The sequence below is a fragment of the Oncorhynchus gorbuscha genome, linkage group LG19, assembly GCF_021184085.1.
Source record: "Oncorhynchus gorbuscha isolate QuinsamMale2020 ecotype Even-year linkage group LG19, OgorEven_v1.0, whole genome shotgun sequence".
Taxonomy (NCBI): Eukaryota; Metazoa; Chordata; class Actinopteri; order Salmoniformes; family Salmonidae; genus Oncorhynchus; species Oncorhynchus gorbuscha.
This window is the reverse complement of record NC_060191.1, coordinates 77,754,469-77,823,702: the sequence shown is the minus strand read 5'-3', so window position 1 is coordinate 77,823,702 and position 69,234 is coordinate 77,754,469. Positions and strand designations below refer to the sequence as shown.

Here is a 69,234-nt window from a genome sequence, read left to right as displayed (position 1 = left end):
GCCTATATTGTCAGCATCTATCATTAATATCAACCATATATAATATACATAACATGTGACCATTAACATCTGCTAACCATGTGACCATTAACATCTGCTAACCATGTGACCATTAACATCTGCTAACCATGTGACCATTAACATCTGCTAACCATGTGACCATTAACATCTGCTAACCATGTGACCATTAACATCTGCTAACCATGTGACCATTAACATCTGCTAACCATGTGACCATTAACATCTGCTAACCATGTGACCATTAACATCTGCTAACCATGTGACCATTAACATCTGCTAACCATGTGACCATTAACATCTGCTAACCATGTGACCATTAACATCTGCTAACCATGTGACCATTAACATCTGCTAACCATGTGACCATTAACATCTGCTAACCATGTGACCATTAACATCTGCTAACCATGTGACCATTAACATCTGCTAACCATGTGACCATTAACATCTGCTAACCATGTGACCATTAACATCTGCTAACCATGTGACCATTAACATCTGCTAACCATGTGACCATTAACATCTGCTAACCATGTGACCATTAACATCTGCTAACCATGTGACCATTAACATCTGCTAACCATGTGACCATTAACATCTGCTAACCATGTGACCATTAACATCTGCTAACCATGTGACCATTAACATCTGCTAACCATGTGACCATTAACATCTGCTAACCATGTGACCATTAACATCTGCTAACCATGTGACCATTAACATCTGCTAACCATGTGACCATTAACATCTGCTAACCATCATTAACATCTGTTAACCATGTGACCATTAACATCTGCTAACCATGTGACCATTAACATCTGCTAACCATGTGACCATTAACATCTGCTAACCATGTGACCATTAACATCTGCTAACCATGTGACCATTAACATCTGCTAACCATGTGACCATTAACATCTGCTAACCATGTGACCATTAACATCTGCTAACCATGTGACCATTAACATCTGCTAACCATGTGACCATTAACATCTGCTAACCATGTGACCATTAACATCGGCTAACCATGTGACCATTAACATCGGCTAACCATGTGACCATTAACATCGGCTAACCATGTGACCATTAACATCGGCTAACCATGTGACCATTAACATCTGCTAACCATGTGACCATTAACATCTGCTAACCATGTGACCATTAACATCTGCTAACCATGTGACCATTAACATCTGCTAACCATGTGACCATTAACATCTGCTAACCATGTGACCATTAACATCTGCTAACCATGTGACCATTAACATCTGCTAACCATGTGACCATTAACATCTGCTAACCATGTGACCATTAACATCTGCTAACCATGTGACCATTAACATCTGCTAACCATGTGACCATTAACATCGGCTAACCATGTGACCATTAACATCTGCTAACCATGTGACCATTAACATCTGCTAACCATGTGACCATTAACATCTGCTAACCATGTGACCATTAACATCTGCTAACCATGTGACCATTATCATCTGCTAACCATGTGACCATTAACATCTGCTAACCATGTGACCATTAACATCTGCTAACCATGTGACCATTAACATCTGCTAACCATGTGTATGTGACAAATACATTTGATTTGATCTGCGGTGAAATGTGACAGAGCTGTGTTTGTCAGACCACGAGACATTCTGAAAATTGGTCTTCTCACAAGCTTCCGGAACGGTCTGTTTCTATGGGCTAATAGTAGTATGGACTCTCTGTTATTCAATGTGTTTCTATGGGCTAATAGCAGTAAGGCCAAAACTACTTTTTCATGAATTTTTTATCTTCTGAACTAAAAACACCCCCTCCCCCAGCTTAGACAGGGTCATGAATCTGGAGCCAGACTGATGGAGGGGCAGAAGGGGAAGGATATGAGGTTGAGAGGTCATGAATCTGGAGCCAGACTGATGGAGGGGCAGAAGGGGAAGGATATGAGGTTGAGAGGTCATGAATCTGGAGCCAGACTGATGGAGGGGCAGAAGGGGAAGGATATGAGGTTGAGAGGTCATGAATCTGGAGCCAGACTGATGGAACAGGCAGAAGGGGAAGGATATGAGGTTGAGAGGTCATGAATCTGGAGCCAGACTGATGGAGGGGCAGAAGGGGAAGGATATGAGGTTGTGAGGTCATGAATCTGGAGCCAGACTGATGGAGGGGCAGAAGGGGAAGGATATGAGGTTGAGAGGTCATGAATCTGGAGCCAGACTGATGGAGGGGCAGAAGGGGAAGGATATGAGGTTGAGCGGTCATGAATCTGGAGCCAGACTGATGGAATGGGCAGAAGGGGAAGGATATGAGGTTGAGAGGTCATGAATCTGGAGCCAGACTGATGGAGGGGCAGAAGGGGAAGGATATGAGGTTGAGAGGTCATGAATCTGGAGCCAGACTGATGGAACAGGCAGAAGGGGAAGGATATGAGTTTGAGAGGTCATGAATCTGGAGCCAGACTGATGGAACAGGCAGAAGGGGAAGGATATGAGGTTGAGAGGTCATGAATCTGGAGCCAGACTGATGGAACGGGCAGAAGGGGAAGGATATGAGGTTGAGAGGTCATGAATCTGGAGCCAGACTGATGGAGACAAGCCCGGGCTGTGGCCCATCATGAAGTGACCTGAAACTGCAATACCAAATGTTTTTCAGTCAGAAACAATTGGAAACATTTTTTCAGTGACAACAAGGAGAGATTTACATGTCATACATCGTGCCATGTGATAATATACATTCATCCTGGGACAATAACAGGGTCATGCACAGTGGTGTAAAGTAGCACTTAACAGAGAACATCCCTGGTTATCCCTACTGCCTCTGATCTGGAGGAGGGGTGTCTCCTGGCCATGGGGGGGATTGGGAGGGGTGTCTCCTGGCCATGGGGGGATTGGGAGGGGTGTCTCCTGGCCATGGGGGATTGGGAGGGGTCACTCCTGGCCATGGGGGATTGGGAGGGGTCACTCCTGGCCATGATGGGGGGAGGGGGAGGTATGGCTTTTGGTATTGTATTTTCTAAACTTTCCCCAGATCAACCTCTGTTCCGGTGTATTTAGCTGTCCCATGTTGCTTTGGGGATCCCTGAAAACAAGATGCTCTTTCTGTTTCTCTTTTCCAATGACAAATATTGGATGTCTACAAATGTGTGTATCTACATGCTGTTGTCAAAAAGAAATTCAATCTAAGTTGAACTACAGTGTTGGGAGAATGTACATGCTGTGTTCTTTCTGCTTTCTCATTGGTTGGGACTGTGACCCCTGTTTTCTCTGGTCTATTGTCGACCCAGAATAAAACGCATCTAGTTTTTGGGATGGTTTTTAAGGTTTATATTGGAAAGGGTGCAGGAAGGGCGTTACACATTTAAAGTGACTAGATGAGAGAACAGGGGTCAACCCACAGGCACTTTGGCAGCTGCCTGGTTTTATATTTACTGTATGTTTCAGCCCCACTGGCAGCTGTAGCCACAGCCCATCCCCTAGGGTACCTGTCCTAGTCTCCCTAGGGTACCTGTCCTAGTCTCCCTAGGGTACCTGTCCTAGTCTCCCTAGGGTACCTGTCCTAGTCTCCCTAGGGTACCTGTCCTAGTCTCCCTAGGGTACCTGTCCTAGTCTCCCTAGGGTACCTGTCCTAGTCTCCCTAGGTCACCTGTCCTAGTCTCCCTAGGTCACCTGTCCTAGTCTCCCTAGGTCACCTGTCCTAGTCTCCCTAGGTCACCTGTCCTAGTCTCCCTAGGTCACCTGTCCTAGTCTCCCTAGGTCACCTGTCCTAGTCTCCCTAGGTCACCTGTCCTAGTCTCCCTAGGTCACCTGTCCTAGTCTCCCTAGGTCACCTGTCCTAGTCTCCCTAGGTCACCTGTCCTAGTCTCCCTAGGTCACCTGTCCTAGTCTCCCTAGGTCACCTGTCCTAGTCTCCCTAGGTCACCTGTCCTAGTCTCCCTAGGACACCTGTCCCAGTCTCCTGGTCCGGTCATCTGTCCCAGTCTCCTGGTCCGGTCATCTGTCCCAGGCCCCTGGTCCGGTCCATGTGTCCTAGGCCCCAAATTCATGTGTCCTAGTCCCCTAGTCCTGGTGCACAAGCCATAGGGCTCTGGTCAAATGTAGTGCACTACATAAATAATTGGGGTGCTATTTGGCAAGCAGCCTATGACATGCTCTCATTTTACCATAACTCTACTCTGATTGGTTGTGGCTGTCCCTCCCAGTGGAGTCTGGTTTCTGATCTTGAAGGAGGAGACTAAGAGTATCTTGCTTTTTTTTTTTTTAGATTAATTTCAATTGGATATATGATACACCAGGAAATGGTCTCCTCCTTCAAGGGTTTTTATTTTGGGGTGGGAGGGTTACTACAAGCTGCCCTGATGCATCGATAACACCTCCCTTGATGTGACACCACGTCCCCTCCAGAATCAACCCCTAACCGTGCCCCCCTCGGCGCTAGCCTGGTTGGCAGTCTGTTCCTGCCCATTCCAACTCCTTATGGATTTGCTAGGTTTTGGAGTGATGAGTAGGGGCCAGGGCAGAAACAGCTCTTTGACCAGGCTCTCCTCTACCCTTGTGCAGGTCTGACATGGCAGGACAGGTGTAGGTGAAGCTCTGTAGCTGTTTGGTGTGGAGCTTCACGTAAAATCTACATGGTTCTGTCAAGATGTACAAGCAGGAGGAAGCCAGGGATTGGTTCTGGACAGGGTTGTACACTATTGTTGGAAGATGTTGTCTTGTAAGATCACTAGCATGTCAGGGAGGGTTGGAGAGGAGACCTCATCAAGTCTTGAATGGCTCCCTACTCCGAATATAGTGCACCACTTTAGACCAGAAGTCTATGTTAGTAGTGCGCTATGTAGGGAGTAGGGTTCCATTTGGAAGCAGTGGCGGATCCCTCTGACTAGATGTGTCAAGTTTTATTTCAGGGTGGGATGGATGTGTCCCGGGGGGGAATAGTGTTAGGATATTTAAACAATCAGAATGTCCACAAACAAGGTTCTGGGTAGACAACTTGTTTCATATAACTGTTCCCTTTTAAATTTGGACCATTTTTATTTTGTAACTGTATGTCAGTTGGATTAGAAGTTTGATAAATTCAAAACCAAATTTAAGTGAAAAAGAATTTAATTTTTTTTGAATTGGCTGTTTCTCAGTGGAGCTGTGTTTAAGTAATAATAAATATGTTTAAATAAATGTCTTCTGTGTCCTGATGGTTCACATCAGAAATGACACTTTTGGTTGAAAAATAAAGCTCACTGAAATCCTTCTGTTTCCTGTTTTTATTTCTTCAAGCATTACCTTGGGATTTTGGCAACTAAACCCTTGATATACTTCCCCAGAGTCAGAGGATCTACTGGATACCATTTATATAACATTTACATTTAAGTCATTTAGCAGACGCTCTTATCCAGAGCGACTTACAAATTATAAATTATATCAACAAGTTCCTCTGACTCTGGGGAGGTTATAGATAAAGGGCCTCATTGCCAAGATCCCAAATTATCACTTTAAACTATTGACTTGTTTCTATTAACTTCTACAATTTAGTTATGGAAGAAGTAGTTTCTCTTGAAACTGGTGAGAACTATGACTGTGGTCGTTCCTAATCCAACCTAAAATGTAAATAATCAATCCAATTTAAGACTGAATTTACTGTGTTCAATACCGGATAAAAACGATGTGAAGCGCGTTCCAGGTCACCAAAACAGAGTCCACCTGGACTGACACTTTCAAAGAACAGCCGTACTTCTTCATTTCTCCATTGAAAAACATCAACTAATTTGTAGACTGTTGACATCTAGTGGAAGCCATAGGAACTGCAAGCAGGTTCCTACCAAACTGGGCATTCAATAGAATACCAATGGGGAAATACTATGACCTCAATGTTGTCCTTGGGGTTTTGCTTGCCCAATCAATTGTTATACTCAGTGTTTTTAACAGTTTTAGAAACTTTAGAGTTTTCTATCCAAATCTACCAATTATATGCATATCCTAGCTTCTGGGCCTGAGTAACAGCCAGTTTAATTTGGGCGCTTTTCATCCAGATGTTAAAATACTGCCCCCTAGCCCTAAGATTTAAGAGGGACGTGACTGTGAAGGGTTAGTAGTGACTAACCATGACTCAATGGCCCAAATGGCATCCTATTACCTATATAGTCCCTGGCCAAGTGATGCACTATATAGGCCCTGGCCAAGTGATGCACTATATAGGCCCTGGACAAGTGGTGTACTATATAGGCCCTGGCCAAGTGATGCACTATATAGGCCCTGGACAAGTGATGCACTATATAGGCCCTGGCCAAGTGGTGTACTATATAGGCCCTGACCAAGTGATGCACTAGATAGTCCCTGGCCAAGTGATGCACTATATAGGCCCTTGCAAAGTGGTGCACTATATAGGCCCTGGCCAAGTGGTGTACTATATAGGCCCTGGCCAAGTGATGCACTATATAGGCCCTGGACAAGTGATGCACTATATAGGCCCTGGACAAGTGATGCACTATATAGAGAAAAGGGTTCCATTTTGGACTAGTATTGAGCGATGAACCTATTTTTTTTTTTTTTACTAATTGACCAACAGCAGTTCAATGCTTTGAATAAAAAAATGTTTAAGTTAAATTAAGTCTGCGTGATACAGTTTCTCTCGATCAAAACCCCAACTCTGCGATCCAGTCGGAAGTTGTAGTGTCCAACAGGCCGTATTCATTGATCTGGCCAAGGCTTTCGATTCTGTCAACCACCACATCCTCATCGGCAGACTCGACAGCCTTGGTTTCTCAAATGATTGCCTCGCCTGGTTCACCAACTACTTCTCTGATAGAGTTCAGTGTGTCAAATTGGAGGGTCTGCTGTCTGAACCTCTGGCAGTCTCTATGGGGGTGCCACAGGGTTCAATTCTTGGACAGACTCTCTTCTCTGTATACATCAATGAGGTCGCTCTTGCTGCTGGTGAGTCCCTGATCCACCTCTACGCAGACGACACCATTCTGTATACTTCCGGCCCTTCTTTGGACACTGTGTTAACAAACCTCCAGGCAAGCTTCAATGCCATACAACTCTCCTTCCGTGGCCTCCAATTGCTCTTAAATACAAGTAAAACTAAATCCGTGCTCTTCAACCGATCGCTACCTGCACCTACCCGCCTGTCCAACATCACTACTCTGGACGGCTCTGACTTAGAATACGTGGACAACTACAAATACTTAGGTGTCTGGTTAGACTGTAAACTCTCCTTCCAGACCCATATCAAACATCTCCAATCCAAAGTTAAATCTAGAATTGGCTTCCTATTTCGCAACAAAGCATCCTTCACTCATGCTGCCAAACATACCCTTGTAAAACTGACCATCCTACCAATCCTCGACTTTGGCGATGTCATTTACAAAATAGCCTCCAATACCCTACTCAACAAATTGGATGCAGTCTATCACAGTGCAATCCGTTTATTCACCAAAGCCCCATATACTACCCACCATTGCGACCTGTACGCTCTCGTTGGCTGGCCCTCGCTTCATACTCGTCGCCAAACCCACTGGCTCCATGTCATCTACAAGACCCTGCTAGGTAAAGTCCCCCCTTATCTCAGCTCGCTGGTCACCATAGCATCTCCCACCTGTAGCACACGCTCCAGCAGGTATATCTCTCTGGTCACCCCAAAACCAATTCTTTCTTTGCCGCCTCTCCTTCCAGTTCTCTGCTGCCAGTGACTGGAACGAACTGCAAAAGTCTCTGAAACTGGAAACACTTATCTCCCTCACTAGCTTTAAGCACCAACTGTCAGAGCATCTTACAGATTACTGCACCTGTACATAGCCCACCTATAATTTAGCCCAAACAACTACCTCTTTCCCAACTGTATTTAATTTAGTTATTTATTTTGCTCCTTTGCACCCCATTATTTTTATGTCTACTTTGTTTTTCCATTGCAAAACTACCATTCCAGTGTTTTACTTGCTATATTGTATTTACTTTGCCACCATGGCCTTTTTTGCCTTTACCTCCCTTCTCACCTCATTTGCTCACATCGTATATAGACTTGTTTATACTGTATTATTGACTGTATGTTTGTTTTACTCCATGTGTAACTCTGTGTCGTTGTATCTGTCGAACTGCTTTGCTTTATCTTGGCCAGGTCGCAATTGTAAATGAGAACTTGTTCTCAACTTGCCTACCTGGTTAAATAAAGGTGAAATAAAAATAAAAATAAATACGTAGTTTAGTCAAGAAAACATGGTAATTAACTACAATGACCATAATCCATTGCGTTCCTATTTGTCCAGTCTGTTTCTTTTATGCCTGCTATGTAAGAGACTGAAGAATGTGTGATCAAGAGGGATCTCTACCTGAAAATACATCTACACAAGTGATTGATAGTTTGGTATTCAGCAGTCTTAAAAGTTTATTTTGGAGCAAATTGTGATTTTTGTTGTTTTGTTATGACTGTGGAGACAGCAGCTCTATAGAGATCAGATGACTTGGGATGAAATCAGGCATCAAATAAACACTGAAATATTTTATTAAACTAACGTGAGTTAATGATGGATACGTAATGAGCAGTCACTCACTACTATCATGGGACTTATTACTTTATTCCGTGTTACAGCGTTCAACCTACATAATGCTTTGTGTATTTAAATCTACATCTTGTAATAATTGAACTGAAAAACCGACCTTTTTAAAAAGCACCAATCGCTCATCTCCATTTGGGACAGACATTATCGCTCAGGACCGCTGTAACTGTAAGGGATCTCATCCTGTTATTTCCCCTCTTTCAATTGGATAGGGAATGTGTTACGTGATCGACAATGTGCCCTTTGACCTGCATGTAATTCTAGATAAGTGCTCCTCGCCCTTTTTGCTTTTGAGTTCCTTCTAAACATGAGACTAGCAGCAGTCATGTGTTTGTTCTTCTGTCCTCTCTACTCGTGTGCCTTGCCTCCACCTTGTGACAGGTAACATTTTTTGCTACCTTGATTTCTTTTGGGGGGGGGGGGCTCTTTTATGAACCTATTATGAATGATCTTGAACCATGTTGCTCTGTTATTCGAAAGCTGAACTTTGGTTCCTGGGGAAGTGTGTTTATGACTCGGGATTGATGCATGGCGTTCTGATAGAACTCAGCAACATGTCTGTGAGGGTGGATTGGCTCTGTTCAAAGAGGCTTAAACATTAACACAGACCTGAGAAATTGGATTGGGATTTTAGATTTAGACCTGCATCTTCTGTAATGTCGGTTTGATGCAGGTTATTTTATGGGTGTTTAACCTGTCATCCAGATAACATTTTATTTAATGATTAACTCCTCAGTGAGATCTACTGTTACGGGGACATCCTGAGGCAGGTTCAGACCGCCAAACTGTTTGATGACGACAAGCACTTTGTGGATATGAAGCTGAAGTCAGCCCCTGGTAAGTCTAGTAGGGGAATCAGTCAGCCCCTGGTAAGTCTAGTAGGGGAATCAGTCAGCCCCTGGTCAGTCTAGTAGGGGAATCAGTCAGCCACTGGTCAGTCTCGTAGGGGAATGAGTCAGCCCCTGGTCAGTCTCATAGGGGAATCAGTCAGCCCCTGGTCAGTCTCGTAGGGGAATCAGTCAGCCCCTGGTCAGTCTCGTAGGGGAATCAGTCAGCCCCTGGTCAGTCTAGTAGGGGAATCAGTCAGCCCCTGGTCAGTCTCAGTGGTCAGGGGAATCAGTCAGCCCCTGGTCAGTCTAGTAGGGTAATCAGTCAGCCCCTGGTCAGTCTAGTAGGGGAATCAGTCAGCCCCTGGTCAGTCGTAGGTGAATCAGTCAGCCCCTGGTCAGTCGTAGGTGAATCAGTCAGCCCCTGGTCAGTCGTAGGTGAATCAGTCCCAATACAGGCTTTGTGCCTCTAATGTCTGCTGTTTCTCTGCTTGAGGACAGGGGCCGTATTTATCAAGCTTCTCAGGAGGATTGTTGATAAAGGATCAGGTTTAACTGTTAGACTTCTGAAACCTTTAAAGGAAGTCATGTGACTGAAAATTATTTAAAAAAATAAAGATTACAGATTAAATAAAGATGATTGATGAATCGTCAGAGTACTGATCTAGGATCAGAGATCACTCCTATCTCTCCACCTGATCACCTCCCTTCATACCCTCAGTAATGATCCTGACAGCATTTCACAACCTGACACATGGAGATACAAACTCTGTCCCGCCTGCCGTACTGCGAGACTTCCTGCACACGTACTTTGACGAACCAGGGAAAGAGTTTGCGCCGTGGACCCCACCTGACTGGCATGACAAGTGAGAGAGCCAATCATTCTGATTGATCCTGACCACACTGAGGTGTGAAATGTTTTGAGTCCAAAATGTCTCCCTCTTCCTTGTAAGTAGTGCACTCTGTAGGGAATAGTGTGCCATTTTTGGACTCAAGAAGGGAGTCTGTTCTATCCGATACAAGTCATGTTCTGTGTGCAGGCCACAGTTCCTGGCTGGAATAGCAGATGCAGAACTGCGTAGCTGGGCCGAGAAGCTGCACCATCTGTGGAAGTCTCTTGGGAGAAAGGTGATCTCATCGATAAACCCTATCAGTTAGATTTACTCACCTCCTACGTCCTCTGTCACCTCCTGTTGAAGAAAGTCTACGTTAGTGAAGAGGAGTGAGTCTGGATGGTTGTGCGCGTGTTTGAAATGAGAAGATTCTCGTTCTCCGCTCGCGAGCCATGAGGCAACTGTGGGATCCACCCGTTAATGCCAGTTGCACTAATGGCTCGCGAGCGGAGAACGAGAATCTTCTCATTTCAAACACGCGCACAACCATCCAGACTCACACCGCTTCATTACCTTTCATTGACTTTCTTCAAACTGTTCACAACACATTAAGTTAGTTGTGCAAGACAATTCATAGATTAAAAATAAGTAGCATATCGTTTTAAATGAGTGCATGTTTTTCTGACGAAACAAAAGCTAATTCAAAGGGGGGTGGGGCAGATTTCCAAACTTTTCAGCGGCAGCTTGTGCTTCCTCGCCTAAAGTAGACTAGGAGGAGGAGGAGGGGACGACCGTCTTCCGTTCGCCTACTAACAAATTAACACGGGATGATGCACAAGTTGTATCGGAGATACGCTAACAAGATGCCTCTCCCCCGTAACAATGGGAGTCGTCCACAAAGCGGCACGGCTGTCTAGCTCCCGTCTATCCTGTCTTTGGATGGGTGGGTTGTTGACGTCAACCGCCTGTATTGAAAGGAGATACTATTAACTAACCTCATGCTCTGAATATGCATAGCTATCTGGAGAGAACTCTGATGGGAAGTGTTTTTCGTTCAAAGTGGCTGGGATGTCACGTGTCCTACTTAATATCAGAACACTCATAACTCCTTAAATATTACGAAACATCTATTCGAGCAAATAAACCTCACGCAGCAAATATACCATTCACTTTTATTTTTGACCAAATTCAACACCTCCATACAATTCATTGACCTCCATACAAAAACTCCTTGCTTGGAGGGCGAAACAACATATCGCCCCCTGCTGGAGGGAGACAGATTTCCCACCGAGCCTCTCTCCTTCCTCTGTGGTCCTTTGCTGAAGAGTTTTGAAATCTGCCACACCCCTTTTTTTTAAAAGCTATTGTTTTCTCGCTGGAGAAAAGTGTGCCAACATAAAACATAAATAATATATGCTACATATCCTCTAGCTAGTAGTTGTACATAAAACAATAAAATAATATATGCTACATATCCTCTAGCTAGTAGTTGTAGTGTAGTTGTAGTGTACTGGTAGTTGTAGTGTACTGGTAGTTGTAGTGTACTGGTAGTTGTAGTGTACTGGTAGTTGTAGTGTACTGGTAGTTGTAGTGTACTGGTAGTTGTAGTGTACTGGTTGTAGTGTACTTGTAGTAGTAGTTGTAGTGTACTTGTAGTAGTTGTTGTAGTGTACTGGTAGTTGTAGTGTACTGGTAGTTGTAGTGTACTGGTAGTTGTAGTGTACTGATTGTAGTGTACTTGTAGTAGTAGTTGTAGTGTACTGGTAGTTGTAGTGTACTGGTAGTTGTAGTGTACTGGTAGTTGTAGTGTACTGGTAGTTGTAGTGTACTGGTAGTTGTAGTGTAATGGTAGTTGTAGTGTACTGGTAGTTGTAGTGTACTGGTTGTAGTGTACTTGTAGTAGTAGTAGTAGTTGTAGTGTACTTGTAGTTGTAATGTACTTGTAGTTTTTGTAGTAGTAGTAATTGTAGTAGTTGTTGTAGTGTACTTGTAGTGTAATTGTAGTAGTAGTTGTAGTGTACTTGTAGTTGTAGTGTACTTGTAGTGTAATTGTAGTAGTTGTTGTAGTGTACTTACAGTACGTCTGGTCAAATATGATGTGGTAGTCAACAATGAGTGTGTGTGTGTGTGTGTGTGTGTGTGTGTGTGTGTGTGTGTGTGTGTGTGTGTGTGTGTGTGTGTGTGTGTGTGTGTGTGTGTGTGTGTGTGTGTGTGTGTGTGTGTGTGTGTGTACCAGAGCAGTGCTAACGTGAACTCTATTGTGTGTGTACCAGATCAGTAGTGATGCTTTGGCCCACCCAGAACAGTACTCTCAGATCTTCACCCCCCACCCTTTCATCGTACCTGGAGGACGCTTCAGGGAGCTGTACTATTGGTCAGTGAAGCTGTCACTCTCTCTGTACTGCTCTGTCTGCATATAGCAGACCAAAATGAAATCAAATCCAATCAAATCTAATTTTATTTGTCACATACACATGGTTAGCAGATGTTAATGCGAGTGTAGCGAAATGCTTGTGCTTCTAGTTCCGACAATGCAGTAATAACCAACAAGTAATCTAGCTAACAATTCCAAAACTACTGTCTTATACACAGTGTAAGGGGATAAGGAACATGTACATAAGGATATATGAATGAGTGATGGTACAGAGCAGCATACAGTAGATGGTATCGAGTACAGTATATACATATGAGATGAGTGTGTAGACAAAGTAAACAAAGTGGCATAGTTAAAGTGGCTAGTGATACATGTGTTACATAAGGATGCAGTCGATGATGTAGAGTACAGTATATACATATGCATATGAGATGAATAATGTAGGGTAAGTAACATTATATAAGGTAGCATTGTTTAAAGTGGCTAGCATGGTCACTCTCTCTGTACTGCTCTCTGTACTGCTCTGTCTGCATATAGCAGACCATGGTCACTCTCTCTGTACTGCTCTGTCTGCGGGTAGGGCTACACAGACTGGGCAGGTTAGGGGGTCTGACTGCTAGCAGACTGGGCAAGTTAGGGGGTCTGACTGCTAGCAGACTGGGCAGGTTAGGGGGTCTGACTGCTAGCAGACTGGGCAGGTTAGGGGGTCTGACTGCTAGCAGACTGGGCAGGTTAGGGGGTCTGACTGCTAGCAGGTAGGACTACACAGACTGGGCAGGTTAGGGGGTCTGACTGCTAGCAGACTGGGCAGGTTAGGGGGTCTGACTAATGCTGGCCCTCTATGGGGACAGACAGGCCTGTTCATTCAGAGACCTTACCTCTCAGAGCCCTCCAGGTGTCTGGCTAGACTGTAAACTCTCCTTCCAGACTCATATTAAACATCTCCAATCCAAAATCAAATCTAGAATCAGCTTTCTATTCCGCAACAAAGCCTCCTTCACTCACGCCGCCAAACTTACCCTAGTAAAACTGACTATCCTACCGATCCTCGACTTCGGCGATGTCATCTACAAAATAGCCTCCAACACTCTACTCAGCAAATTGGATGCAGTCTATCACAGTGCCATCCGTTTTGTTACCAAAGCACCTTATACCACCCACCACTGCGACCTGTATGCTCTAGTTGGCTGGCCCTCACTACATATTCGTCACCAGACCCACTGGCTCCAGGTCATCTACAAGGCCATGCTTGGTAAAGCTCCGCCTTATCTCAGCTCACTGGTCACGATGGCAACACCCATCCGTAGCACGCGCTCCAGCAGGTGTATCTCACTGATCATCCCCAAAGCCAACACCTCATTTGGCCGCCTTTCGTTCCAGTTCTCTGCTGCCTGTGACTGGAACAAATTGCAAAAATCACTGAAGTTGGAGACTTTTATCTCCCTCACCAACTTCAAACATCTGCTATCTGAGCAGCTAACCGATCGCTGCAGCTGTACATAGTCTATCGGTAAATAGCACACCCATTTTTACCTACCTCATCCCCATACTGTTTTTATTTACTTTTCTTCTCTTTTGCACACCAGTATCTCTACCTGTACATGTTCATCTGATCATTTTTCACTCCAGTGTTAATCTGATAAATTGTAATGATTCACTCCTATGGCCTATTTATTGCCTCCTCATGACTTTTGCACACAATGTATATAGATTTTATTTTCTCTACTGTGTCATTGACTTGTTTATTGTGTTACTGGCTTGTTTATTGTTTTACTGCATGTGTAACTCTGTGTTGTTGTCTGTTCACACTGCTTTGCTTTATCTTGGCCAGGTCGCAGTTGTAAATGAGAACTTGTTCTCAACTGGCCTACCTGGTTAAATAAAGGTGAAATTAATAAAAGAGCCCTCAGGGGACAGACAGGCCTGTTCATTCAGAGACCTTACCTCTCAGAGCCCTCCAGGGGACAGACAGGCCTTACCTCTCAGAGCCCTCCAGGGGACAGACAGACCTTACCTCTCAGAGCCCTCCAGGGGACAGACAGGCCTGTTCATTCAGAGACCTTACCTTACCTTCCTCCCAGGGACTCCTACTGGGTGATCAATGGTCTCCTGCTCTCTGAGATGACAGACACTGCCCGTGGGATGATCCTCAACTTCATCCACCTCATCAACCGGTGAGCTGCAACTGTTGTCTCTGTCCGTTTGTCCTGTCATGTCCATCTGCCTGTCATGTCCATCTGCCTGTCATGTCCATCTGCCTGTCATGTCTATCTGCCTGTCATGTCCATCTGCCTGTCATGTCCATCTGCCTGTCATGTCCATCTGCCTGTCATGTCCATCTGCCTGTCATGTCTATTCACCACCAAAGAGGTAAGTTGTGCCAACTCCCTGAATATTAAGTGCCCAGACTCTTTACATAAACATTGATGCTGTGTGTGATAGGTGCTAGAACTCTGACTCCTGAGTCTCTGGTTGGCTCGGGGACAACCATTAACAGTATAGTCAGATGTCCAGGAGAATTATTCAGACCTCTTGACTTTTTCCACATTTTGTTACGTTACAGCCTTATTAAAAAAATGGATTCCCTCATCAATCTACACACAATACCCCCTAATGACATCACAATACCCCCTAATGACATCACAATACTCCCTAATGACATCACAAGACCCCCTAATGACATCACAATACCCCCTAATGACATCACAATACTCCCTAATGACATCACAATACCCCTAATGACATCACAATACCCCTAATGACATCACAATACCCCTAATGACATCACAATACCCCTAATGACATCACAATACCCCTAATAACATCACAATACCCCTAATGACATCACAATACCCCTAATGACATCACAATACCCCCTAATGCCATCACAATACCCCTAATGACATCACAATACCCCTAATGACATCACAATACCCCTAATGACATCACAATACCCCCTAATGACATCACAATACCCCTAATGACATCACAATACCCCTAATGACATCACAATACCCCCTAATGACATCACAATACCCCTAATGACATCACAATACTCCCTAATGACATCACAATACCCCATAATGACATCACAATACCCCATAATGACATCACAATACCCCATAATGACATCACAATACCCCTAATGACATCACAATACCCCCTAATGACATCACAATACCCCATAATGACATCACAATACCCCATAATGACATCACAATACCCCATAATGACATCACAATACCCCATAATGACATCACAATACCCCTAATGACATCACAATACCCCCTAATGACATCACAATACCCCTAATGACATCACAATACCCCTAATAACATCACAATACCCCATAATGACATCACAATACCCCCTAATGACATCACAATACCCCTAATGACATCACAATACCCCCTAATGACATCACAATACCCCCTAATGACATCACAATACCCCATAATGACATCACAATACATCCCTAATGACATCACAATACCCCATAATGACATCACCCCATAATGACATCACAATACCCCTAATGACATCACAATACCCCATAATGACATCACAATACCCCCTAATGACATCACAATACCCCTAATGACATCACAATACCCCTAATGACATCACAATACCCATCACAATAATGACATCACAATTTACATTTACATAATGACATCACAATACATTCCAGAGCGACTACATACCCCTAATGACATTTAATGACATCACAATACCCCATAAGTCATTTAGACATCACAATACCCCCTAATGACATCACAATACCCCTAATGACATCACAATACCCCTAATGACATCACAATACCCCTAATGACATCACAATACCCCATAATGACATCACAATACCCCCTAATGACATCACAATACCCCTAATGACATCACAATACCCCTAATGACATCACAATACCCCTAATGACATCACAATACCCCTAATGACATCACAATACCCCATAATGACATCACAATACCCCTAATGACATCACAATACCCCATAATGACATCACAATACCCCTAATGACATCACAATACCCCATAATGACATCACAATACCCCTAATGACATCACAATACCCCCTAATGACATCACAATACCCCATAATGACATCACAATACCCCATAATGACATCACAATACCCCATAATGACATCACAATACCCCCTAATGACATCACAATACCCCATAATGACATCACAATACCCCCTAATGACATCACAATACCCCATAATGACATCACAATACCCCATAATGACATCACAATACCCCATAATGACATCCCAATACCCCATAATGACATCACAATACCCCCTAATAACAAAGCAAGAACTGTTTTTTGGTTGTTGTTTTTTTGCAAATGTGTTAAACATAACAGATTCCTTATTTACATAAGTATTCACACCCTTTGCTTTGAGGAAATTGATCTCAGGTGCTTCCGGTTTCCGTTGATCATCCTTGAGATATTTCTACAACTTGATTGGGGTCCACCTGTGATAAATTCAATTGATTTGGACATGATTTGAAAAGGCAAACACCTGTCTATATAAGGTCTCACAGTTGACAGTGCATGTCAGAGCAAAAACCAAGCCATGAGGTTCAAGGAATTGTCCGTAGAGCTCAGAGACAGGATCGTGTCGAGGCACAGATCTGGGGAAGGGTACCAAAACATTTCTGCAGCATTGAAGGTCCTCAAGAACACAGTGGCCTCCATCGTTCTTAAATGGAAGAAGTTTGGAGCCACCAAGACTCTTCCTAGAGCTGGTCGCCTGGTCAAACTGAGCAATTGGGGTAGAAGGGCCTTGGTCAGGATGACCAGGAACCCAATGGTCACTCGTACAGAGATCTAGAGTTCCTCTGTGGAGATGGGAGAACCTTCCAGAAGAACAACCATCTCTGCAGCACTCCACCAATCAGGCCTTTACGTTTTAGTGGCCAGATGGTAGCCACTCCTCTGTAAAAGGCACATGACAGCCGACTTGGAGTTTGCCAAAAGCCACCTAAAGGACCAAGATAACGCAGGAGTAGCTTCAGCACAAGTCTCTGAATGTCTTCGAGTGGCCCAGCCATAGCCCGGACTTGAACCCAATTGAATCCCTGGAGAGACCTGAAGATAGCTGTGCAGCGACACTCCTTAATCCAACCTGACAGAGCTTGAGAGGATCTGCAGAGAAGAATGGGAGAAACTCCCCAAATACAGGTGTGCCAAGCTTGTAGCGTCATACCCAAGAAGACTCGAGGCTGGAATCTCTGCCAAAGGTGCTTCAACAAAGTACTGAGTAAAGGCTCTGAATATTTATGTAAATATTATTTAACATTTTTAATACATTAGCAAAAATGTATAAAAAAAGTTTTGTCTTTGTCTTTACGGGGTGAAAAAACTTTTCAATAAATATTAGAATAAGGCTGTAACGTCACAAAATGTGGAAAAAGTCAAGGGGTCTGAATTCTCTCCGATTGCACCGTAGGTTAGAATTACCTTACATACAATGTTTTATTTGTCAATTTAAAGAACACAATACAACCACAAATCTGGATACAATGTTTTTTTTAAATCATCAAATGAAAGATACAAAACGAATGGAATTTTTTGTAATATCTACATTTTCTTTTTTCCATTCCTCCCTCTCCAGATATGGTTTCATCCCCAACGGGGCCAGAGTTTACTACGAGCGTCGCAGTCAGCCCCCCTTCCTGTCTCTGATGGTGGAGAGTTACTATCAGACCACTAACGACACAGATTTCCTCAGGTAGTTACTATCAGACCACTAACGACACAGATTTCCTCAGGTAGTTACTATCAGACCACTAACGACACAGAATTTCCTCAGGTAGTTACTATCAGACCACTAACGACACAGATTTCCTCAGGTAGTTACTATCAGACCACTAACGACACAGATTTCCTCAGGTAGTTACTATCAGACCACTAAAAACAAAGAACTTCCTCACACAGAATTCCTCAGTAATTACTATCAGACCACTAATTCCTCAGGTAGTTACTATCAGATTTCCTTTTTATCCCACTAACCATTTTGTTTATCAGACCACTAACGGATTTCTCAGGTAGTTACTATCAGACCATGGAATTCCTCAGGTAGTTACTATCAGACCACTAACGAATGGGGCTTGTCGTTTCCTCAGAGTGGGGCTTAGTTACTATCAGACCACTAACGACACAGAATTTCCTCAGGTAGTTACTATCAGACCACTAACGTTTCCTCAGGTGAATGGGGCTTAGTTACTATCAGAATGGGGGTTACTATCAGACTTTCCTCACTTAGTTAATATCAGACCACTAATTCCTTTGAATTTTGGGGCTTGTCGTGAATGGGGGCTTGTCGTGAATGGGGGCTTGTCGTGAATGGGGCTTGTCGTGAATGGGGCTTGTCGTGAATGGGGCTTGTCGTGAATGGGGCTTGTCGTGAATGGGGCTTGTCGTGAATGGGGCTTGTCGTGAATGGATGAGATGCTCAAAGGCGTCCATTCTAAAGGTTGGCAGAACTCTCTGTTCAGGTTGTAACGGTTTTGACTTGAGGTTATTGGTTGTAGGGGTGACACGTAGGTCGTGCCTACCAGAGAAACAATTGATTTCTCCTTTTGGTTTGGGAGGGAATGAGTCTTGTCTGGTCCGTCCACATCTACACCAATACAAAGGACTCATGGAAATACTCTTTTCATAAACCCTGAAAACATTGGAAATAACTTCATAACTGTTATTTTGCGTGGGTTGTATTACTAGCACAAAATGATATAACAAACGATGAGCTCTGGTTCCTCAAGAAAAGTCCCGTGCCTCGGGCCGACAAGAATCCAGCCTGGGAAAAGGAGTCGCGCAATGTTTCCCCGTTCATAAAGTGTAGTGGAACCAACCCAGTCTCAATCACACAATCAAAATATCAACTCTTTTACCACACAACCATAAAGAGTATCAAATCTCAGTAGTCTTCCATTTGGATTATAATCCCAACCTACTCTACTGTGTAGGACTGCTCTGCCAGCCCTAGATTATAATCCCAACCTACTCTACTGTGTAGGACTGTTCTGCCAGCCCTAGATTATAATCCCAACCTACTCTACTGTGTAGGACTGCTCTGCCAGCCCTAGATTATAATCCCAACCTACTCTACTGTGTAGGACTGTTCTGCCAGCCCTAGATTATAATCCCAACCTACTCTACTGTGTAGGACTGTTCTGCCAGCCCTAGATTATAATCCCAACCTACTCTACTGTGTAGGACTGTTCTGCCAGCCCTAGATTATAATCCCAACCTACTCTACTGTGTAGGACTGTTCTGCCAGCCCTAGATTATAATCCCAACCTACTCTACTGTGTAGGACTGCTCTGCCAGCCCTAGATTATAATCCCAACCTACTCTACTGTGTAGGACTGCTCTGCCAGCCCTAGATTATAATCCCAACCTACTCTACTGTGTAGGACTGCTCTGCCAGCCCTAGATTATAATCCCAACCTACTCTACTGTGTAGGACTGCTCTGCCAGCCCTAGATTATAATCCCAACCTACTCTACTGTGTAGGACTGTTCTGCCAGCCCTAGATTATAATCCCAACCTACTCTACTGTGTAGGACTGTTCTGCCAGCCCTAGATTATAATCCCAACCTACTCTACTGTGTAGGACTGTTCTGCCAGCCCTAGATTCTAATCCCAACCTACTCTACTGTGTAGGACTGCTCTGCCAGCCCTAGATTCTAATCCCAACCTACTCTACTGTGTAGGACTGCTCTGCCAGCCCTAGATTATAATCCCAACCTACTTTACTGTGTAGGACTGTTCTGCCAGCCCTAGATTATAATCCCAACCTACTCTACTGTGTAGGACTGCTCTGCCAGCCCTAGATTATAATCCCAACCTACTCTACTGTGTAGGACTGTTCTGCCAGCCCTAGATTATAATCCCAACCTACTCTACTGTGTAGGACTGCTCTGCCAGCCCTAGATTATAATCCCAACCTACTCTACTGTGTAGGACTGTTCTGCCAGCCCTAGATTATAATCCCAACCTACTCTACTGTGTAGGACTGTTCTGCCAGCCCTAGATTATAATCCCAACCTACTCTACTGTGTAGGACTGTTCTGCCAGCCCTAGATTATAATCCCAACCTACTCTACTGTGTAGGACTGTTCTGCCAGCCCTAGATTATAATCCCAACCTACTCTACTGTGTAGGACTGTTCTGCCAGCCCTAGATTATAATCCCAACCTACTCTACTGTGTAGGACTGTTCTGCCAGCCCTAGATTATAATCCCAACCTACTCTACTGTGTAGGACTGTTCTGCCAGCCCTAGATTATAATCCCAACCTACTCTACTGTGTAAAACTGCTCTGCCAGCCCTAGATTATAATCCCAACCTACTCTACTGTGTAGGACTGTTCTGCCAGCCCTAGATTATAATCCCAACCTACTCTACTGTGTAGGACTGTTCTGCCAGCCCTAGATTATAATCCCAACCTACTCTACTGTGTAGGACTGCTCTGCCAGCCCTAGATTATAATCCCAACCTACTCTACTGTGTAGGACTGTTCTGCCAGCCCTAGATTATAATCCCAACCTACTCTACTGTGTAGGACTGTTCTGCCAGCCCTAGATTATAATCCCAACCTACTCTACTGTGTAGGACTGCTCTGCCAGCCCTAGATTATAATCCCAACCTACTCTACTGTGTAGGACTGCTCTGCCAGCCCTAGATTATAATCCCAACCTACTCTATTGTGTAGGACTGCTCTGCCAGCCCTATATTATAATCCCAACCTACTCTGTGTAGGACTGTTCTGCCAGCCCTATATTATAATCCCAACCTACTCTACTGTGTATAATTATAATCCCAACCTACTCTACTGACTGTTCTGCCAGCCCTAGATTATAATCCCAACCTACTCTACTGTGTAGGACTGTTCTGCCAGCCCTAGATTATAATCCCAACCTACTCTACTGTGTAGGACTGCTCTGCCAGCCCTAGATTATAATCCCAACCTACTCTACTGTGTAGGACTGTTCTGCCAGCCCTAGATTATAATCCCAACCTACTCTACTGTGTAGGACTGTTCTGCCAGCCCTAGATTATAATCCCAACCTACTCTACTGTGTAGGACTGCTCTGCCAGCCCTAGATTATAATCCCAACCTACTCTACTGTGTAGGACTGTTCTGCCAGCCCTAGATTATAATCCCAACCTACTCTACTGTGTAGGACTGCTCTGCCAGCCCTAGATTATAATCCCAACCTACTCTACTGTGTAGGACTGTTCTGCCAGCCCTAGATTATAATCCCAACCTACTCTACTGTGTAGGACTGTTCTGCCAGCCCTAGATTATAATCCCAACCTACTCTACTGTGTAGGACTGTTCTGCCAGCCCTAGATTATAATCCCAACCTACTCTACTGTGTAGGACTGTTCTGCCAGCCCTAGATTATAATCCCAACCTACTCTACTGTGTAGGACTGCTCTGCCAGCCCTAGATTATAATCCCAACCTACTCTACTGTGTAGGACTGCTCTGCCAGCCCTAGATTATAATCCCAACCTACTCTACTGTGTAGGACTGTTCTGCCAGCCCTAGATTATAATCCCAACCTACTCTACTGTGTAGGACTGTTCTGCCAGCCCTAGATTATAATCCCAACCTACTCTACTGTGTAAAACTGCTCTGCCAGCCCTAGATTATAATCCCAACCTACTCTACTGTGTAGGACTGCTCTGCCAGCCCTAGATTATAATCCCAACCTACTCTACTGTGTAGGACTGCTCTGCCAGCCCTAGATTATAATCCCAACCTACTCTACTGTGTAGGACTGCTCTGCCAGCCCTAGATTATAATCCCAACCTACTCTACTGTGTAGGACTGCTCTGCCAGCCCTAGATTATAATCCCAACCTACTCTACTGTGTAGGACTGTTCTGCCAGCCCTAGATTATAATCCCAACCTACTCTACTGTGTAGGACTGCTCTGCCAGCCCTAGATTATAATCCCAACCTACTCTACTGTGTAGGACTGCTCTGCCAGCCCTAGATTATAATCCCAACCTACTCTACTGTGTAGGACTGTTCTGCCAGCCCTAGATTATAATCCCAACCTACTCTACTGTGTAGGACTGTTCTGCCAGCCCTAGATTATAATCCCAACCTACTCTATTGTGTAGGACTGTTCTGCCAGCCCTAGATTATAATCCCAACCTACTCTACTGTGTAGGACTGTTCTGCCAGCCCTAGATTATAATCCCAACCTACTCTACTGTGTAGGACTGCTTCTGCCAGCCCTAGATTATAATCCCAACCTACTCTACTGTGTAGGACTGTTCTGCCAGCCCTAGATTATAATCCCAACCTACTCTACTGTGTAGGACTGTTCTGCCAGCCCTAGATTATAATCCCAACCTACTCTACTGTGTAGGACTGCTCTGCCAGCCCTAGATTATAATCCCAACCTACTCTACTGTGTAGGACTGTTCTGCCAGCCCTAGATTATAATCCCAACCTACTCTACTGTGTAGGACTGCTCTGCCAGCCCTAGATTATAATCCCAACCTACTCTACTGTGTAGGACTGCTCTGCCAGCCCTAGATTATAATCCCAACCTACTCTACTGTGTAGGACTGTTCTGCCAGCCCTAGATTATAATCCCAACCTACTCTACTGTGTAGGACTGTTCTGCCAGCCCTAGATTATAATCCCAACCTACTCTACTGTGTAGGACTGTTCTTCCAGCCCTAGATTATAATCCCAACCTACTCTACTGTGTAGGATTGTTCTGCCAGCCCTAGATTATAATCCCAACCTACTCTACTGTGTAGGACTGCTCTGCCAGCCCTAGATTATAATCCCAACCTACTCTACTGTGTACGACTGTTCTGCCAGCCCTAGATTATAATCCCAACCTACTCTACTGTGTAGGACTGTTCTGCCAGCCCTAGATTATAATCCCAACCTACTCTACTGTGTAGGACTGTTCTGCCAGCCCTAGATTATAATCCCAACCTACTCTACTGTGTAGGACTGCTCTGCCAGCCCTAGATTATAATCCCAACCTACTCTACTGTGTAGGACTGTTCTGCCAGCCCTAGATTATAATCCCAACCTACTCTATTGTGTAGGACTGTTCTGCCAGCCCTAGATTATAATCCCAACCTACTCTACTGTGTAGGACTGCTCTGCCAGCCCTGATTATAATCCCAACCTACAAGACGGAGCTGCTCTAATCCTCCCGTGTAGGACTGGACTGCCCTTCCATGATCTCGCCAGCACGGATTATAATCCCAACCTCTCTACTGTGTGTCCTGCCTCCCAGATTATAATCCCAAGAACCTTGGCTGCCAGCCCTGGATTATACACCCTGTCGTTCTGTTCAACCCTAACATCTCTAAGGACTGTGGCCCGTTCCTGTAGGTTCATAGATTATAATCCCACTCTACTGTGTAGGACTGTCCCTAGATTATAATCCCAACCTACTCTACACAGTGAAGGACTGTTCTGCAGCCCTAATAATCCCAGGCACTTGTGTAGGACTGCTCTGCCAGCCTGGATTACTGTGTACTTGGCTGGATTATAATCCCAACCTGCTCTGCTGTGTAGGACTGTGCCATTAAACCCCTTCAACTCCCAGAATAATCCCCGCTAGTGTTCTGTCATTAAGTAATCCCAACCTACTCTACTGTGTAGGACTGTTCCACTGATTATAATCCCAACCTACTCTACTGTGTCTGCATGCCAGCCCTAGATTATAATCCCAACCTACTCTACTGTGTGAGGGGAACTGCACCTCAGTACCTCCAGGCTAGATTATAATCCCAACACTCTAAACAAGGGCACTGCTTCTCCAGCCTAGATTATAATCCCAACCTACTCTACTGTGGAAGTACTGCTCCCAGCTCAGCCCAGTCAAAACTGTCCTACTTGGCTGGTGGAACAAACTCCCTCACGACGCCAGGACCCAGCTGAGTCAATCCCACCTTCTACTGTGTAGAGACACCTGAAACCCCACCTCTTTAAGGAATACCTAGGATGGTTAAGTAATCCCTCTCACCCCACCCCTAAGTTTTAGATGCACTATTGTTAATCTGTCCCACTGGATGTCATAAGGTGAATGCTTTGTACTGTGGATAGGACTGCTCTTAAATGTAATCTACTAGTAAATAGATTATAATCCCAACCTACTCTACTGTGTAGGACTGTTCTGCCAGCCCTAGATTATAATCCCAACCTACTCTACTGTGTAGGACTGCTCTGCCAGCCCTAGATTATAATCCCAACCTACTCTACTGTGTAGGACTGCTCTGCCAGCCCTAGATTATAATCCCAACCTACTCTACTGTGTAGGACTGCTCTGCCAGCCCTAGATTATAATCCCAACCTACTCTATTGTGTAGGACTGCTCTGCCAGCCCTAGATTATAATCCCAACACTCTACTCTACTGTGTAGGACTGTTCTGCCAGCCCCCAAGATTATAATCCCAACCTACTCTACTGTGTAGGACTGCTCTGCCAGCCCTAGATTATAATCCCAACCTACTCTACTGTGTAGGACTGTTCTGCCAGCCCTAGATTATAATCCCAACCTACTCTACTGTGTAGGACTGCTCTGCCAGCCCTAGATTATAATCCCAACCTACTCTACTGTGTAGGACTGCTCTGCCAGCCCTAGATTATAATCCCAACCTACTCTACTGTGTAGAACTGCTCTGCCAGCCCTAGATTATAATCCCAACCTACTCTACTGTGTAGGACTGCTCTGCCAGCCCTAGATTATAATCCCAACCTACTCTACTGTGTATGACTGCTCTGCCAGCCCTAGATTATAATCCCAACCTACTCTACTGTGTAGGACTGCTCTGCCAGCCCTAGATTATAATCCCAACCTACTCTACTGTGTAGGACTGCTCTGCCAGCCCTAGATTATAATCCCAACCTACTCTACTGTGTAGGACTGCTCTGCCAGCCCTAGATTATAATCCCAACCTACTCTACTGTGTAGGACTGCTCTGCCAGCCCTAGATTATAATCCCAACCTACTCTACTGTGTAGGACTGCTCTGCCAGCCCTAGATTATAATCCCAACCTACTCTACTGTGTAGGACTGCTCTGCCAGCCCTAGATTATAATCCCAACCTACTCTACTGTGTAGGACTGCTCTGCCAGCCCTAGATTATAATCCCAACCTACTCTACTGTGTAGGACTGCTCTGCCAGCCCTAGATTATAATCCCAACCTACTCTACTGTGTAGGACTGCTCTGCCAGCCCTAGATTATAATCCCAACCTACTCTACTGTGTAGGACTGCTCTGCCAGCCCTAGATTATAATCCCAACCTACTCTACTGTGTAGGACTGCTCTGCCAGCCCTAGATTATAATCCCAACCTACTCTACTGTGTAGGACTGCTCTGCCAGCCCTAGATTATAATCCCAACCTACTCTACTGTGTAGGACTGCTCTTCCAGCCCTAGATTATAATCCCAACCTACTCTACTGTGTAGGACTGCTCTTCCAGCCCTAGATTATAATCCCAACCTACTCTACTGTGTAGGACTGCTCTGCCAGCCCTAGATTATAATCCCAACCTACTCTACTGTGTAGGACTGCTCTGCCAGCCCTAGATTATAATCCCAACCTACTCTACTGTGTAGGACTGCTCTGCCAGCCCTAGATTATAATCCCAACCTACTCTACTGTGTAGGACTGCTCTGCCAGCCCTAGATTATAATCCCAACCTACTCTACTGTGTAGGACTGCTCTGCCAGCCCTAGATTATAATCCCAACCTACTCTACTGTGTCGGACTGCTCTGCCAGCCCTAGATTATAATCCCAACCTACTCTACTGTGTAGGACTGCTCTGCCAGCCCTAGATTATAATCCCAACCTACTCTACTGTGTAGGACTGTTCTGCCAGCCCTAGATTATAATCCCAACCTACTCTACTGTGTAGGACTGCTCTGCCAGCCCTAGATTATAATCCCAACCTACTCTACTGTGTAGGACTGTTCTGCCAGCCCTAGATTATAATCCCAACCTACTCTACTGTGTAGGACTGTTCTGCCAGCCCTAGATTATAATCCCAACCTACTCTACTGTGTAGGACTGTTCTGCCAGCCCTAGATTATAATCCCAACCTACTCTACTGTGTAGGACTGTTCTGCCAGCCCTAGATTATAATCCCAACCTACTCTACTGTGTAGGACTGCTCTGCCAGCCCTAGATTATAATCCCAACCTACTCTACTGTGTAGGACTGCTCTGCCAGCCCTAGATTATAATCCCAACCTACTCTACTGTGTAGGACTGCTCTGCCCGCTCTAGAGCAGGAGTACCTGTTCTGGATCGGAACCGCTCTGTGGCCGTTGAAGTGAAGGGGAATAAGCATGTTCTGAACCGTTATGATGTACAGGTCGGCCTGCCCAGGTAAGGAACCCAACAGGAACATTACCCTCATCCCCTTCAATACAAGACACTTTTGTCCATCTGTCACAACACAAAATCCCACCCATGTATTTTTGGAGTGGATTTGTTTGTGTGTGTCTGTATCTGTGTGTTGCGTCTTACTTTTCTTCCAGACCGGAGTCCTACAGTGATGATCTAGAGCTGGCTGAAGGTCTGACCGAGGGTAAACGTTAATTCCCTACTTCATGAACAAACAACATTCCCATCATGAACACACTATCTATCGGGTTGGTCTGAAGTGGTGTACTTTAGAGTAGAGGGAAGCCCTTTTGAGACCTGGTCTTTACCTGCGTCCACCCCCCTGAACTCAGATGCTGCAGAGAGGCTGTGGAAAGAGCTGCATTCAGGAGCAGAGTCCGGGTGGGACTTCTCGTCTCGCTGGTTTGTGGACGGCCTGGGGAACAACAACGGATCTCTGAAAGACACCAGAACCAGTCTGCTCATTCCTACAGACCTCAACGCTCTGCTCTGTCGCAACGAAAGGACACTGGCTCACTTCTACAGGACGCTGGGTGAGGAGAATGACTTGCCACATATAGCCTTTGACTAGGAGAATGACTTGCCACATATAGCCTTTGACTAGCTAGCGGAAGGAATTTTCTTTACCACCTGTTCTAGTTACAACCTCTGGGCCTCTGGGCCTTAGGTACAACCTCTGGGCCCTAGCTACAACCTCTGGGCCCTAGCTACAACCTCTGGGCCCTAGCTACAACCTCTGGGCCCTAGCTACAACCTCTGGGCCCTAGCTATAACCTCGGGCCCTAGGTACAACCTCTGGGCCCTAGCTACAACCTCTGGGCCCTAGCTACAACCTCTGGGCCCTAGCTATAACCCCTGGGCCCTAGATATTTGTCAGCAGGTCATGTGGTCCAGTAAAAGTCCTGTATAATCTGCTGTTCCAGGTAATGAGTCTGAAGCAGCGCGGTATGACAAAGCTGTATCAGCCAGACAAGAGGCCATAGAGGCAGTGCTGTGGGATGAGAAGAGGGGCGTCTGGTTGGACTACAGCCTGGTAACCAACACCTCCCACCCTGCATTCTACCCCACTAACCTGGCCCCTGTCTGGGCAGACTGCTACTCCCAGCCTTCCATGGGACAGAAGGCACTACACTATCTACAGGTTAGTTTAGCTTGCTGGTCCCAAGACCTCGCTCTTTGTGAAAAGAATCAGTGTCCTGTTGAAATACTGTGACTGAAAGAGCATGTACATTGATTTGTCACTGAAAAATACACACGCCCATTGAGTTACTGTAGCAATGTGTATTTATAGTAGTTAGTGTTAAATCCCTCCCTCCCTATGCTGATAGGTGGGATGGGCTGAAGGGTGGGATTAAAGCATTTGTTGATGTATTTTTGTTTTAGATATAAAAGCCCCATGTACTGTATGTCAAATGTATAGGTAACGTATGTACAATTGAAGTCGGAAGTTTACATTACACTTAGGTTGGAGTCATTAACTCGTTTTTCAAACCACTCCACACACTATAGTTTTTGGCAAGTCGGTTAGGACATCTACTTTGTGCATGACACAAGTCATTTTTCCAACAGTTGTTTACAGACAGATTTATTTCACTTATAATTCACTGTATCACAATACCAGTGGGTCAGAAGTTTACATACACTAAGTTGACTGTGCCTTCAAACAGCTTGGAAAATTCCAGAAAATGATGTCAAGGCTTTAGAAGCTTCTGATAGTTTGGAGGAAAAAGGGGGAGGCTTGCAAGCCGAAGAACACCATCCCAACCGTGAAGCACGGGGGCGGCAGCATCATGTTGTGGGGGTGCTTTTCTGCAGGGGGGACTGGTGGACTTCACAAAATAGATGGCATCATGAGGGAGGAAAGTTATGTGGATATATTGAAGCAACATCTCAAGACATCAGTCGGGAAGTTAAATCTTGGTCTTAAATGGGTCTTCCAAATGGACAACGACCCCAAGCATACTTCCAAATGGACAATGACCCCAAGCATACTTCCAAATGGACAATGACCCCAAGCATACTTCCAAATGGACAATGACCCCAAGCATACTTCCAAATGGACAATGACCCCAAGCATACTTCCAAATGGACAATGACCCCAAGCATACTTCCAAATGGACAATGACCCCAAGCATACTTCCAAATGGACAATGACCCCAAGCATACTTCCAAATGGACAATGACCCCAAGCATACTTCCAAATGGACAATGACCCCAAGCATACTTCCAAATGGACAATGACCCCAAGCATACTTCCAAATGGACAATGACCCCAAGCATACTTCCAAATGGACAATGACCCCAAGCATACTTCCAAAGTTGTGGCAGAATGTCGTAAAGACAACAAAGCCCTGACCTCAATCCTATACACCATTTGTGGGCAGAACTGAAAAACTGTGTGCGAGCAAGGAGCCCGACAAACCTGACTGTTACACTCTGTCAGGAGGAACGGGACAACATTCATAATGTATTTGGCTACGGTGTAAACTTTCGACTTCAACTGTATATATCGGTTTTTTTTAAAAGCGGTCAAAAAAACAAAGATATTTGTCCTCCGAAGAGGGGGCGGTTTAATAAAACAAAAATAAAAATCCTTCCTTTCTTCCTTCCTTCCTTCCTTCCTTCCTTCCTTCCTTCCTTCCTTCCTTCCTTCCTTCCTTCCTTCCTTCCTTCCTTCCTTCCTTCCTTCTTCCTTCCTTCCTTCCTTCCTTCCTTCCTTCCTTTCCTCCCTCTGTAGACTAGTGGTGGTCTTGCGTTCCCCAACGGTGTCCCTACGTCCCTGGTTGACAGTGGTCAGCAGTGGGACTACCCCAACGCATGGCCCCCTCTACAACACATACTCATCCAAGGTAGGACCTAGTTAACCCTGATATGGTTTTCATGTTGCATCCCAAATGACACCCTATGTCCGTATAAGGTGCACAATCACGCCTGTCCAATCGGTCACTCTGTTATCTTCCAATCAGGCCTGTCCAGTCTGCCCTCACAGGAAGCTAGAGAGCTGGGGTTTGATTTGGCTCAGCGCTGGATCAGAACCAACTGGCTGGCCTACGTCAAGTATGAAGCCATGTTTGAGAAGGTGATTAAGAAGAGGTTTATAATGTGTGTGACCACAATGAGGTGCAGGGTGATGTTGCCCCTAGACAAGGGTTGGTAATAGGCCAAAACCAGCCCGCAAATTAGATATTTTTTTCTCTTCTCCACCCCAAGGTTTTAGGTGGCTAAATCTATTTGCCCTAGACAACATTCACGGGTCAGTTTAGCATTTCCCCCACTAATGGTTGGGATTGGCGGAAAGCTGATCCTAGATCTGCATCTAGGAGAGCCCATAATGACATTGGCGGAGGGAAAGCTGATCCTAGATCTGCATCTAGGAGAGCCCATAATGACATTGGCGGAGGAAAAGCTGATCCTAGATCTGCATCTAGGAGAGCCCATCATGACATTGGCGGAGGGAAAGCTGATCCTAGATCTGCATCTAGGAGAGCCCATAATGACATTGGCGGAGGGAAAGCTGATCCTAGATCTGCATCTAGGAGAGCCCATAATGACATTGGCGGAGGGAAAGCTGATCCTAGATCTGCATCTAGGAGAGCCCGTAATGACATTGGCGGAGGGAAAGCTGATCCTAGATCTGCATCTAGGAGAGCCCATAATGACAATATATCCACAACACGTACACATTGTGCCTTTTTCATTAAAGCTCAACGAATCTGGGGTTTTGTTTTCTCTCTCTGTCAGTATGATGTGAACGGAGATGGGAAGCCGGGCGGAGGAGGAGAATATGAAGTTCAGGTACACTAGGATATTATCTCATCTTAAAAGTTGCTCTGGATAAGAGCGTCTGCTAAATGACTCAAATGGAAATGTTCATCTCTAGTCTTTTGTATTTTACTTTTTTCAAACTCATCTTTTTGAGTTGATTCTGTGTGTGTCTGTGTTGTAGTTGGGATTTGGTTGGACCAATGGTGTGGCTCTCCAGCTCCTGTCTCAGTACGGCGACCGGCTCTCCTCTGGCAGCAACGGAAACAGCTTCACCTCGTGTCTAAGCATCAGCGTCTCTGTGGCCCTGCTCTGCTCAGCCCAAACTCTGTTCCTATGAAATACAATGGGTGTAGGGTGGAGTTGCCCCTAGACGCTGATCTCGGGTCAGTTTTCCCCACCAATAGTTAGGATTGGGGCGGAGTAAGCTGATCCTTGATCTGTACGTTGGGGGGGGGGGGGACTTCACTTCGGAGCTTTTAAAATGCTTAGAGGAGGATGTTGATTGGTTAAACTGTACAGAGTCTGAAACTGAAGATGATTTTAAACTCTCTGTTTCCCCTGCTAACTATCATTGTGTGTGTGTGATGTCGTGGAAATTTCCTCTATTTACCAAATCATGAGATCAAACCACACACAAGTGAGAGTTAGTTATCACAAAGTCCATCTTTAATTATATGAGCTCTATCACAACCCTGTGACTCTCAGATCAATTCAGTGTCTATCAATGAATTCTCTGAGAGTCTCTTCCACATTTCAACTGAGGTCCTTTATAGCAAAGACACACACTGGATAAGACGGCATCAGCATAATTCATCGTTCAGCTTTGTCTCCTTTCTCAAACCCCAGAACCATAAACCAATCCTCCATATCAACAGGCATATATCAAATCCATCCTATCTTGACAAGATCACAGAGACACACTGACTGGCACACAGACATTGTGGAGCCAAGAGATACACGCTTGACCTCTCCCCTCTCTCCGGCCCAAACAACTTAGTCTTGACATAGAACAGATACTGCAACCCGGCCACAGTATTATACAAACACATTCTGATGAGAAGTAACTTACAAACATATGATGAATATAAAACATCTTACCTATTGTAACGGTTTTGACTTGAGGTTATTATTTATAGGGGTGCCAGGTAGGTTGTGCCTACCAGAGAAAACATTGGTTTCTCCTTTTAGTTTGGGTGGGAATGAGTCCCATCTGGTCCGTCAAGTCTACACCAATACAAAGGACTTATGTAAAAGTCAGGATGGAAATAAACTTTTCATAAACCCTTAAAACATTGGAAAGAACTTTAAAAACAACTATACTCTGTTGCGTGGGTTGTATTAGCAACATCAATGATTACACACACATATAATAATATAACACAATGAGTTCTGGTTCCTCCAGAAATGTCCTGTACCTCGGGCCTAAAAAGAGTCCAGCCCGGTAACGGAGTTCAGTGAACTCAAGTGACTTTTGTCACGCAATGTTTGTCCGTTCATTCAGTGTAGTGTAAACCCAGTATTAAAAATACAATCAATATAACAATTTTACCACAGAACTTTAAAGCGTATAATAATAATAATATATGCCATTTAGCAGACGCTTTTATCCAAAGCGACTTACAGTCATGTGTGCATACATTCTACGTATGGGTGGTCCCGGGATCGAACCCACTACCCTGACGTTACAAGCGCCATGCTCTACCAACTGAGCTACACAGGACCACCACGTATCAACTCTTACTAAGTCCTCAACTACAACTAACTACATAAATCATCACAGTATACCTTACATCAAAACAAATGAAATACCGTATACAAAAAGGTGGTAGTCAGTCAGTCAGTCGGTCAGTCAGACAATCCAATCCGCCAATAGATCTCCCACGGAGAAAGGCCACGAAGAACGGAGAGGTGTAGTCCAGGGACGCAAAGAGTGGATCCGATCCTGGGTAAACTCTCTTAGGCTACAAAACAACCTGAATAGAGAAGCTTCGGAACTGAGGGTTGAACACATCCTCAGTCACGTCTCCATCACAACCCCACAACCCCACTTTCGCGCAGCTGATGCTGGCTATTTAATTAGGAATTAAAGGGAAAGCGCCCTATTGGAAGGAGCTGCACTGAGACGGTTCAGAAAAATTCAGGGCCGTCACAGTATGTTACCAACTAATTCTGATTATTCCCCGACTGTGTGTGTGTGTGTGTGTGTGTGTGTGTGTGTGTGTGTGTGTGTGTGTGTGTGTGTGTGTGTGTGTGTGTGTGTGTGTGTGTGTGTGTGTGTGTGTGTGTGTGTGTGTGTGTGTGTGTGTGTGTGTGTGTGTGTGCCACTACTATCGTAGACTGTGACATATTGAACTGACACCTTACACACGTGATGATCATGGTAACTGATATTGAACTGAAATCACAAACGATAATAATCTTCATCCAAGTATAAGGTATTTCACTGGAGCTGAACTCCTGGTGTGTCAGGAAGCATTTCCATACTGGAAGTGGGACCCCATTCTCTTATATGGTCAACTACTCTAGACCAGGGCCCCAGTGCACTTCAAAGAGGATAGGGAGCTATTTAGGACGTAGACAGAGTGAGATGAGCAGTGATTGGTTTAAAGATAATCAGATCTAGTGGCGTGAGATGTGCAGTGATTGGTTTAAAGATAATCAGATCTAGTGGCGTGAGATGTGCAGTGATTGGTTTAAAGATAATCAGATCTAGTGGTGTGAGATGTGTAGTGATTGGTTTAAAGATAATCAGATCTAGTGGCGTGAGATGTGCAGTGATTGGTTTAAAGATAATCAGATCTGGTGGTGTGAGATGTGCAGTGATTGGTTTAAAGATAATCAGATCTGGTGGTGTGAGATGTGCAGTGATTGGTTTAAAGCTAATCAGATCTGGTGGTGTGAGATGTGCAGTGATTGGTTTAAAGATAATCAGATCTGGTGGTGTGAGATGTGCAGTGATTGGCTTAAAGATAATACAATCATACCTAGTGGTGTGTTTTGTGTGACTCATGTCTAAATGAATCAATTGTCTCCATTGCTGCCTGTTTGAAGGTCAAATTGGGAGAAACTGGGGAACGATATGACTGTAATCCCTCTGAGCATTTGGCAACAGACAATAAATGCTGTTTAATGCAGTCCCGATCAACAGTGTTGTTCATAGTTTGAGTTGAATGAGTATGGCCAATGTATGAACAGCTCTTGTTTATTATAAAATGTATTTCTGTTTGTTCACCTGACAATGCTTCCCTGTCAGTCTTTGACAGTGATTGTCTGGAGAAAATGTGCGCTACTCTTGAAAGTGCAAAAGGTTTATAGCCTAATTGGCTGTCTGCAGACACGGCTCTCTTCTGTCTCAATATAACTAAACACACAGAGATATGCAAAAGGTCATCAGATGAGAGGTTCGGGCGAATCTGCTCCTCAAAGAAAAATGCCACTGACCCGACTTCGGAGATATGAGGCAGGAGGCAGGAGGCAGGAGGCAGGAGGCAGGAGGCAGGAGGCAGGAGCAGGCCTGTTCCCTTAAATTTTGACCTTTAAAAAATAAATAAAAAGATTTTGTAACTCGATGCCAGTTGGAGTAGAAGTTGTTCAATTCAAACCTAAATTAAACAAAAAATAATAATGTTTGACTTCTGTTGAATTTCCTCAGTGAAGCTTCTTGTCTTTAAAAAACACGGTTCTGTGTCCTGATGGTTTAAATCAGAAATGACACCTTTTGTTTTTGTGGAAGAAAAATAAATAAAGCTCACTGAAATTCTTCTGTTTTCCTTATTATTGTTATTTTCATTTTCTTAAAGGGATACTTTGAGATTTTGTCAATGAGTCCCTTTATCTACTTCCCCAGTCAGGTGTCCACCTGGATATCTTTTTCCCTGTCTGTGGATCCACGGTATCCAAGTCATGCATATCATCTAAATAAATGAAATCCTGACAGCTGTGAGGGAAACAAGAAGTTTCTGTACAATTGTATAAAATGCAGACGTATAATTTTTTCCGTTCGACATGGTGGGGTCTTTCAGTGCCGTAAAATGAGCTGTGTGACAGAAGGCAGTGGAAATGCCTTTCGGAGCCAATTTTGATATAATAATATAATATATAATAACCATCATAAGAAGTCAACTTGGAGTCATGTGATTACATGCTGTGTGGTCCTCCCACTACGACTCAGGAAACAGTTCATCAGGCTACAGATGAAATGTGTTGTGGTGAACAGGGTGGTGAAAGTGCACGGTGATGAGCTTGATGCCCCTTTCCAATAAATAACCAGAGTCTTATTCTGGTGACATGAGGATCGATGTTCGACTGCCGTTTGACAAATACAAACCTCTCTCTTAATGTCATCATGTAGACTAGCAGACCAGCCCTGTATAGAACCAGCCCTGTCTAGAACCAGCCCTGTATAGAACCAGCCCTGTCTAGAACCAGCCCTGTCTAGAACCAGCCCTGTCTAGAACCAGCCCTGTCTAGAACCAGCCCTCTCTTATCCTTAATGTCATCATGTAGACTAGCAGACCAGCCCTGTCTAGAACCAGCCCTCTCTTGTCCTTAATGTCATCATGTAGACTAGCAGACCAGCCCTGTCTAGAACCAGCCCTCTCTTATCCTTAATGTCATCATGTAGACTAGCAGACCAGCCCTGTCTAGAACCAGCCCTCTCTTATCCTTAATGTCATCATGTAGACTAGCCCTGTCTAGAACCAGCCCTGTCTAGAACCAGCCCTGTATAGAACCAGCCCTCCCCAGCCCTGTATAGAACCAGCCCTGTATAGAACCAGCCCTGTCTAGAACCAGCCCTGTATCTGCCAGCCCTGTATAGAACCAGCCCTGTATAGAACCAGCCCTGTCTAGAACCAGCCCTGTCTAGAACCAGCCCTGTATAGAACCAGCCCTGTATAGAACCAGCCCTCTCCAGCCCTGTATAGAACCAGCCCTGTCTAGAACCAGCCCTGTATCTGCCAGCCCTGTATAGAACCAGCCCTGTATAGAACCAGCCCTGTCTAGAACCAGCCCTGTCTAGAACCAGCCCTGTCTAGAACCAGCCCTCTCTTATCCTTAATGTCATCATGTAGACTAGCAGACCAGCCCTGTCTAGAACCAGCCCTCTCTTATCCTTAATGTCATCATGTAGACTAGCAGACCAGCCCTGTCTAGAACCAGCCCTCTCTTGTCCTTAATGTCATCATGTAGACTAGCAGACCAGCCCTGTCTAGAACCAGCCCTCTCTTATCCTTAATGTCATCATGTAGACTAGCAGACCAGCCCTGTCTAGAACCAGCCCTCTCTTATCCTTAATGTCATCATGTAGACTAGCCCTGTCTAGAACCAGCCCTGTCTAGAACCAGCCCTGTATAGAACCAGCCCTCCCCAGCCCTGTATAGAACCAGCCCTGTATAGAACCAGCCCTGTCTAGAACCAGCCCTGTATCTGCCAGCCCTGTATAGAACCAGCCCTGTATAGAACCAGCCCTGTCTAGAACCAGCCCTGTCTAGAACCAGCCCTGTATAGAACCAGCCCTGTATAGAACCAGCCCTCTCCAGCCCTGTATAGAACCAGCCCTGTCTAGAACCAGCCCTGTATCTGCCAGCCCTGTATAGAACCAGCCCTGTCTAGAACCAGCCCTGTCTAGAACCAGCCCTGTCTAGAACCAGCCCTCTCTTATCCTTAATGTCATCATGTAGACTAGCAGACCAGCCCTGTCTAGAACCAGCCCTCTCTTATCCTTAATGTCATCATGTAGACTAGCAGACCAGCCCTGTCTAGAACCAGCCCTCTCTTATCCTTAATGTCATCATGTAGACTAGCAGACCAGCCCTGTCTAGAACCAGCCCTCTCTTATCCTTAATGTCATCATGTAGACTAGCAGACCAGCCCTGTCTAGAACCAGCCCTCTCTTATCCTTAATGTCATCATGTAGACTAGCCCTGTCTAGAACCAGCCCTGTCTAGAACCAGCCCTGTATAGAACCAGCCCTCCCCAGCCCTGTATAGAACCAGCCCTGTATAGAACCAGCCCTGTCTAGAACCAGCCCTGTATCTGCCAGCCCTGTATAGAACCAGCCCTGTCTAGAACCAGCCCTGTATCTGCCAGCCCTGTATAGAACCAGCCCTGTATAGAACCAGCCCTGTCTAGAACCAGCCCTGTATAGAACCAGCCCTGTATAGAACCAGCCCTCTCCAGCCCTGTCTAGAACCAGCCCTGTCTAGAACCAGCCCTGTCTAGAACCAGCCCTCTCCAGCCCTGTATAGAACCAGCCCTGTCTAGAACCAGCCCTGTATAGAACCAGCCCTCTCCAGCCCTGTCTAGAACCAGCCCTGTCTAGAACCATCCCTGTATAGAACCAGCCCTGTATAGAACCAGCCCTCCCCAGCCCTGTATAGAACCAGCCCTCTCCAGCCCTGTATAGAACCAGCCCTGTCTAGAACCAGCCCTGTATAGAACCAGCCCTGTATAGAACCAGCCCTGTATAGAACCAGCCCTCCCCAGCCCTGTATAGAACCAGCCCTGTATAGAACCAGCCCTGTCTAGAACCAGCCCTGTATAGAACCAGCCCTGTATAGAACCAGCCCTTTATAGAACCAGCCCTGTATAGAACCAGCCCTGTCTAGAACCAGCCCTGTATAGAACCAGCCCTCTCTTACCCATAATAATCATCATCATCATGTAGACTAGCCTACCAGCACTGTATCTGTGAGCTGTTGGGCTGGAGACCACAAGCCAAGACCAGAGGAGGCACATTTGCTATTGATAGAGGAATTCTAAATTCCTTTATGTTTTATTGCCAAAATCAATTCAATTCGCACTCATTTCTAATTCATGATAAGTTGTAAGTTTATCATTTGCATGAATTAGCAAGAGACCAGTCTTAAAAACAAGTTCAGCATTTATTCTTGATGAATACTGATCCAAAATACAAAGAACATTACATTTTAAAGAAAGGGAACATAAAATGACGTCATCAGTTTCACACCCTCTCCCATCCTTACAATAGGTAGTATTCAGTCCTAGAGAAGTTTTACTCCCCTCATAAACTACATTCCAACCTGTCTAAAAGATATACTTCTCTCCACTAATGGAATCCAACCAAAACATTCTAGCCCTGGTGAAGTGGTGTACTATATAGGCCCTGGCCAAGTGGTGTACTATATAGGCCCTGGCCAAGTGGTGTACTATATAGGCCCTGGTGAAGTGGTGCACTATATAGGCCCTGGCCAAGTGGTGTACTATATAGGCCCTGGTGAAGTGGTGTACTATATAGGCCCTGGTGAAGTGGTGCACTATGTAGGCCCTGGTGAAGTGGTGCACTATGTAGGCCCTGGTGAAGTGGTGTACTATATAGGCCCTGGTGAAGTGGTGCACTATGTAGGCCCTGGTGAAGTGGTGCACTATATAGGCCCTGGCCAAGTGGTGCACTATATAGGCCCTGGCCAAGTGGTGCACTATGTAGGCCCTGGTGAAGTGGTGCACTATATAGGCCCTGGCCAAGTGGTGCACTATATAGGCCCTGGCCAAGTGGTGTACTATATAGGCCCTGGTCAAGTGGTGTACTATATAGGCCCTGGTGAAGTGGTGTACTATATAGGCCCTGGTCAAGTGGTGTACTATATAGGCCCTGGTGAAGTGGTGTACTATATAGGCCCTGGCCAAGTGGTGTACTATATAGGCCCTGGCCAAGTGGTGTACTATATAGGCCCTGGTCAAGTGGTGTACTATATAGGCCCTGGTGAAGTGGTGTACTATATAGTCCCTGGCCAAGTGGTGTACTATATAGTGGTGTACTATATGTAACAGTATAACTTTAGACCGTCCCCTCGCCCATACCCGGGCGCGAACCAGGGACCCTTTGCACACATAAACAATACAATATAACAGTATAACTTTAGACCGTCCCCTCGCCCATACTCGGGCGCGAACCAGGGACCCTCTGCACACATCAACAACAGTCACCCTCGAAGCATCGTTACCCATCGCTCCACAAAATCCGCGGCCCTTGCAGAGCAAGGGGAACCACTACTTCAAGGTCTCAGAGCGGGTGATGTCACCGATTGAAACACTATTTAGTGCGCACCACCGCTAACTAGCTAGCCGTTTCACATCCGTTACACTCACCCTCCTTTTGACCTCCTCCTTTTCCGCAGCAACCAGTGATCTGGGTCAACAGCGTCAATGTAACAGTATAGCTTTAGGGATGCCTCTCAATCCACCACCTATGTTACTCTTCCACATACTTTAGGGATGCCTCTCAATCCACCACCTATGTTACTCTTCCACATACTTTAGGGATGCCTCTCAATCCACCACCTATGTTACTCTTCCACATACTTTAGGGATGCCTCTCAATCCACCACCTATGTTACTCTTCCACATACTTTAGGGATGCCTCTCAATCCACCACCTATGTTACTCTTCCACATACTTTAGGGATGCCTCTCAATCCACCACCTATGCTCTTCCACATACTTCCGGGGCCGACAGAGATGGCCGCCTCGCTTTGCGTTCCTAGGAAACTATGCAGTATTTAGTTTTTTTATGTGTTATTTTTTACAATGTAATCTTAGGTTTTATTAAATACAGTCGGGAGAAACTACTGGATATAAGAGCAACGTCAACTCACCATCATTACGACCAGGAATACGACTTTCCCGAAGCGGATCCTCTGTTTGGCCTACCACCCAGGACAATGGATCAGAACCCAGCCGGCGAACCAAAACAACGGCACCGTAAAAGAGGCAGACGAAGCGGTCTTCTGGTCAGGGTCCGTAGATGGGCACATCGCTCACCGCTCCCGAGTATACTACTCGCCAATGTCCAGTCTCTTGACAACAAGGTTGATGAAATCCGAGCAAGGGTAGCATTCCAGAGAGACATCAGAGACTGTAACGTTCTTTGCTTCATGGAAACATGGCTCACTCGAGACACTCTATCCGTTGGTACAGCCACCTAGTTTCTTCACGCACAGACAGAAACAAACATCTCTCTGGTAAGAAGAAGGGCGGGGGTGTATGCCTTATGATTAACGAGACATGGTGTAATCATAACAACATACAGGAACTCAAGTCCTTTTGTTCACCTGACTTAGAATTCCTCACAATCAAATTCTGACCGCATTATCTACCAAGCGAATTCTCTTCGATCATTATCACAGTCGTGTATATTCCCCCCCAAGCAGACACATCGACGGCCCTGAAAGAACTTCATTGGACTCTATATAAACTGGAAACCACATATCCTAAAGCTGCATTTATTGTAGCCGGGGATTTTAACAAGGCTAATCTGAAAACGGCTCCCCAAATTCTATCAGCATATCAATTGCGCAACCAGGGCTTGTAAAACCCTGGATCATTGTTATTCTAACTTCCGCGACGCATATAAGGCCCTCCCCCGCCCCCTTTTCGGAAAAGCTGACCATGTCTCCATTTTATTGCTTCCTGCCTATAGACAGAAACTAAAACAGGAAGCACCCGTGCTCAGGTCTGTTCAACGCTGTTCTGACCAGTATTCCACGCTTCAAGATTGCTTTGATCAGGTGGACTGGGATATGTTCTGCATAACGTCGAACAACAACAATGATGAATACGCTGAATTGGTGAGCGAGTTTATTAGCATCGGTGATGTCGGAAGCCACGCTTGAAGATTGTTTTGATCACGCGGACTGGAATATGTTCCCGTCAGCTTCAGAGAACAACATAGACCTATATTCTGACTCGGTGAGTGTGTTTATAAAGAATTGCATTGGAGATGTTGTACCAACAGTGACTATTAAAACCTTCCCCAACCAGAAACCGTGGATTGATGGCAGCATTCGCGCGAAACTGAAAGCGCAAACCACTGCTTTTAATCAGGGCAAGGTGACCGGAAACATGACCGAATACAAACAGTGTAGGTAGCTATTCCCTCCGCAAGGCAATCAAACAAGCTTAGCCTCAGTACAGAGGCAAAGTGGAGTCGCAATTCAACGGCTCAGACACAAGAGGTATGTGGCAGGTTCTACAGTTAATCACGGACTACAAAAGAAAAACCAGCCCCGCCGCGGACCACAATGTCTTGTTCCCAGACAAACTAAACAACTTCTTTGCTCGCTTTGAGAACAATACAGTGCCACTGACACGGCCCGCTACCAAAACCTGCAGGCTCTCCTTCACTGTAGCCAACGTGAGTAAAACATTTAAAAGTGTTAACCCTCGCAAGGCTGCAGGCCCAGACTGCATCCCCAGCCGCGTCCTCAGAGCATTCGCAGACCAACTGGCTGGTGTGTTTGCGGAAAACATTCAACATTCAATTCAATCCATATCCCAGTCTGCTGTTCCCACATGCTTCAAGAGGGCCACCATTGTTCCTGTTCCCAAGAAAGCTAAGGTAACTGAGCTAAATGACTACCGCCCTGTAGCACTCACTTCTGTCATCATGAAGTGCTTTGAGAGACTAGTCAAGGACCATATCACCTCCACCCTACCTGACACCCTAGACCCACTCCAATTTGCTTACCACCAAAATAGGTCCACAGACGACGCAACCACACTGCACACTGCCCTAACCCGTCTGGACAAGAGGAATACCTATGTGAGAATGCTGTTCATCGACTACAGCTCAGAATTGAACACCATAGTACCCTCCAAACTCGTCATTAAGCTCGAGACCCTGGGTCTCAACCCCGCCCTGTACATCTTGGTACTGGACTTCCTGATGGTGTTGAGGGTAGGTAACATCTCCACCCCGCTGACCCTCAACACTGGGGCTCCACAAGGGTGCGTTCTCAGCCCTCTCCTGTACTCCCTGTTCACCTATGACTGAGTGGCCATGCACGCCTCCAACTCAATCATCAAGTTTGCAGACAACACTACAGTGGTAGGCGTGATTACCAACAACGACGAGACGGCCTACAGGGAGGAGGTGAGGGCCCTTGGTGTGTGGTGTCAGGAAAACAACCTCACACTCAATGTCAACAAAACAAAGGAGATGATCGTGGACTTCAGGAAACAGCAGAGGGACCCATATCTACATTGACGGGACCGTGGTGGAGAGGGTGGATAGTTTTAAGTTCCTCTGCGTACACATCACGGACAAACTGAAATGGTGCACCCACACAGACAGCGTCGTGAAGAAGGCGCAGCAGCGCCTCTTCAACCTCAGGAGGCTGAAGAAATACGGCTTGACACCAAACACACTCACAAACTTCTACAGATGCACAATCGAGAGCATCCTGTCGGGCTGTATCACCGCCTGGTACGGCAGCTGCTTCGCCCATAACCGCAAGGCTCTCCAGAGGGTAGTGAGGTCTGCACAACGCATCACCGGGGGCAAACTATCTGCCCTCCAGGACACCTACACCACCCGATGTCACAGGAAGGCCATAAAGATCATCAAGGACAACAACCACCCGAGCCACTGCCTGTTCATCCCGCTATCATCCAGAAGGCAAGGTCAGTACAGGTGCATCAGAGCTGGGACCGAGAGACTGAAAAACAGCTTCTATCTCAAGGCCATCACTGTTAAACAGCCACCACTAACATTGAGTGGCTGCTGCCAACATACTGACTCAACTCCACTTTAATAAATGGAAAAATTGATCAACTTATCACTAGCCACTTTGAACAATGCCACTTTATATCATGTTTACATACCCTACATTACTCATCTCATATGTATATACTGTACTCTACACCATCTACTGCATCTTGTTTACATACCCTACATTACTCATCTCATATGTATATACTGTACTCTACACCATCTACTGCATCTTGTTTACATACCCTACATTACTCATCTCATATGTATATACTGTACTCTATACCATCTACTGCATCTTGTTTACATACCCTACATTACTCATCTCATATGTATATACTGTACTCTACACCATCTACTGCATCTTGTTTACATACCCTATCTCATCTCATATGTATATACTGTACTCTACACCATCTACTGCATCTTGTTTACATACCCTACATTACTCATCTCATATGTATATACTGTACTCTATACCATCTACTGCATCTTGTTTACATACCCTACATTACTCATCTCATATGTATATACTGTACTCTATACCATCTACTGCATCTTGTTTACATACCCTACATTACTCATCTCATATGTATATACTGTACTCTATACCATCTACTGCATCTTGTTTACATACCCTACATTACTCATCTCATATGTATATACTGTACTCTATACCATCTATATGTATATACTGCATCTTGTTTACATACCCTACATATGTCTCATATGTATATACTGTACTCTATACCATCTACTGCATCTTGTTTACATACCCTACATTACTCATCTCATATGTATATACTGTACTCTACACCATCTACTGCATCTTGTTTACATACCCTACATTACTCATCTCATATGTATATCTCATATGTATATACTGTACTCTACACCATCTACTGCATCTTGTTTACATACCCTACATTACTCATCTCATATGTATATACTGTACTCTACACCATCTACTGCATCTTGTTTACATACCCTACATTACTCATCTCATATGTATATACTGTACTCTATACCATCTACTGTATCTTGTTTACATACCCTACATTACTCATCTCATATGTATATACTGTACTCTATACCATCTACTGTATCTTGTTTACATACCCTACATTACTCATCTCATATGTATATACTGTACTCTATACCATCTACTGCATCTTGTTTACATACCCTACATTACTCATCTCATATGTATATACTGTACTCTATACCATCTACTGCATCTTGTTTACATACCCTACATTACTCATCTCATATGTATATACTGTACTCTACACCATCTACTGCATCTTGTTTACATACCCTACATTACTCATCTCATATGTATATACTGTACTCTATACCATCTACTGCATCTTGTTTACATACCCTACATTACTCATCTCATATGTATATACTGTACTCTATACCATCTACTGCATCTTGTTTACATACCCTACATTACTCATCTCATATGTATATACTGTACTCTATACCATCTACTGCATCTTGTTTACATACCCTACATTACTCATCTCATATGTATATACTGTACTCTACACCATCTACTGCATCTTGTTTACATACCCTACATTACTCATCTCATATGTATATACTGTACTCTATACCATCTACTGCATCTTGTTTACATACCCTACATTACTCATCTCATATGTATATACTGTACTCTACACCATCTACTGCATCTTGTTTACATACCCTACATTACTCATCTCATATGTATATACTGTACTCTACACCATCTACTGCATCTTGTTTACATACCCTACATTACTCATCTCATATGTATATACTGTACTCTACACCATCTACTGCATCTTGCCTATGCCGTTCGGCATCATTCATTCATATATTTATGTACATATTCCTATTCATTCCTTTACACTTGTGTGTATAAGTTAGTTCTTGTGAAATTGTTAGATTACTTGTTAGATATTACTTCACGGTCGGAACTAGAAGCACAAGCATTTACGACACTCTACTGCATTAACATCTGCTAACCATGTGTATGTGACCATTAACATCTGCTAACCATGTGACCATTAACATCTGCTAACCATGTGACCATTAACATCTGCTAACCATGTGACCATTAACATCTGCTAACCATGTGACCAATAACATCTGCTAACCATGTGACCATTAACATCTGCTAACAATGTGACCATTAACATCTGCTAACCATGTGACCATTAACATCTGTTAACCATGTGACCATTAACATCGGCTAACCATGTGACCATTAACATCGGCTAACCATGTGACCATTAACATCTGCTAACCATGTGACCATTAACATCTGCTAACCATGTGACCATTAACATCTGTTAACCATGTGACCATTAACATCTGTTAACCATGTGACCATTAACATCTGCTAACCATGTGACCATTAACATCTGCTAACCATGTGACCATTAACATCTGCTAACCATGTGACCATTAACATCTGCTAACCATGTGACCATTAACATCTGCTAACCATGTGACCATTAACATCTGCTAACCATGTGACCATTAACATCTGCTAACCATGTGACCATTAACATCTGCTAACCATGTGACCATTAACATCTGCTAACCATGTGACCATTAACATCTGCTAACCATGTGACCATTAACATCTGCTAACCATGTGACCATTAACATCTGCTAACCATGTGACCATTAACATCTGCTAACCATGTGACCATTAACATCTGCTAACCATGTGACCATTAACATCTGCTAACCATGTGACCATTAACATCTGCTAACCATGTGACCATTAACATCTGCTAACCATGTGACCAATAACATCTGCTAACCATGTGTTTACATACCCTACATTACTCATCTCATATGACCATTAACATCTGTTAACCATGTGACCATTAACATCTGCTAACCATGTGACCATTAACATCTGCTAACCATGTGACCATTAACATCTGCTAACCATGTGACCATTAACATCTGCTAACCATGTGACCATTAACATCTGCTAACCATGTGACCATTAACATCTGCTAACCATGTGACCATTAACATCTGCTAACCATGTGACCATTAACATCTGCTAACCATGTGACCATTAACATCTGGCTAACCATGTGACCATTAACATCTGCTAACCATGTGACCATTAACATCTGCTAACCATGTGACCATTAACATCTGCTAACCATGTGACCATTAACATCTGCTAACCATGTGACCATTAACATCTGCTAACCATGTGACCATTAACATCTGCTAACCATGTGACCATTAACATCTGCTAACCATGTGACCATTAACATCTGCTAACCATGTGACCATTAACATCTGCTAACCATGTGACCATTAATATCTGCTAACCATGTGACCATTAACATCGGCTAACCATGTGACCATTAACATCGGCTAACCATGTGACCATTAACATCTGCTAACCATGTGACCATTAACATCTGCTAACCATGTGACCATTAACATCTGCTAACCATGTGACCATTAACATCTGCTAACCATGTGACCATTAACATCTGCTAACCATGTGACCATTAACATCTGCTAACCATGTGACCATTAACATCTGCTAACCATGTGACCATTAACATCTGCTAACCATGTGACCATTAACATCTGCTAACCATGTGACCATTAACATCTGCTAACCATGTGTATGTGACAAATACATTTGATTTGATCTGCGGTGAAATGTGACAGAGCTGTGTTTGTCAGACCACGAGACATTCTGAAAATTGGTCTTCTCACAAGCTTCCGGAACGGTCTGTTTCTATGGGCTAATAGTAGTATGGACTCTCTGTTATTCAATGTGTTTCTATGGGCTAATAGCAGTAAGGCCAAAACTACTTTTTCATGAATTTTTTATCTTCTGAACTAAAAACACCCCCTCCCCCAGCTTAGACAGGGTCATGAATCTGGAGCCAGACTGATGGAGGGGCAGAAGGGGAAGGATATGAGGTTGAGAGGTCATGAATCTGGAGCCAGACTGATGGAGGGGCAGAAGGGGAAGGATATGAGGTTGAGAGGTCATGAATCTGGAGCCAGACTGATGGAGGGGCAGAAGGGGAAGGATATGAGGTTGAGAGGTCATGAATCTGGAGCCAGACTGATGGAGGGGCAGAAGGGGAAGGATATGAGGTTGAGAGGTCATGAATCTGGAGCCAGACTGATGGAGGGGCAGAAGGGGAAGGATATGAGGTTGAGAGGTCATGAATCTGGAGCCAGACTGATGGAGGGGCAGAAGGGGAAGGATATGAGGTTGAGAGGTCATGAATCTGGAGCCAGACTGATGGAGGGGCAGAAGGGGAAGGATATGAGGTTGAGAGGTCATGAATCTGGAGCCAGACTGATGGAGGGGCAGAAGGGGAAGGATATGAGGTTGAGCGGTCATGAATCTGGAGCCAGACTGATGGAATGGGCAGAAGGGGAAGGATATGAGGTTGAGAGGTCATGAATCTGGAGCCAGACTGATGGAGGGGCAGAAGGGGAAGGATATGAGGTTGAGAGGTCATGAATCTGGAGCCAGACTGATGGAACAGGCAGAAGGGGAAGGATATGAGTTTGAGAGGTCATGAATCTGGAGCCAGACTGATGGAACAGGCAGAAGGGGAAGGATATGAGGTTGAGAGGTCATGAATCTGGAGCCAGACTGATGGAACGGGCAGAAGGGGAAGGATATGAGGTTGAGAGGTCATGAATCTGGAGCCAGACTGATGGAGACAAGCCCGGGCTGTGGCCCATCATGAAGTGACCTGAAACTGCAATACCAAATGTTTTTCAGTCAGAAACAATTGGAAACATTTTTTCAGTGACAACAAGGAGAGATTTACATGTCATACATCGTGCCATGTGATAATATACATTCATCCTGGGACAATAACAGGGTCATGCACAGTGGTGTAAAGTAGCACTTAACAGAGAACATCCCTGGTTATCCCTACTGCCTCTGATCTGGAGGACTCACTAAACAGAGAACATCCCTGGTCATCTCTACCATCTCTGATCTGGAGGACTTACTAAACAGAGAACATCCCTGGTCATCTCTACTGCCTCTGATCTGGAGGACTTACTAAACAGAGAACGTCCCTGGTCATCTCTACTGCCTCTGATCTGGAGGACTTACTAAACAGAGAACATCCCTGGTCATCTCTACTGCCTCTGATCTGGAGGACTTACTAAACAGAGAACATCCCTGGTCATCTCTACCATCTCTGATCTGGAGGACTCACTAAACAGAGAACATCCCTGGTCATCTCTACCATCTCTGATCTGGAGGACTTACTAAACAGAGAACATCCCTGGTCATCTCTACTGCCTCTGATCTGGAGGACTCACTAAACAGAGAACATCCCTGGTCATCTCTACCATCTCTGATCTGGAGGACTTACTAAACAGAGAACATCCCTGGTCATCTCTACTGCCTCTGATCTGGAGGACTTACTAAACAGAGAACGTCCCTGGTCATCTCTACTGCCTCTGATCTGGAGGACTTACTAAACAGAGAACATCCCTGGTCATCTCTACTGCCTCTGATCTGGAGGACTTACTAAACAGAGAACATCCCTGGTCATCTCTACCATCTCTGATCTGGAGGACTCACTAAACAGAGAACATCCCTGGTCATCTCTACCGTCTCTGATCTGGAGGACTTACTAAACAGAGAACATCCCTGGTCATCTCTACTGCCTCTGATCTGGAGGACTTACTAAACAGAGAACGTCCCTGGTCATCTCTACTGCCTCTGATCTGGAGGACTTACTAAACAGAGAACATCCCTGGTCATCTCTACTGCCTCTGATCTGGAGGACTTACTAAACAGAGAACATCCCTGGTCATCTCTACCATCTCTGATCTGGAGGACTTACTAAACAGAGAACATCCCTGGTCATCTCTACCATCTCTGATCTGGAGGGACTCACTAAACAGAGAACATCCCTGGTCATCACTACCATCTCTGATCTGGAGGGACTCACTAAACAGAGAACATCCCTGGTCATCACTACCATCTCTGATCTGGAGGACTCACTAAACACACATGCTTAGTTTGTAAATGAGCTCTGAGTGTTGGAGCCCCTGGCTACAAAACAAGAACCGTCTGGATTTGCTTTATGTAAGGAAATGTAAATTATTTATACTATTACTTTTAAAACTTAAGTATATTTTAGCAATTACATTTACTTTTGATACTTAAATATATATATAAAACTAGTATGACTTTTGGGTAGTCTTTCCTCCACTGGTCTTGCATTGTCTCAGGGTCTTCAGTCTTGGTAAAGTGACATCGCTGATGTGTTTAATACTTGCCATAATATAATCATCATCTGATATTGATTTTGATAAATCATTCTACAATCCAGAGTTCAAGGGCAGATAGTGATCAATAAAATGTATCAATATTAAATCACCGAACATTCAGCTCAGAACAAATGGGGTTTTATGGAATGATAGAAATGTCTCTTCTCTTGGAGCGATGGATACACTGAATCATAGTTATAGATCAATAAACCCTCCTGATATCAGGACAGAGACAGATCAATAACCCCAATCCATCTCATATCTCAGGGTAATATGCAGCCTGCTCTTATCCAATCCTACAGTTAAAAGGTCAAGGAGCAAAGAGAGTCTCTGAACAGTTTAGCTGAAAAGCTATCAAGGCAGCGATAGAGTTTTCAAGCTTCATCATTAGGGAAATATAGTGTAGATTAGAGTATAGCAGGGTGGGATCAGAGCAGAGTATAGAGGGGTGGGATCAGAGTATAGAGGGGTGGGATCAGAGTATAGAGGGGTGGGATCAGAGTATAGCAGGGTGGGATCAGAGCAGAGTATAGAGGGGTGGGATCAGAGCAGAGTATAGAGGGGTGGGATCAGAGTATAGAGGGGTGGGATCAGAGTATAGAGGGGTGGGATCAGAGTATAGAGGGGTGGGATCAGAGTATAGAGGGGTGGGATCAGAGTATAGAGGGGTGGGATCAGAGTAGAGTATAGAGGGGTGGGATCAGAGTATAGAGGGGTGGGATCAGAGTATAGAGGGGTGGGATCAGAGTAGAGTATAGAGGGGTGGGATCAGAGTATAGAGGGGTGGGATCAGAGCAGAGAGGGGTGGGATCAGAGTATAGAGGGGTGGGATCAGAGCAGAGTATAGAGGGGTGGGATCAGATCAGAGTATAGAGGGCTGGGATCAGAGTATAGAGGGGTGGGATCAGAGCAGAGTATAGAGGGGTGGGATCAGAGTATAGAGGGGTGGGATCAGAGCAGAGTATAGAGGGGTGGGATCAGAGTATAGAGGGGTGGGATCAGAGTATAGAGGGGTGGGATCAGAGTATAGAGGGGTGGGATCAGAGTATAGAGGGGTGGGATCAGAGTATAGAGGGGTGGGATCAGAGTATAGAGGGGTGGGATCAGAGTATAGAGGGGTGGGATCAGAGTAGAGTATAGAGGGGTGGGATCAGAGTATAGAGGGGTGGGATCAGAGTATAGAGGGGTGGGATCAGAGCAGAGTATAGAGGGGTGGGATCAGAGTATAGAGGGGTGGGATCAGAGTATAGAGGGGTGGGTTAGACCCAGCTTAGACAGGGTTTAGACTTATGGGTTAAGAGAGTTTCTCTAGAAGCTCTGCTCTGTTCCCACCCATCTATACTCTGTTCCCACCCCTCTACACTCTGCTCTGATCCCACCCCTCTACACTCTGCTCTGATCCCACCCCTCTATACTCTGATCCCACCCCTCTCTGCTCTGATCCCACCCCTCTATACTCTGATCCCACCCCTCTCTGCTCTGATCCCACCCCTCTATACTCTGATCCCACCCCTCTATACTCTGATCCCACCCCTCTACACTCTGCTCTGATCCCACCCCTCTATACTCTGATCCCACCCCTCTACACTCTGCTCTGATCCCACCCCTCTATACTCTGATCCCACCCCTCTATACTCTGACCGTAATGTTATCCAATAGCCCTATAAACATAGAGAGCCATGTTCTGTATTCCAAATGGCCCCCTATTTCCCTAAGGGCCCTGGTCTAAAGTAGTGCACTAGAAAGGGAATAGGGCCCTGGTCTAAAGTAGTGCACTAGAAAGGGAATAGGGCCCTGGTCAACAGTAGTGCACTAGAAAGGGAATAGGGCCCTGGTCTAAAGTAGTGTACTAGAAAGGGAATAGGGCCCTGGTCTAAAGTAGTGCACTAGAAAGGGAATAGGGCCCTGGTCTAAAGTAGTGCACTAGAAAGGGAATAGGGCCCTGGTCTAAAGTAGTGCACTAGAAAGGGAATAGGGCCCTGGTCAACAGTTGTGCACTAGAAAGGGAATAGGGCCCTGGTCAATAGTAGTGCACTAGAAAGAGAATAGGGCTCTGGTGAAAAGTAGTGCACTAGAAAGGGAATAGGGCCCTGGTCAACAGTAGTGCACTAGAAAGGGAATAGGGCCCTGGTCTAAAGTAGTACCACTATATAGGGAATAGGGCCCTGGTCTAAAGTAGTGCACTAGAAAGGGAATAGGGCTCTGGTCTAAAGTAGTGCACTAGAAAGGGAATAGGGCCTTGGTCAACAGTAGTGCACTAGAAAGGGAATAGGGCCCTGGTCTAATGTAGTGCACTAGAAAGGGAATAGGGCTCTGGTCTAAAGTAGTGCACTAGAAAGGGAATAGGGCCTTGGTCAACAGTAGTGCACTAGAAAGGGAATAGGGCCCTGGTCTAAAGTAGTGCACTAGAAAGGGAATAGGGCCCTGGTCTAATGTAGTGAAATAGAAAGGGAATAGAGCCCTGGAGAAAAGTAGTGCACTAGAAAGGGAATAGGGCCCTGATCTAAAGTAGTGCACTATATCGGGAATAGGGCTCTGGTCTAAAGTAGTGCACTAGAAAGGGAATAGGGCTCTGGTCTAAAGTAGTGCACTAGAAAGGGAATAGGGCTCTGGTCTAAAGTAGTGCACTAGAAAGGGAATAGGGCCCTGGTCAACAGTAGTGCACTAGAAAGGGAATAGGGCCCTGGTCTAAAGTAGTGCACTAGAAAGGGAATAGGGCTCTGATCTAAAGTAGTGCACTAGAAAGGGAATAGGGCCCTGGTCAACAGTAGTGCACTAGAAAGGGAATAGGGCCCTGATCTAATGTAGTGCACTGGAAAGGGAACAGGGTTCTGGTCTAAAGTAGTGCACTAGAAAGGGAATAGGGCCCTGGTCAACAGTAGTGCACTAGAAAGGGAATAGGGCCGTGGTCTAAAGTAGTGCACTAGAAAGGGAATAGGGCCCTGGTCTAATGTAGTGCACTAGAAAGGGAATAGGGCTCTGGCCTAAAGTAGTGCACTAGAAAGGGAATAGGCTCTGGTTCTGGTCTAAAGTAGTGCACTAGAAAGGGAATAGGGCCCTGGTCAACAGTAGTGCACTAGAAAGGGAATAGGGCCCTGGTCTAAAGTAGTGCACTAGAAAGGGAATAGGGCCCTGGTCTAAAGTAGTGCACTAGAAAGGGAATAGGGCCCTGGTCTAAAGTAGTGCACTAGAAAGCGAATATGGCCCTGGTCTAATGTAGTGCACTAGAAAGGGAATAGGGCCCTGGTCTAAAGTAGTGCACTAGAAAGGGAATAGGGCCCTGATCTAAAGTAGTGCACTATATAGGGAATAGGGCTCTGGTCTAAAGTAGTGCACTAGAAAGGGAATAGTGCTCTGGTCTAAAGTAGTGCACTAGAAAGGGAATAGGGCTCTGGTCTAAAGTAGTGCACTAGAAAGGGAATAGGGCCCTGGTCAACAGTAGTGCACTAGAAAGGAAATAGGGCCCTGGTCAACAGTAGTGCACTAGAAAGGGAATAGGGTCCTGATCTAAAGTAGTGCACTACAAAGGGAATAGGGTCCTGGTGAAAAGTAATGCACTAAAAGGGAATAGGGCCCTGGTCTAAAGTAGTGCACTACAAAGGGAATAGGGCCCTGGTCTAAAGTAGTGCACTATACAGGGAATAGGGCTCTGGTCTACAGTAGTACCACTATATAGGGAATAGGGCTCTGGTCTATAGTAGTACCACTATATAGGGAATAGGGCTCTGGTCTAAAGTAGTACCACTATATAGGGAATAGGGCTCTGGTCTATAGTAGTACCACGGGTCTGTGTGTGGACAGGGCCTCTCTGGGGTCTGTGTGTGGACAGGGCCTCTCTGGGGTCTGTGTGTGGACAGGGCCTCTCTGGGGTCTGTGTGGACAAGGCCTCTCTGGGGTCTGTTTGTGGACAGGGCCTCTCTGGGGTCTGTGTGGACAGGGCCTCTCTGGGGTCTGTGCGTGGACAGGGCCTCTCTGGGGTCTGTGAGTGGACAGGGCCTCTCTGGGGTCTGTGTGTGGACAGGGCCTCTCTACCATCTCCAACCCACCTGACAGTGTGTTACCTTGCTAGCCCACAGTGAGGTAGCAGCGCCCCGTGTGTGTGTGTGTGTGTGTATTAGTGGCATGATGACAGGGCCTCTCTGGGGTCTGTGTGTGGACAGGGCCTCTCTGGGGTCTGTTTGTGGACAGGGCCTCTCTGGGGTCTGTTTGTGGACAGGGCCTCTCTGGGGTCTGTGTGTGGACAGGGCCTCTCTGGGGTCTGTTTGTGGACAGGGCCTCTCTGGGGTCTGTTTGTGGACAGGGCCTCTCTGGGGTCTGTGTGTGGACAGGGCCTCTCTGGGGTCTGTGTGTGGACAGGGCCTCTCTGGGGTCTGTGTGTGGACAGGGCCTCTCTGGGGTCTGTGTGTGGACAGGGCCTCTCTGGGGTCTGTGTGTGGACAGGGCCTCTCTGGGGTCTGTGTGTGGACAGGGCCACTCTGGGGTCTGTGTGTGGACAGGGCCTCTCTGGGGTCTGTGTGTGGACAGGGCCACTCTGGGGTCTGTGTGTGGACAGGGCCTCTCTGGGGTCTGTGTGTGGACAGGGCCTCTCTGGGGTCTGTGTGTGGACAGGGCCTCTCTGGGGTCTGTGTGTGGACAGGGCCTCTCTGGGGTCTGTTTGTGGACAGGGCCTCTCTGGGGTCTGTGTGTGGACAGGGCCTCTCTGGGGTCTGTGTGTGGACAGGGCCTCTCTGGGGTCTGTGTGTGGACAGGGCCTCTCTGGGGTCTGTGTGTGGACAGGGCCTCTCTGGGGTCTGTGTGTGGACAGGGCCTCTCTGGGGTCTGTTTGTGGACAGGGCCTCTCTGGGGTCTGTTTGTGGACAGGGCCTCTCTGGGGTCTGTTTGTGGACAGGGCCTCTCTGGGGTCTGTGTGTGGACAGGGCCTCTCTGGGGTCTGTGTGTGGACAGGGCCTCTCTACCATCTCCAACCCACCTGCCAGTGTGTTACCTTGCTAGCCCACAGTGAGGCAGCAGCGCCCCGTGTGTGTGTGTGTGTGTATTAGTGGCATGATGACTTGATTTTCATCCAGCTATGCCACTTTGTTCAGGTGGTGAGATGATCAATATGTGCCACCGTCGTCGAGCCACAGGACCTGTGTCCTCATCTACTTCGTCCTTGTCGTTTGTTCACTCCTTCGGCTGACATTTAGAATGGCACTTCTCTTTAACAAGGTCAACACAGTGGGGAATACCTATAGTCTCTCCATGGGCTTCTCTTCTCATCTTTTTAACACATTGATGTTGTTGTTGTTGTTGTTTGTTGCGCTGGATGTATTAGAGGTGCTGTAGAACCAGAGGAAACAGTCTTTAATTCATTGCGACACATTGATTTGTCACCTATTCCCTACGCAGGGAACACTGTTGGTGCCAGTTGGGATGTACCCATGAAATCTTTAATTATTCTAATCAAATGAAAATCAAATCAAATTGTATTTGTCAACAGGATACAGCAGGTGTAAACCATCCAGATGAAAGCTCTTCCTCCCCAATGCAGAGTTCAATGTCAAAGGTAGGAAGTCCATGCAAATGTTTCCTATACTTTCAACCAGTGTGTCTGTTGGCTTGTATGGTATGTTACGACCTGCGGGTTGTGGACCGACGTGTGTCTGTTGGCTTGTATGGTATGTTACGACCTGCGGGTTGTGGACCGACGTGTGTCTGTTGGCTTGTATGGTATGTTACGACCTGCGGGTTGTGGACCGACGTGTGTCTGTTGACTTGTATGGTATGTTACGACCTGCGGGTTGTGGATGGACGTGTGTCTGTTGACTTGTATGGTATGTTACGACCTGCGGGTTGTGGACCGACGTGTGTCTGTTGGCTTGTATGGTATGTTACGACCTGCGGGTTGTGGACCGACGTGTGTCTGTTGGCTTGTATGGTATGTTACGACCTGCGGGTCGTGGACGGACGTGTGCCTGTTGGCTTGTATGGTATGTTACGACCTGCGGGTTGTGGACCGACGTGTGTCTGTTGGCTTGTATGGTATGTTACGACCTGCGGGTTGTGGACGGACGTGTGTCTGTTGGCTTGTATGGTATGTTACGACCTGCGGGTTGTGGACGGACGTGTGCCTGTTGGCTTGTATGGTATGTTACGACCTGCGGGTTGTGGACCGACGTGTGTCTGCTGCTTTTTGTGATTTCCTTTCAATTAATGTCCAATTAGACAACCATTTGAGCGGATTTCCGAACAAATCCATTACTTTAATGAATCAATCAAGTAACCTGAAAACCTGCACACACAACCTGAAAACCTGCACACACTTGGCCCTCAAGGAATTGAGTTTAACACCCGTGGTCTGGAGGGATGCACTCTATCCCAATCTGACTGCCAGGGAGCCTCAGTCGGCTGTGGGAAACAAACAGGGACTAAATAACCTGAAATGGAGGCAGGAAAGATGAGACGGGAGGGAGAGAAAGAAGACAAGAGGGCTCTGCTTATCACAACTGCACAGATGTGAAACAAGTGAGATGGGAGAGAGGAGAGAAGGGAGGGGAGAGAGAGGAGGGGAGAGAGCAGGGGAGAGGGGAGAGGAGAGAGGGGAGAGAGAGGAGGGGAGAGAGGAGAGAGGGGAGAGGAGAGAGGGGAGAGAGAGGAGGGGAGAGAGGAGAGAGGGGAGGGGAGAGAGCAGGGGAGAGGGAGGGGAGAGAGAGGAGAGGGGAGGGAGGGGAGAGAGAGCAGGAGAGAGGGGAGGGGAGAGAGGGGAGGGGAGAGAGGGGAGGGAAGAGAGCAGGGATAGAGAGGAGAGGAAGGAGAGGGGAGAGAGGGGGAGGGGAGAGAGCAGGGGAGAGGGGAGGGGAGAGAGGGGAGGGGAGAGAGGGGAGGGAAGAGAGCAGGGATAGAGAGGAGAGGAAGGAGAGAGGGGGGAGGGGAGAGGACAGGGGAGGGGAGAGAGGAGATAGAGGGGAGGGGAGAGAGCAGGGGAGGGGAGAGAGTAGAGAGGGGTGGGGAGAGAGCAGGGGAGGGGAGAGAGGAGAGAGCAGGGGAGGGGAGAGAGGAGAGAGGGGAGGGGAGAGAGCAGGGGAGGGGAGGGAGGAGAGAGGGGAGGGGAGAGAGCAGGGGAGGGGATAGAGGAGAGAGGGGTGGGGAGAGAGCAGGGGAGGGGAGAGAGGAGAGAGGGGTGGGGAGAGAGCAGGGGAGGGGAGAGAGAAGAGAGGGGAGGGGAGAGAGCAGGGGAGGGGAGAGAGGAGAGAGGGGTGGGGAGAGAGCAGGGGAGGGGAGAGAGGAGAGAGGGGAGGGGAGAGAGCAGGGGAGGGAGGAGAGAGAGGAAAGGAAGAGGAGGGAGGAGAGAGGGAGGGATTAGAACATTGAGAGTTGGGAGAGAAATGGTTCTGCAACACATGTGTGACAGTGTACATAAGGAGGAGGCTACGGGAGTCCTTCCAAGGGAAATGCTTGAGTATTTATTGTTCTGGAGATGGTCGGAAACTTCCTTTCCACCCCTGATTCGTCAGGAAGAAAAATAGTGCTGGGACCTGCTGTGAAATATTAATCTTATAACAGAGAAAGAGAGTGTGGTGGAGAAGTGAGTAAGAGGAGGAAACGGGAAAGAAGGGGGAGAGAAGAAGAGAGCAGCATATGGTGCGAGGTTCCTTAGGGAAGACAAACTGAGTTCACATCGACTAAAGGGGTGGAAAGGGAGGAGAGAGAAACAAGTGGAGGAGGAAGGCGGGTTCAGTGCAGTTTATTAGACTGCATTCGGTTGAGAGACATTTCTAGAACATCTGAGCCATTCTGTCTTGTTTCGCTGGCTGTGACCTTGGCTTATTCCTGTCTGTACTCTGTGCCAGGGTTACGTTAGCGTGCCAGGTTAACCTCCAGGTTAATAACTCACTATTTGGCATGGGCCTTTGGATCCTTCAAATGTTATACAGCTACATGCATCACTGAGAGCATCTTGACTGGCTGTATCACTGCTTGGCAAATGCACAGCATGTGGACGGCCCTGCGGCCGAGCTCCCTGCCATACAGGACCTCTATATCAGGCAGTGTCAGAGGGTGATGTGGACGGCCCTGCGGCCGAGCTCCCTGCCATACAGGACCTCTATATCAGGCAGTGTCAGAGGGTGATGTGGACGGCCCTGCGGCCGAGCTCCCTGCCATACAGGACCTCTATATCAGGCAGTGTCAGAGGGTGATGTGGACGGCCCTGAGGCCGAGCTCCCTGCCATACAGGACCTCTATATCAGGCAGTGTCAGAGGGTGATGTGGACGGCCCTGAGGCCCGAGCTCCCTGCCATACAGGACCTCTACATCAGGCAGTGTCAGAGGGTGATGTGGACGGCCCTGAGGCCCGAGCTCCCTGCCATACAGGACCTCTATATCAGGCAGTGTCAGAGGGTGATGTGGACGGCCCTGCGGCCGAGCTCCCTGCCATACAGGACCTCTATATCAGGCAGTGTCAGAGGGTGATGTGGACGGCCCTGAGGCCCGAGCTCCCTGCCATACAGGACCTCTACATCAGGCAGTGTCAGAGGGTGATGTGGACGGCCCTGAGGCCGAGCTCCCTGCCATACAGGACCTCTATATCAGGCAGTGTCAGAGGGTGATGTGGACGGCCCTGCGGCCTGAGCTCCCTGCCATACAGGACCTCTATATCAGGCAGTGTCAGAGGGTGATGTGGACGGCCCTGCGACTAAGCCGAGCTCCCTGCCATACAGGACCTCTATATCAGGCAGTGTCAGAGGGTGATGTGGACGGCCCTGCGGCCGAGCTCCCTGCCATACAGGACCTCTATATCAGGCAGTGTCAGAGGGTGATGTGGACGGCCCTGCGGCCGAGCTCCCTGCCATACAGGACCTCTATATCAGGCAGTGTCAGAGGGTGATGTGGACGGCCCTGAGGCCGAGCTCCCTGCCATACAGGACCTCTATATCAGGCAGTGTCAGAGGGTGATGTGGACGGCCCTGAGGCCGAGCTCCCTGCCATACAGGACCTCTATATCAGGCAGTGTCAGAGGGTGATGTGGACGGCCCTGAGGCCCGAGCTCCCTGCCATACAGGACCTCTACATCAGGCAGTGTCAGAGGGTGATGTGGACGGCCCTGAGGCCGAGCTCCCTGCCATACAGGACCTCTATATCAGGCAGTGTCAGAGGGTGATGTGGACGGCCCTGCGGCCGAGCTCCCTGCCATACAGGACCTCTATATCAGGCAGTGTCAGAGGGTGATGTGGACGGCCCTGCGGCCGAGCTCCCTGCCATACAGGACCTCTATATCAGGCAGTGTCAGAGAGTGATGTGTATGGCCCTCAGAGGAAGGCCTGACAAATTGCCACAGACTCCAGCCAACCAAAGCCATAGACTGTCAAAGCCTGGTGAGTATGTCATGGAAAGAGAAGGTATTCCTAATGTCTCGCACTGATCCTATACACACTCACTAGACTATATATACACACTATATACACACTCACTAGACTATATATACACTATATACACACTCACTAGACTATATATATACACTGTATACACACTGTATACACACTCACGAGACTATATATACACACTATATACATACTATATACACACTCACTAGACTATATATATATACTATATATACACTCACTAGACTATATATACACACTATATACACACTATATACACACTCACTAGACTATATATACACACTATATACACACTGTATACACACTCACTAGACTATATATACACACTATATACACACTATATACACACTGTATACACACTCATTAGACTATATATACACACTATATACACACTGTATACACACTCATTAGACTATATATACACACTCACTAGACTATATATACACACTATATACACACTGTATACACACTCATTAGACTATATATACACACTATATACATACTATATACACACTCACTAGACTATATATACACACTATATACACACTATATACACACTGTATACACACTATATACACACTGTATACACACTCATTAGACTATATATACACACTATATACATACTATATACACACTCACTAGACTATATATACACACTATATACACACTATATACACACTCACTAGACTATATATACACACACTATATACACACTCACTAGACTATATATACACACTATATACATACTATATACACACTCACTAGACTATATATACACTATATACACACTATATACACACTATATACACACTCACTAGACTATATACATACACAATATACACACTATATACACACTCACTAGACTATATATACACACTATATACACACTATATACACACTCACTAGACTATATATATACACTATATACATACTATATACACACTCACTAGACTATATATATACACTATATACATACTATATACACACTCACTAGACTATATATACACTATATACACACTATATACACACTATATACACACTCACTAGACTATATATATACACAATATACACACTATATACACACTGTATACACACTCACTAGACTATATATATATATACACACTATATACACACTGTATACACACTATATACACACTCACTAGACTATATATACACACTATATACACACTATATACACACTGTATACACACTATATACACACTCACTAGACTATATATACACACTATATACACACTATATACACACTGTATACACACTCACTAGACTATATATACACTATATACACACTATATACACACTCACTAGACTATATATATACACTATATACACACTATATACACACTCACTAGACTATATATACACACTATATACACACTCACTAGACTATATATACACACTATATACACACTCACTAGACTATATATACACTATATACACACTATATATACACTATATACACACTGTATACACACTCACTAGACTATATATATACACACTATATACACACTATATACACGCTATATACACACTATATATACACTATATACACACTATATACACACTCACTAGACTATATACACTATATACACACTCACTAGACTATATATATACACTATATACACACTATATACACACTCACTAGACTATATATACACTATATACACACTATATACACACTATATACACACTCACTAGGCTATATATATACACAATATACACACTATATACACACTCACTAGACTATATATACACACTATATACACACTATATACACACTCACTAGACTATATATATACACTATATACATACTATATACACACTTACTAGACTATATATACACACTATATACACACTCACTAGACTATATACACTATATACACACTCACTAGACTATATATATACACTATATACACACTATATACACACTCACTAGACTATATATACACTATATACACACTATATACATACTATATACACACTCACTAGACTATATACACTATATACACACTCACTAGACTATATATATACACTATATACACACTATATACACACTCACTAGACTATATATACACTATATACACACTATATACACACTATATACACACTCACTAGACTATATATATACACAATATACACACTATATACACACTGTATACACACTCACTAGACTATATATATATATATACACACTATATACACACTGTATACACACTATATACACACTCACTAGACTATATATACACACTATATACACACTATATACACACTGTATACACACTCACTAGACTATATATATACACTATATACACACTATATACACACTCACTAGACTATATATACACACTATATACACACTATATACACACTCACTAGACTATATATATACACACTATATACACACTATATACACACTCACTAGACTATATATATACACTGTATACACACTATATACACACTCACTAGACTATATATACACACTATATACACACTATATACACACTGTATACACACTATATACACACTCACTAGACTATATATACACACTATATACACACTATATACACACTCACTAGACTATATATATACACTATATACACACTATATACACACTCACTAGACTATATACACTATATACACACTATATACACACTCAATAGACTATATACACTATATACACAATCACTAGACTATATATATACACTATATACATACTATATACACACTCACTAGACTATATATATACACTATAAACACACTATATACACACTCACTAGACTATATATATACACTATATACACACTATATACACACTCACTAGACTATATACACTATATACACACTCACTAGACTATATATATACACTATATACATACTATATACACACTCACTAGACTATATATATACACTATATACACACTATATACACACTCACTAGACTATATATACACACTATATACACGTACTAGACTATATATACACACCATATACACACTCACTAGACTATATATACACACTATATACACACTATATACACACCGTATACACACTGTATACACACTATATACACACTATATACACACTCACTAGACTATATATATACACACTATATACACACTCACTAGACTATATATATACACACTATATACACACTATATACACACTCACCAGACTATATATACACACTATATACACACTATATACACACTCACTAGACTATATACACACTATATACACACTATATACACACGATATACACACTCACTAGACTATATATATATACACACTATATACACGCTATATACACACTCACTAGACTATATATATATACACACTATATACGCACTCACTAGACTATATATATATACACACTATATACACGCTATATACACACTCACTAGACTATATATACACACTATATACGCACTGTATACACACTCACTAGACTATATATACACACTATATACACGTACTAGACTATATATACACACTATATACACACTCACCAGACTATATATACACACTACATACACGCTATATACACACTCACTAGACTATATATACACACTATATACACACTCACCAGACTATATATACACACTATATACACACTATATACACACGATATACACACTCACTAGACTATATATACACACTATATACACACTATATACACACTCACTAGACTATATATACACACTATATACACACTATATACACACTCACTAGACTATATACACACTATATACACACTATATACACACTCACTAGACTATATATATACACTATATACACACTATATACACACTCACTAGACTATATATACACACTATATACACACTATATACACACTGTATACACACTATATACACACTCACTAGACTATATATACACACTATATACACACTATATACACACTCACTAGACTATATATATATATACACTATATACACACTATATACACACTCACTAGACTATATACACTATATACACACTATATACACACTCAATAGACTATATACACTATATACACAATCACTAGACTATATATATACACTATATACATACTATATACACACTCACTAGACTATATATATACACTATAAACACACTATATACACACTCACTAGACTATATATATACACTATATACACACTATATACACACTCACTAGACTATATACACTATATACACACTCACTAGACTATATATATACACTATATACATACTATATACACACTCACTAGACTATATATATACACTATATACACACTATATACACACTCACTAGACTATATATACACACTATATACACGTACTAGACTATATATACACACCATATACACACTCACTAGACTATATATACACACTATATACACACTATATACACACCGTATACACACTGTATACACACTATATACACACTATATACACACTCACTAGACTATATATATACACACTATATACACACTCACTAGACTATATATATACACACTATATACACACTATATACCCACTCAGAGACTATATATACACACTATATACACACTATATACACACTCACTAGACTATATACACACTATATACACACTATATACACACGATATACACACTCACTAGACTATATATATATATACACACTATATACACGCTATATACACACTCACTAGACTATATATATATACACACTATATACACACTCACTAGACTATATATATATACACACTATATACACGCTATATACACACTCACTAGACTATATATACACACTATATACGCACTGTATACACACTCACTAGACTATATATACACACTATATACACGTACTAGACTATATATACACACTATATACACACTCACCAGACTATATATACACACTACATACACGCTATATACACACTCACTAGACTATATATACACACTATATACACACTCACCAGACTATATATACACACTATATACACACTATATACACACGATATACACACTCACTAGACTATATATACACACTATATACACACTATATACACACTCACTAGACTATATATACACACTATATACACACTATATACACACTCACTAGACTATATACACACTATATACACACTATATACACACGATATACACACTCACTAGACTATATATATATACACACTATATACACGCTATATACACACTCACTAGACTATATATATATACACACTATATACGCACTCACTAGACTATATATATACACACTATATACACACTCACTAGACTATATATATACACACTATATACACACTATATACACACTCACCAGACTATATATACACACTATATACACACTATATACACACTCACTAGACTATATATATACACACTATATACACGTACTAGACTATATATACACACTATATACACACTCACCAGACTATATATACACACTACATACACGCTATATACACACTCACTAGACTATATATACACACTATATACACACTCACCAGACTATATATACACACTATATACACACTATATACACACGATATACACACTCACTAGACTATATATACACACTATATACACACTATATACACACTCACTAGACTATATATACACACTATATACACACTATATACACACTCACTAGACTATATACACACTATATACACACTATATACACACGATATACACACTCACTAGACTATATATATATACACACTATATACACGCTATATACACACTCACTAGACTATATATATATACACACTATATACGCACTCACTAGACTATATATATATACACACTATATACACGCTATATACACACTCACTAGACTATATATACACACTATATACGCACTGTATACACACTCACTAGACTATATATACACACTATATACGCACTGTATACACACTCACTAGACTATATATACACACTATATACACGTACTAGACTATATATACACACTATATACACACTCACCAGACTATATATACACACTATATACACGCACTAGACTATATACACACTATATACACACTCACTAGACTATATATACACACTATATACACGCACTAGACTATATACACACTATATACACACTCACCAGACTATATATACACACTATATACACACTAAATCCACACTATATACACACTCACTAGACTATATATACACACTATATACACACTCACTAGACTATATATACACACACTATATACACACTGTATACACACTCACTAGACTATATATACACACTATATACACACTGTATACACACTCACTAGACTATATACACTATATACACACTATATACACGCTATATACACACTCACTAGACTATATATACACACTATATACACACTGTATACACACTCACTAGACTATATATACACACTATATACACACTGTATACACATTCACTAGACTATATACACTATATACACACTATATACACACTCACTAGACTATATATACACACTATATACACACTATATACACACTCACTAGACTATATATACACACTATATACACACTATATACACACTCACTAGACTATATATACACACTATATACACACTCACTAGACTATATATACACACTATATACACACTATATACACACTATATACACGCACTAGACTATATATACACACTATATACACACTCACTAGACTATATATACACACTATATACACGCTATATACACACTCACTAGACTATATATCACTAGATTATGTATACACACTATAAATACACACTTTATACACACTATATACACACTCACTAGAGTATATATATACACTATATACACACTATATAAACACTCACTAGACTATATATATACACTATATACACACTATATAAACACTATAGACACAGTATATACACAATATTTACTCACTCACTAGACTTTATATACACACTGTATACACACTATATACAAACTCACTAGACTATATATACACACTATATACACACTATATACACACTAACTAGACTATATATACACACTATATACACACTATATACACACGATATACACACTGTATACACACTCACTAGACTATATATATACACACTATATACACGCTATATACACACTCACTAGACTATATATACACACTATATACACACTGTATACACACTCACTAGACTATATATATACACTATATACACACTATATACACACGATATACACACTCACTAGACTATATATATACACTATATACACACTGTATGCAGACTGTATACAACTATATACACACCATATACACACTATATACACACTAACGAGACTATATATACATGCTATATACAAACTAACTAGACTATATATACACACTAACGAGACTATATATACATACTATATACAAACTCACTAGACTATATATACACACTATATGCACTCTATATACACACTATATACACACTAACTAGACTATATATACACCCTAACGAGACTATGTTCTGGGATTGATTTACACTTTTTGCACCACGGTACATTAATCTTTAGGAGACAGAACGCGTCTCCTTCCTGAGCAGTATGACGACTGCGTTGTCCCATGGTGTTTATACTTGCATACTATTGTTTGTCCAGATGAACGTGGTACCTTCAGGCGTTTGGAAATTGCTCCCAAGGATGAATCAGACTCGTGGAGGAAACATTTGTTTTTCTGAGGTCATGGCTGATTTCTTTTGATTTCCCCATGATGTCAAGCAAAGAGGCACTGAGTTTGAAGGTAGGCCTTGAAATACATTCACAGGTACACCTCCAATTGACCCAAATGATGTCAATTAGCCTATCAGAAGCTTCTGAAGCCATGACAACATTTTCTGGAATTTTCCAAGCTGTTTAAAGGCACAGTCAACTTATTGTATGTAAACTTCTGACCCACTGGAATTGTGATCCAGTGAATTATAAGTGAAAAGTGAAATAATCTGTAAACAATTGTTGTAAAAATTACAGGTGTCATCCACAAAGTAGATTTCCTAACCGACTTGCCAAAACTATAGTTTGTTAACAAGAAATTTGTGGTTGAAAAACTTGTTTTAATGATTCCAATGTAACATGATCTGTCACATGATCTCAGTATATATTTTCACCTGTTCTGAAAAGGCCCCAGAGTCTACAACACCACTAAGCAAGGGGCAGCACCAAGCAAGCGGCACAATGAAGACCAATGAGCTCTCCAAACAGGTCAGGGACAAAGTTGTGGAGAAGTACAGATCAGGGTTGGTTTTATAAAAAACATCTGAAACTTTGAACATCCCACGGAGCACCATTAAATCCATTATAAAAATGGAAAGAACACCACAACAAACCTGCCAAGAGAGGGCCGCCCACCAAAACTTACGGACCAGGCAAAGAGGGCATTAACTTCTTCGATATAGGGGGCGCACTTTTAATTTTTGGATGAAAAACGTTCCCGTTTAAAAAAATAGATTTTGTCACGAAAAGATGCTCAACTATGCATATAATTGACAGCTTTGGAATAAAAACACTCTGACATTTCCAAAACTGCAAAAATATTGTCTGTGAGTGCCACAGAACTTATGTTACAGAAAAAACCCAGATAAAAATACAATCAGGAAGTGCCACATTTTTTGAAACCGCCTCATGGCAATGACTCCTTATATGGCTGTGGAGGAGCTAGGAGTCAACTTACCTTTTCCACCTTTTCCCCAAGGTGTCTGCAGCATTGTGACGTATTTGTAGGCATATCATTGGAAGATTGACCCTAAGAGACTACATTTACCAGATGGTCGCTTGGTGTCCTCCGTTGCAATTATTGCGTAATCTCCAGCTGTAGTACTTTTCCATTTGCTACTGACAAGAAACCCAACTGCCACGAAGGATTTATCATCGAATAGATATGTGAAAAACACCTTGAGGATTGATTCTAAACAACATTTGCCATGTTTCTGTCAATATTATGGAGTTAATTTGGAAAAAGGTTTGGCGTTGTAGTGAATGAATTTTCGTTTTTTCTTAGCCAAACGTGATGAACAAAACGGAGCGATTTCTCCTACACAAATAATATTTTTGGAAGAAATTAACATTTGATATCTAACTGAGAGTCTCCTCATTGAAAACATCCGAAGTTCTTCAAAGGTAAATTATTTTATTTGAATGCTTTTCTGGTTTTTGTGAAAGTGTTGCCTGCTGAATGCTAGGCTTAATGCTATGCTAGGCTATCAATACTCTTACACAAATGCTTGTGTAGCTTTGGTTGAAAAGCATATTTTGAAAATCTGAGATGACAGTGTTGTTAACAAAAGGCTAAGCTTGTGTTTCAATATATTTATTTCATTTCATTTGCGATTTTCATGAATAGGAAACATTGCGTTATGGTAGTGCGCTTGAGGCTATGATTATGCTCCCGGATACAGGATTGGAGTCGCTAGAGGTTCATCAGAGAGGCAACAAAGAGACCAAAGATAACCCTGAAGGAGCTACAAAGCTCCACAGCGGAGATTGGAGTATCTGTCCATAAAACCACTACGCTGTACGCTCCACAGAGCTGGGCTGTACGGAAGAGTAGACAGCAGACATGTTTGGTGTTCGCCAAAATAGAGCTTTTTGGCCATCAAGGAAAACTCAATGTCTGGCGCAAACCCAACACCTCTCATCACCCCGGGAACACTATCCCCATGGTGGTGGCAGCATCATGCTGTGGGGATGTTTTTCATTGGCAGAGACTGAGAAACTGGTCAGAATTGAAGGAATGATGGATGGCACTAAATACAGGAAAATTATTTTTCCAGTCTTCCAGACATTTGAGTCTGGGATGGAGGTTCACCTTTCAGCAGGACAATGATCCTAAGCATACTGCTAAAGCAACACTCGAGTGGTTTAATGGGAAACATTTAAATGTCTTGGAATGGCCTAGTCAAAGCCCAGACCTCCATCCAATTGAGAATCTGTGGTATGACTTAAAGATTGCTGTACACCAGCGGAAACCACCCAACTTGAAAGAGCTGGAGCAGTTTTGCCTTGAAGAATGGGCAAAAATCCCAGTGGCTAGATGTGCCAAGCTTATAGAGACATACCCCAAGAGAGGTGTGGGGGCTGTGCTTTGGCAAAGTGGGTGGGGTTATATCCTTCCTGTTTGGCCCTGTCCGGGGGTGTCCTCGGATGGGGCAACAGTGTCTCCTGACCCCTCCTGTCTCAGCCTCCAGTATTTATGCTGCAGTAGTTTATGTGTCGGGGGCTAGGGTCCGTTTGTTATATCTGGAGTACTTCTCCTGTCCTATTCGGTGTCCTGTGTGAATCTAAGTGTGCGTTCTCTAATTCTCTTCTTCTCTCTTTCTTTCTATCTCTCAGAGGACCTGAGCCCAAGGACCATGCCCCAGGACTACCTGACATGATGACTCCTTGCTGTCCCCAGTCCACCTGTCCGTGCTGCTGCTCCAGTTTCAACTGACCTGAGCCCTAGGACCATGCCCCAGGACTACCTGACATGATGAGTCCTTGCTGTCCCCAGTCCACCTGGCCATGCTGCTGCTCCAGTTTCAACTGTTCTGCCTTGTTATTATTCGACCATGTAGGTCATTTATGAACATTTTAACATCTTGGCCATGTTCTGTTATAATCTCCACCCGGCACAGCCAGAAGAGGACTGGCCACCCCACATAGCCTAGTTCCTTTCTAGGTTTCTTCCTAGGTTTTGGCCTTTCTAGGGAGTTTTTCCTAGCCACCGTGCTTCTACACCTGCATTGCTTGCTGTTTGGGGTTTTAGGCTGGGTTTCTGTACAGCACTTTGAGATATCAGCTGATGTACGAAGGGCTATATAAAGAAATTTGATTTGATTTTGATTTGAGACTTACAGCTGTAATTGCTGCAAAAGGTGGCTCTACAAAGTATTGACTTTTGGGGGGTGAATAGTTATGAATGCTCATGTTTTCATTTTTATTTCTTGTTTGTTTCAAAGGAAAAATATTTTGCATCTTCCAAGTGGTAGGCATGTTGTGTAAATCAAATGATACAAACCCCCCCAAAACATATATTTTAATTCCAGGTTGTAAGGCAACAAAATAGGAAAAATGTCAAGGGGGTTGAATACTTTCGCAAGCCACGCTATGGTTTGATCATGAAGTTTACCATCCAGGGTTACTCCATCCAGGGTTACTCCATCCAGGGATACTCCATCCAGGGTTACACCAACCAGGGTTACACCATCCAGGGTTACTCCATCCAGGGTTACTCCATCCAGGGATACACCATCCAGGGTTACTCCATC

At 44.1% G+C, this 69,234-nt stretch overlaps 1 protein-coding gene across 1 annotated transcript; it reads left to right on the top strand.

Annotated features, from left to right (window-relative positions):
* The first annotated feature begins 8,845 nt into the window (after positions 1-8,845).
* On the top strand, positions 8,846-31,733 carry LOC124005855 (trehalase-like). Its single transcript, XM_046315481.1, is given in 16 exon segments — positions 8,846-8,947; positions 9,303-9,403; positions 10,115-10,259; positions 10,434-10,521; positions 12,500-12,600; positions 14,682-14,774; positions 18,242-18,358; positions 26,896-26,935; positions 26,938-27,017; positions 27,170-27,219; positions 27,368-27,568; positions 27,959-28,176; positions 29,773-29,884; positions 30,002-30,114; positions 30,777-30,830; positions 30,982-31,733. Coding segments are annotated over 16 exon segments (1,743 nt in total). The 5' UTR covers positions 8,846-8,873; the 3' UTR covers positions 31,138-31,733.
* Positions 31,734-69,234: the final 37,501 nt, after the last annotated feature.